Source organism: Pinus tabuliformis, chromosome Q (genome assembly GCF_031772625.1).
Source record: "Pinus tabuliformis cultivar Carrire ecotype Pingquan chromosome Q, CPIR1, whole genome shotgun sequence".
Lineage (NCBI taxonomy): Eukaryota > Viridiplantae > Streptophyta > Pinopsida > Pinales > Pinaceae > Pinus > Pinus tabuliformis.
The window spans coordinates 199,156,540-199,228,628 of NC_142296.1; the positions used below are offsets into that span (position 1 = coordinate 199,156,540).

The window sequence follows — 72,089 nt, forward strand, 5'->3', positions numbered from 1 at the left end:
CAATTTCTGGCAATATTGTTTGAATTAGGATCTTTTGCAACTTTTGAATAAGTGGCCATACTTCTTCATCCTTCTTCCATTCATCCCTTGCTTCATTTATCCAATCTAGTTGGATAATAGAAATAGCACAAAGCAATGCTTCCACATCCTCATCCTTGAAGAGTCTTCCCATTCGGTAAGGTCGCCATTTTTTAAGTGCATGTAGTATTGCCTACATTTCCTTCTCATAAATAGCTTGGTTGAGATGTAGTAGTAAAAATACCCAATCACTTACATCAAAACATTTTTCACTACAATATTGATCTACATGTTGTTTCGTTTCATTTTGCACCGAAGTGGCGTTATCCTTTAAAATTTGGAGAAATTGTTGTTGATGCTCGATGTGATCTTTCACTGCTTGAACCTTTTTCTTCTTGATATGTCATTCTATCTCTAGAGTTTGAGGAGTGGTAATTTCTTCCAGTCCTTTACAAGATATGGTCGGATTCATTCCTTGATGCTCGATGTGATCTTTCACTTTTCTTGAACATTTTTCTTCTTGATATGTCCTTCTATCTTGATAGTTTGAGGAGTGGTAATTTCGACCAATGAATTACAAGATATGGTTGGATTCATTTCTTCTTTCTCGATGTGATCTTTCACTTCCTTCACCTTTTTCTTCTTGATATGTCCTTCTATCTTGAGAGTTTGAGGAGTGGTAATTCTTGCCAATGCTTTACAGGATATGGTATGATTCATTTCTTCTTTCTCTGGGGTGGGGTCTTGGCGTATATATTCTTCTTTTGATGTTTCTTGATCCTTTTCTTCCTCCTCTTCATATTCTATGTAAAATAATTTCTTATCAGCACACTTATGACCTTTAGTGCATTTTCTATCACAATTGTAACAAAGCCCTTTTTCTTTTTTTTCTTCCAATTGTTGTGGTGTAACCCTTGTAGGTTGTGGAAGGCTCGGAGAAACAACACTTCCATCTTTATAGTTGTGAGGAGTATGCTTCCTGATTTCCATAATTTTGTTTTCCACTATGTCACAAAGCCCTTTTACTCTTTCCAATTGTTGGGGTGTTGCTCTAAAGAAGGTGTTGCTCTTTGTATCCTCATAATGTGCTATCATTTCCTCCGTGAAAATTGACCACGTAACAAGTTGTTTACGAGAACAAAGCCCTTCATACCATAAAAATTGATCTGGTTCTAAATATGAAGATGCAATACATACGTTTTGTAATAGTGGTACACCATGTAGATCAAAATATTGCTCCATCTGAAGTATCCAATTTACCGGATCCTTGCCATCAAACTTCCTCATCTTGCTTTTTCTCGATTTTAGGAGCTTGATCTTGAAATGACTGTAACTTTGTACTTTCAGATCTTTAAGCTCTGAAAATGTGACCTGTAGTAGCCCTCTGTGTCCTCTTTCCAGCGCCACCAGTCTAATCCAAATTGGATTCTCCAAGAAATAGTTATGCACAATCTCCCAAGGTGACATAATTATATACCTTTCGAGAAGAGCCGAAATTGTATGAAGTTCCACATGTCATTGTTTGGACCTTTGGCTTTGAAAAATATCTACAAGAAACTACAGTCTGTCCTCTTTCTATACCTACTTATGAAATTTCAATCTGATGCTCAGAGAGAAATTTATGACGATTTTCCCCAGGTCACCTGTTTGGAATGTAATTCAGGAGTCTGCAAAAATACCAACTTCCTCAAATCATATCTCCATAAATATAGCACAAAAAGCTCTGTAATTTGGATCCAACGTTTACTGTGATTTCTTCTCAAATGGGTTTTTTTTTTTAGCTTCTGAAACATCACAGAAAAAAATTTATAGTGAAAATTCCACGATAACCTATTTGGAGCAGTGAAACCCTAGAATCCAAAGCTCTAATACCAAATGTTATGAAACCAGCTCACAAAAGGATAGAAAAGAGAGATCCACGCCTTATAATTCAGCCTCTTTGAGGGGGCAACCTCTTTTACATTACATAAATGAGCAATTCTTCGATGATACAAATTAAAATACCTACTTTCCATATATGAGTCTAAGGGGTCATAACATAATCAGAGCCGACATAACAATAATAATGTAAGGGCAAAATAATAACAATAGTGGGCTTCTATGGGGCACAATAGTAATAATATGGGAACTAAATGGGTACATCAATATAATAAGTGGGTTGTACTAATAACAATAAAGGGTTACACTAGTAGTATAGGGGCCTAACACGAAGGCATCGTGCAATTAAGTTGCATCAAACGTTATCGTGAAAGAATTGTTGTCATTCTAGAGACCACTCAAATGCGAGGGCCAAGAAAGACATTATGCACGTGGGGTTTAGGAGTCTCCAATTTCTCATCTTCTAGGATTACGTCATCTAAAAAACATCATTTACTGGATCATATATCACAATAGTGTGTGACTTTACCTTCAATCTAATTCTCACGTATGTAAACCTCGATTTATCGACATGAAGTTTCGTATATTCCAAGTTTAGTCCTAGCTTCTCATTTGATGGAAGAACATTGGAATCACTAACTATTTGTGAGTTGTAGCATATTTTTATCTTGTTTTATTTCTTTCATTTTCTTGATATATGGTCTTTTTCAATACATGTTTTTCTTACCTCTTTGTTTCACTCACTCACAAGGGAGAACTAGGTCAAAATGCATGGAAATGAACAAATAAGAGTGTGTGCCAAGGAGGAAGTGTGCTAGGAGAAGTTCATAACATAATTTTCAAGATACAAGCCTACGTTTGCGATAAGGGGCTCGACAGAGCAATTTTAGACAAAGGGAGACTTTTTTCTAGGCACAACATTTTTTTTCCTTTAGCAATTATTTGTATATGACATGTGGCACATTTTGGCCAAATGCTCATGTTTTAAACTATTTTATACAATTGCATATTATACATTGTTGTGTATAAGTTTTGGGGCACTCAACTTTTATCGGCTTATATCATGTGTCTTGTGCATCTTATGGTTCTTGCAAACTCTTAGTTAATGATCTATTTTTTATATGAACTAGACATACATGTGAAATATTGTTTGTGTAAGCTATGTTTCTTAGTTTTTTTATGTCCATGGCTAGATGTGATCCTTGTCTTGGTAAGTTCTTAAGTGGGACAAGTTGAGCTTGGACATGAGTGCCCTAAGATGAGTTATAGGCAATTCTTAGGTGAACAAGGCACAATCTACTTGTATTAGGTGCAATTGGTCTAGTTATTGCAACCGAAGCAGACCAATGTCACATGAACTGCAGTAGCTAAGGACTTGATTGGGTTCCCAAGTCGTGAAAAAATGTAAGGCTAGTTGTGAGGGTGTGAGTGCCAAGGCATGCTAGGGAATGCTAACATGTGCTAGATAGTGTAAAGGCATGTCAAATATGCTAAATGTTCCAAGTGCTAAGGCATGTCAAGATGTGCAAGGGTCTCACAATATATGGATGACTTGAAAACGAGTAGAATCCATTTCTCCTCAATGAAAACTCAGAATTAGATCATTCTCATTGCATTAGAATCATCTTGATGAGCACTATAATCCTTATCCATAACATGTTGAAAATCATCATGGTTTTGGCCCAAAAATTGATGGGTGGAAAACCCATACTTAGGTTCCAAGCCCGCAAGACTGCTTGTGGCGCTTTGACCTCCAACACTCGAACACTAGCGCTTGGAGTACCTCCCAAGCTACACAAGAATCAACATCGCATACATCCAAAATGAAATTTCTACAGATCATGGTTTTGGATGTTGTCTCCCCACCAATGTTTGCAGTTTATGTGAGATGCACTGATCAAAGCTCAGATGCAGACATTAGGTAGCTTGGACGAGTCTTAAAGCCCACTGGCACCAATGCTAACCACAAGTTCATTGTCAAAGATAAAGTAATTTTCCTTGGTTTTGTTGGGTTTTCAAGCTAAATCATTTAGAGTTGAAGTTGGGTTGTCAAGCTAAAGCAAAGGAGAGGTTGTGCACCCTACTAAGAAGTCTAGAGCTACAACTAAATCTGAAGGTAGCCGTTGATTTTTCTCAGGAGAAGAATAAGAAGACTAACAAGTGTCTCATTCCTTATACACCACACCAACATGCACACATCCATCTAGCCCTCTTCAGTGTTTCCATGGTTATAGGTAGCATTTAATGTTTATAAACTAATGTTAGCATTAGTTTCAAATCTTGGAAATACAAATCAAATAAATGCATGGAATAGAGATATTGTATGAATAATATCAATGATATGGTTTGTATTCCTTGGGAAGAGGCCAAATAATACCATCAAATATCTTATTGGTCCTCAAAGTTAAATTGATAAATTTATAGGTTGAGAACAATGGTCATTTTATGAACATGGTAAAGTTCATAAAAACTTTGGATTAATATGCACAAGTACTAATGCTAACTAATACAATCGATTACTATAGTCCCATGTCATAGATGACAAGGACTAATAAGAAAAATACTCCCATCTTCATGTCTCATAGATTAAAGTCCAAACTCTAAAGAGAGACTATGAACTACAATGAATTAACAAACTCTCAATGAATTTCTTTCTCTATTGAAAGATTTTGAATTTTGTAATTACTTATATATATGATTGATGTTATTTTCTATGTAGAGGTAGTGTGTGTTGAGTTCACTCTAAAGATGTTATTTAAAAAAAATCTCTAGTGCTCCTAAGGGTTTTCGAGGAATCCCTAGTGAGGGATGTTACATGCGGTAACTCTTTAATGCTTTCTCTGTCCCACTTGCATAATTTGTTGGTATGTTTCAACATGCTTTGTTTTTTTTTATGTTGTGGAAAATGTAATGGATCCTTTTCAATAACCTCTTCAACATAAGTGTGGATGTAGCCTCAACCATGAGTGAGAATGATGAGTGAGGAATTATTTTACATAGAATATGAAGAGGAGGAAGAAAAGGATGAAGAAACATCGAAAGAAGAAGATATATGCCAAGACTCCACCCCAAAGAAAGAAGAAATGAATCAGACCATATCCTGTAAAGCATTGGCAAGAATTACCACTCCTCAAACTCTCAAGATAGAAGGACATATCAAGAAGAAAAAGGTGAAGGAAGTGAAAGATCACGTTGAGAAAGAAGAAATGAATCCAACCATATCTTGTAATTCATTGGTCGAAATTACCACTCCTCAAACTATCAAGATAGAAGGACATATCAAGAAGAAAAATGTTCAAGAAGTGAAAGATCACATCGAGCATCAAGAAATGAATCCGACCATATCTTGTAAAGGATTGGAAGAAATTACCACTCCTCAAACTCTAGAGATAGAAGGACATATCAAGAATAAAAAGGTTCAAGCAGTGAAATATCACATCGAGCATCAACAACAATTTCTCCAAATTTTAAAGGATAATGCGACTTCAGTGCAAAATCAAATGAAACAACAGGTAGATCAATATCGTAGTGAAAAATGTTTTGATGTAAGTGATTGGGTATTTTTACTGCTACATCTCAACCAAGCTATTTATGAGAAGGAAATGTTGGCAATACTACATGCACTTAAAAAATGGCGACCTTACTGAATGGGAAGACTCTTCAAGGATGAGGATGTGGAAGCATTGTTTTGTGCTATTTCTATTATCCAACGAGATTTGATAAACGAAGCAAGGGATGAATCGAAGAAGGATGAAGAAGTATGGCCACTTATTCAAAAGTTGCAAAAGATCCTAATTCAAACAATATTGCCAGAAATTGAAGAGGAAGGAAAAATCATATTGGAACTTGGAGCAATCACAGCAACAAGAACCCAAAAGCTACGAAATCGATCAATTTCAGAGTATCTCATCAAGTAGAAGAACTTACCCGCTGAAGATTCCACATGGGAGGACAAGAATTTTATACAGAAGCATCAAGAACTACTCAAGCGTTGAGGACAACGCTTTTTGAAGGAGAGGGGCATGTTAGGCCCCTATACTACTAGTGTAACCCCTTATTGTTTTTAGCACAACGCAGTTATTATATTAATGTACCCATGTAGTGCCCATATTGTTACTATTGTGCCCCATAGAAGCCACTATTGTTATTATTGTGCCCTTACATTATTATTGTTATGTCGGCTCTGATTACGTTATGACCCCTTAGACTCCTATATATTGAAAGGATGTCTTTTCATTTGTATCATCCAAGAATTTTTCATTTGTGTAATGTACAGGTTGGTCTAAGATAAGCGAGTAATAACTACATTTATTTCACCAGAGTGAGTACATGGAAGATTCGAACAAACGACATTGTTTATCTATTTTTTGATGCTTTCTTTTTTAGTTTCCTAGGGATAATTCCATAGATAAATAAGATAAATTTAACGTCCAGTGAATGACCACAAAGTAGGTCAATGTGACTCAAAAGTATGATGCAGTAGTGACACACTGAGTGTGTGGAATGAACTCCCAGAATCTGAAATATAGAACACTAAACTTCCCAAATAACCAAAGGCATAAGCATATACGACATGAAAAGGGCTACTCATCGTCATCAAAAGAGGAAGCCCCTAATCTCACAACAGAAACAACAGTGGTCGTAGAGGAGGAAGATAGAAAGAATGAAAATTGTGTTTCCAGTGAATAGTTTTCTTGTGATGCGTTATCATGATATGACTTACTCACCTAGATAATATCATTGAAATTCCCCTGTAGGTGTACATCAAATATCAAATTACTACCTTAATTATTCATCAAGAGAAACGAAGGCATCAATTCTCATTCAGAAACTTCTACCCAAACTCCACTTGATTGTAATCTGCTGAAATCTTTGATTTCATATTGAGTCATGATCAAAGCAACTGCAAGCTTCAAATACATGTCAATGGCTCACTATATATCACCTTCATATTTCTTACGTGTAGCCCTTTAAATTTTAATGAGAATGATTGGGCTACACTCGTGTTGTGATCCTCCTTGATCATATTCCCCATTTTGAGAGAAAAGAAAGGAGGCTCCTTGCTGAAATATTCTCATGTTTGAAATCAAAGAAACACCCTAAAGTTATGCTATCCATAAAAATATTTTTCCACCCTTTAGTATGGAATTGGTAGTAGCTATTCTACACATGGAATTTTCACATTCTCATGCTTATTATTTTGGAAGATCTCACACTTACTATCTATCTTCGAATTTTTTTTTTATATACCTGTTCAACAGAAACATTACTTTCTTTACAAGCCTAATCATGAGTACATTATGAATAAGTGTAACACCATATCTCATGATTCCAGAGCCTGTTTGAGGCGAAATTTTACATCACCAAAATCATCTCGTTGAAATGAACCTGATGAGAGGTTGCCTTATGTATATTTTGTCTTATTGTATATAGTCATGGAACACTGAAGACAATGTTCCCCTCACAGAGGGGAGGTTGTAACAACCCTAATTCCCTTGCAAGTACATTTTCTTATTGGTTAGTGTGGTCATGTCATCATTTTATAATATAAAAGTTAGTAAACATGTTATTAAAAGCTAGTAAACATGTTATTAGTCCCTCCCTCTTTGGGGCTATAGGGACTATTGTAATCGTTCGACTTTGCATTATTCCTGCACAAAAACCAAAGTTAATCCATTCAATTTAACCTAATGTTTTAGATTTATATTTTATAGAAGACTTTTTCATCTACCTATGAGCTTTATCCAATGGTTATTTCAACCAATACATAACTTGGAGATCTTATTTGGCCTCATATGGAGGCAAGACATATTGAAATTTAGAGTAAATGTCAATTAATACAAAGAGTCTCATAGAGTTTTCAGTTTATGAATACTAACATTAGTTAGAAAACATCTTATGTTTACCAATTAAGAGTATATCTTTAAAAACATATCTTGTTTACCAGAAAGGTTTTCAAGGGTTTAAACATGGATCACAGATGTTTAGACACCATACTCCACTTGTCTTCACTTCACATTCTATTTGCCACCAAACCCTATATCACAGCTTCATTCGATTTTGCACACAAATGTGTGCTCAAATTATCGATGTTGCAAAGCAATGACAATCATGTCAATGCAGATCATTTTTATTCCAATTGATTGACAAAAGAAAATTTTTTGTGTAGAGGCGCTAGGACTAGAATTATGCAGAGGCACTAGGACTAGAGAAGCATTGGCAAAGACAACTTTCATTTAGAGGAGACGGGTGGGTAGCACAAGAGATCATACAACTGCACTTCCTACTCTTTCTTCCCCACCTGTTCAAAATTGTTCAAATAGAAATCAATTTCGAAGACCTAACCGAGAGGAGGGAAGTAGATAGATCTGGAGCCCCTTGGATCTCGCTACGCCACATGCTTCCTTAATGAAATTATCAAGATGGATTTGGTAAAGCTTATAATTATTTATATAGTTAATGTAATATGACTTTCATTAAGAAGAGGAAACAAACTTTGGGGGATAGTGGAAATGTCATTATCTACGGGGTCGATCTCATTTATCTCGTCTTCACTCTCCCTTCCCTGCAATTAGCATCCTTCTCCTTTTTTTCTTTATCTACCAACACCAATAATACACTTGTTGTTAAGAAGTAACATTGGATGACTCAGGACGAGGGTTAGAGCTCATATGTTTATCTTGGGTTTCTCCTTGGGGTTTTTGAGCTTATGTATCTTGCTTTAAATTCTTCTTAAAAGTCCCAATAATATCCTTTCCCATCTATTCTTCATGAAACTTTAGCTTGCGAACACAATATTCTTCCTAAATTTTCTTTGAAGTGTCAAGTAGACATTCTGCACTGAGGCCTATTCCCGGAGGGAGATTGACAGGAACTACATTTGTCAAGGGACCTTTTTATTTTTGTCCCAAGCCACCCGAACCATTATGGCCCATGTTTGTAGCCAAGACATACCCTCTTCCATATGTAAACTATTTATCAGATTGATAAAAAGAGAATATTGAGCTCTCCCATGAGATTTTATTTGAAGATGAGAATGACAGTGAAATGTTCATTTTTAATTGTACACCTAAACAAGCTTAGAGACCCTTCCACCTCACTGGCTTAAAATCTGGACTCAAACCATGGAAGAATGTGACATTTTGAAGTGTGTCACTCTAGTCCCTTTGACAAGGAGTGACATAACACCTTTTGTGAAAGAGCAACAAGAGACTATCGCCTCTTCCCCCTTTGAAAGTGGTGAAACTTTTTAGAAAAAGGGTAAATGTCTAAAAACATCATGGAAAAAGGTTTCCAAAACATTTAAAGATGATTCCATTTTATTGAATCACTACTACAAGAGACTATCACCTCTTCCCCCTTTAAAAAAGGTGAAACTGTCTAGAAAAAAGAAATGTTTGAAAACATCCTGGAAAAAAGTTTCCAAAGCATTTAAAAATGATTCCATTCCATTGAATCACTACTACATGAATAGATTTTTAAGACATTTATTTAATTTCATCTTAAAATTTCATTTTGTCTCAACCATTTTTATTTATTAAATTTATCATAATCAAATCAGATAAAATTTAATTTTCAATATTACACCAAAAAACCTTATTTATTTAAGAATAAAAAAATATACACCAAAAGCATTATTTATTTAAGAATAAAAAATATATACAAGTTTGATGAAAAATAGCTAAAAGAAATCCATAATGTATCAAAAATATATGTGACAGGACCAATAACATTGATGAAGCTATTGGCCATATCTATTATAAACCATTCATGCAAATATATTGACCTTAATATCAATGAAACCTACATGAATCAAGGGCATATGTGTCCCCATGGAAGACATAGAGAGGAATTAGAAGATTTTTTTTTTTTTTTTTTCATATCAGCTTGTTAATACATACAGTGGCAATTTAAGAGCTATGCATCGCTATGGAAGACAATGAGAGGAATTAGAAGTTTTTTTTTTTTTTTTTCATATCAGCTTGTTAAAACATACCATGGCAATTTAATACCTCTTATTAAGACATTTTGTCTCCTACGTACTAGTCACCAAATAAATTTTCGAGTTGGACGATGCCATTTTTGTTCAAACCCTTGAGGATCTTTCAAGAATGGAAGAAGAACAATGGGTGGCGCAATTTTGTTCATACCCTGGATTTTTGAATTTTGGAGAAGGTTTCAGCAATTTTGTTCAAACCATGGATTTTTGAATTCTGGAGGAGGTTTCAACAATGGAGACCAGCATTTTTCTATGAGTTCCTATAACTCTGTTATCCTTCCACTGACACTGGCTCTCGACAATTATTGCCTTTGGTAGCGTGTTAAAAACACATGGAAACTTCTTCTATGTTTGAGGTTCCTGTAATAGCTAGTCCTCGTAACTCAATAGTTTTATGTTTAAGTTTTTCTGGGTATCAGAGCTCATGCTTTAAGCAAATGAACAGTGTTCTCAAGGATTCAGTCAATGTGGCTAAGACTCTCAATGAAGCCCAAATGGGCTCTTCCAATGTGTTTGAGGCTCCAAATGGATTTTCCACAAATCCTATTTTTCCCTTCTAGTTTAACAAAGGCAGGGAATTGTTGGGGTTTTGTGCAGGGAATGGGACACCTAACTGGATCTTGTGCGGCTCCTTGATTTCGCTATGGAACCCCAGACCCACATAAGGTTCAAGCAAGGCCTTTTCTTTCCACCGTCACTGAAAAAATGCCCCTCTCTCTCTAGGTTGTCGGCTTCTCCTCCAAGGCGGTGAAAGAGGTTGATAGACCTATTCCAGAAATTTTGGACTCAAGTAGCTGATGAGAAAGCTTCGATTGTTGGACATCCCCTTAGGAATCAAACATTTTCCTGAGCACAGGCAGCAAAAACCCCTTTGAGGCTACTGCAGCAAAGGTCGTTGATAAATCTATGGAAGAGGGAAAAAATTCCTGGAGCCTGTCGACCCGCCAAGCCTTGGGAAAGAACTTTTGACTATATCCATTTCTCGTAGCGGTAAGTCTCTATCTGACTCCAGTTCTCTTATCAAATTTTTGTCTTTGGAAGATTTGATGGTTATTGACCAATTTGAAATAAACTCAATCTCTCGATGCACTTATCTGAATTTGAACTTTATAATTCATCCACTCTTGACATAAATGTTTACAAACCCTTAGGTACCTATGAAAATCCAGTTATGATTTGTGTTTAGAAATGGTGGAGGACAATGGTGAGGTGAGCGTTGGTGAGCTATGTTCAGATGGATGTTGCGGAGTTCTACGATCAGCTCTCGTGTGGGTGGGAGGTTGATCGGGGAGATCATTTGCACCTCGGCTTCTATGACATCCCTCCTCCTCCCCACAATCTTCTCGATCACACAGCCGCCACTGTCAAATTTGCGGCCATTTCTGGTTAGAAATACCAAACCAATTTTCATATTATTGTTGTTTGGTTCGTTATATAACCGCCACTATGAGAATGGTCCGAGAGTGGTCCAAGAGGCTCTCAAATTTGTGGCCATTTCTGGTTAGAAATAGCAAACCAATTTTCATATTATTGTTGTTTGGTTCGTTACACAATTATTGATTTCATGTAGGTAGTTTGTTTTGATTTTGGTATATTTTTGGAATTTGCAATCAATGGGTTTAGGTTATTACATGAATGATGATTTGTTAATTTCATGAATATCTTGGAAGAGGAGAGGGGTCAATTGTTTCATGTAGGCAGTTTGTTTTGATTTTGGTATATTTTTGGAATTTGCAATCAATGGGTTTAGGTTATTACATGAATGATGAATGACTCTGTGTTAAATGGTTTGTTAATTTCATGAATATATTGGAAGAGGAGAGGGGTCAATTGTTTTGAATCCTTTTTTTTAATGATTAAGAGGGTCAATTGTTTCAATTTTTTGTTTTGTTTTGTTTTGTTTTGTTTTTTTGTTTTTTGTTTTTATGATTTCTAGACTCTGAAATATTTTTAAAATCTACAATCTACATAATTTTAGCTATGGTTCCACTAATTAAACCACCATTTTCCATTTTTTATTTACCCTTTTATAATTATCATATTCTGAAATATTCCCGAAATATACCATCTAATAAGTTTAAATATTGTTCCATTAATTAAACCACCACTTACCAGTTGTCCCAACTTTATATTTAATTCCATCAGTTTTGTAATAATTCAGTAATATTATGTTTGTTATTAGATGAGAATATTTACGTCGAATGTTTATTGTGTTGAAGATGAAAAGTTGAACCAGCCGAGGTGTGTGGTGGACGTGGGTTGTGAAATTTTCAATTTAGATTGGAATTAGTCTATCATGATTTCAATATTTTTTTAGATTCTTGCACTGAAACTAGAGTTTATTTTGTCCATGTTTGCACAAGCTGATTTTCAAGTAGCGGACGCATTAGACCAAGCTTTTCCATATGGGCACTTTGATCTAGTTTGGGCAATGGATGTGGGGAGAACATGCCAGATAAAGAAAAGGCGGGTTTAAGATTTATTTGTTGCTTTTATTCTTTCTATAAATTGACATGAGTCTAGTTTTAAACATAGTATTTCAAGAACATTTTATAGTACATATTATCTTATTTCAGACATAGGAAGTGATGTCTATGTTTAGATTTGTTTAACAGTTTATGAAAGAGCTAGTTTGAGTAGCCGCTCACGGTGGTTTTATAAGAATGACGACCTATTGCCACAGAGACCTATTGATGGGGGAGATCTCTCTGCAACCTAGTGAGCAGGTACATCAATAAGCAACTGTGATTTGCACTAGGACTAAAAGGCATTATGTCAATTCTTTTTGCATAGCTAAATCACTCAAAATATTAGAAGGCCACTTGGGTTGAGGGGTACTTTAGTTTAGTGACAATATACATGGTTACAACTAAGCCATGTTGATTGCAACTACCCTATGGGTCTACTTTGCCTGATGCATCAATTAAAACCCAATAAATATGAAGATCCAGTGGACATTATGGGGCTAGTACTAGATACAAATCTATTAGAAAACATTTTCCCACAATTTAGGAAGTCTAAACACCTTAAATTTGCATCCATGGCAAGCTACATAATATTTTCCAATTCAGAGAGAGACATGTTTAATTGTTTCGCTTTGACATCACAAATTTTGAATTGACATCAGGAGCCCTTGGACAACATTAGTCATGCATGTTGCCTTCTTGCTTGGTGTTCCACAGCTGACTATGTGAAGATGGCACAAGATTTGTCACTACATGTGAAGTCATAGTTTTGTTGTAAAATAAATCAAATATCACAGCTAATAATGAAATAGAGTACATTTAGTAATGCTCTGATTGATTTTGGATGTTTCCAACATAATATCAAAACTACAGTCTAGTAAAAAAATGTAGCTCCATTTTAGTCATCTATGAAAAATAAAATGAGTCCGACTCTCCGTAAATATGGTAAGGTTTCATTTACTCAAATCTACTATGATTCATGCTTTCTACTTTCCTTTCATTTCTTAGTGTGCCCACTTTTTATTTCTAAATAAGATAAGATAACAAAATAATTTCATTCATGTTTGGAAATTATAAAAAAAATAGAATTAAGTTACCTAAAGAACTCAATTTGTTGTTAGTTGATCTACGTACTCAATTAGAGCCATCTTTATGTATTATCTATATTGTCTAGAATATTTTGGAATTGAGCTAGCCAGACCAAAAGGGTCGTCCATACTGTGTGCTTCAAAACCAGTCTGGAGTACCAGATTTTCCACGAATCCATCCCTGGTGTCGAGATATACAAGGACCATGGCATAAGACATTTCCTTCGTCTCCAAGTATGATCTTTTGAAGTCAAGATAAGTCCTAAGGTCATCCCCTATACATGGAAAGACATCTTCCATCCAATGTTGAAGGGGAGGCTCAGGAGCCTGAACCATATTGGCCTTGCATCTATTTGTTCTCGCTTAATGTCAGAGAGGGTATTCCACCTTTTCAAATACATGGGGAAACGTCTTATGCCAAGGTCCTTACCTCTTTGGGAAATGTCTTATGCCAGGGTCCTTGTCAGAGCTAAGGTGAGGGCAAGGTATCCGAGAAAAATGAATATTCAAAAACATCTCACCAATAGTAATAAGAACACCTCAGCTCTATCCTTGCACTAGAGGAACCTTGATGCATCTTTCACATGTAAATAGGGATTTAGAGCACATCTTTCACTCATGGATATTTGCAGATGAATTGCCATTGGTAGATAGTCTTTAACACAAACCTTGGTTAAGGGCTTTGATAAAAGAGTTTTTACTATTCGAGTAAAAATACTTCTTTATACCTACCATGAGCATGTATCAATTATTTAAACTGAAGTCATAATATCACTTGAAGTCAATCAAGTGAATCGTCAAGAAAAAAATAAAAAAATAAAAAAATAAAATAAAATAAATGTGACTAATATTCTTTTAGCCATTCTTCTTATAGATTCCAACAGTTCATGCTCCTTGGCTTCATTTCTATTAGCATCACTCCAAAGTAAAGATTCTTTGTATTAGCGCTTAAAAATGTCCTTTATTCTGTTCCTATATTTTGTCTTCACTGTATTATCCTCCTAAGATCTTTGGTTGTGATGACGATGATCCAAGATCCCCTTGCCGATGATTACTAGTGATAAGAACACACACAAGGAAAGATAGAAACACATAATGTAAAGGAAGCACTCTATTCATTACTTCAAACTCTCAGAGAGGGATAATATAATATAAAAAACAACAGTGATTTCCATATTGGTTTCAGCTGGGTTTTCTTTGGTCAATAAAATATATTAAAATAATAGCTAAATTAACTGTTCAATTAAGGGCAGGATCTTGCTACCATGAATTCGAGAAGACATAGGTAACTAGGTATGAATAGGCTTCAAGGGTCATCATACATGGTTCTCTCAAAAATGTGTTTTTATCTTAAATGTTGAAAACATTTTTTTTAGTTTCATTGTCCTTGGTAGAAACTTTTCCTGATTTTAGTCTCTTTGACATTATAACTCTTAAACCTGAAAGTGAAACTTGCGCTGTCGATACACTTGGGATTTCAAATAACCATTGTGGTAAAAATAACTGGCTGGACACTAATGAAATCCTGCACTAAGATAGATTGTCTAGATCTACTGGTGAAGATGACATAAGGCCTACCCATTTGCCCGTACAGTCTATTTGTTGTTATTCGTTAACTGGACCATCCATGGCAACCCACTGTTTCCAATATTTTTTTCTTGAGATTGATTTCTAAAATGTCCAATGTCTGAAATCTCCAACATAGAATTGAAATGTTTCGTATTTTTCCTTTTTGTGGCCTTGAGAGTTCTAGCTCTATCCCAGTTCAGTGATCAGTCGAGTGAACAAATATTTAAATCATCGCCAACGATTCACTGAGCTATTGGTAAGGACTGGTACATTCAATCCCACAAATTTTTTATGCCAACAATTCATTTGAAGTCTACATAGCAAAAACCACATACTGTTCTAGCAATCAAAGTTGTCATTTGAAAACATCTAGCAAGCGGGCCTTACCCACTATCTAGAATGAAAGTTGTCAACGAAGGGGATAATGCACATGCTATCCACCCTTGTCATTCTACATTGAGAATCCCATCACTTAGATTTCCTACAAAAGAAGAATATTTGACCCAATGTTTATTGAGAGCTTGAATTCAATTTTTTGGGGTGCCTTCAACATTACAACACATAAGATGAATTACGATATAAGATGGGAAGTCATCACCTCATGGAGTTTAAAATTGTCACTTCTCTTGATCTCATCTCCCATGGAAACACCTAGTAAGGGAAATGGGGAAGACATGCCTACCATACAAACATGAGCAATGTCTTGGCAATTGGTAATTTGAGGATATTGGTTTTTCTTGTATACGTGGGTAGAATTCATGGATTCTGGGAAGATTTGCATGAGATTCTCATTTTTCCTTTATTTGTTTCCATAGAAGTAGTTTACTTGGATAAATGATTTGGTGAAAGGAAAGTGGAGCAAGCATCAATAAGTTAAGATAGATTCCTTTAGAATATGGATTTGTCCCAAGAGTTGCTAGCAAATTTCAAAGAGATTCCATGTCAGATTAACTTCAACACAAAGGTGAGAATTTGGCCTTGCAATATTTCTTTTGTTTTGTCCCCACTAACACTCGACCAATGGTTTAATGATTTTGTTAATACACGCTTGATGTTCCAAAATTCTTGGATACTCGATTCAAAGTAGATATCAGTGCTAAGACATGTAATCTGGTGAGAAGTCATTATGCCATGATAGAACATGAGTTGTAGCTCTTGCAATCATTAAATTTCCAAATAACAGTAGAACCCAAGTTGTTGTCTCTTCACAGTAAAAAAAACCAGACAAATATAGCCTTTCCAAGGCTCAAGAGGACTCAACCAGATGAGGCCCATTACGTGTATTGACAAATCTTGAAGTATCACAGCATGCTGCTCTTTGTGGAAACATGAAGCTCTCGAAGAGTATTTTTTTCCTTGACAAATATACTCTTCTTGTGGTTGTATTTAAAATGTGTGGAGTATGCAATAAGGGGGGAAACTAGTGCAATGTGGCATTAGTGATCATTGGGTTAACCATTGCCACTGCTAATTGATTTCTCAGTTCTGATGTTCATGTAGTTGTTGGGTTGAATAACCTTATAGTTGCAAATCATTCTCTTCCAAATGCTACTGAAATACACTCTCCTTTTATTTTCCAAGGAAATCGTTGCAGTGAAACCTCTCAGAACTTCCTTGTCTTTTGCAAATGTCACCCAGTATAAACCTGTTGGTGCTGATTACAGTGCCCAACCCAGTAGGGACATTGTGTGAGGCACACAATAGAGACAGCTAGTGCACGAGATCAACCCAGAGACACCTACATGAAGCTCAAGGCACTCCACTCAAACTAGCCTACCATGCTAACTAAAATATTCATGGTAAAATGGAATTTTTTAGGAGAGATGCCTGAGTGGGCATTTGTAATGTTGATCTTGAAATATATTATTTTGGGCACCTCCTTCATAAAGATAAACTATTTTAATTCACCATTACATTGCAGTGGATTCTAGAGTGTGTATATTTATGAGATAATTAACACCACTCATAGGAATTTGATGGTGTCAGGTTTCATGCCCTTGTAGATATCTGACAGTAAGCAGTGTTATCACAATTAAAATTCTAGCTCATTTAAAGCCCAAGTTGTTACAAATATATCACCTCAACCACTTGTTTGGTTTTGGTACAAGAGAAATCTTTATCTTGAAACATTATATAATAAAATGAAAGATTTTGCTGAAATGTTTTGTTGCAGTCAATAACAATTCCATCTCTCTGGCTTGTGGTATGTGGTATATCTTGAATTTTTTGATTCTAAATTGGATGCTTTTGCCAAAAATAACCTTGAAGGAGACATCAATGTAGTCTGACCTCTAAAACAAGGAAGCATTGTCGATTAACATGAAGTAACCAATTTTAGGCCAGCATAAGGCCTTGACTAGGGCATTGAATTTTGGGAGACTAAATGCATACACTTTTATTCAAGTTCAAGTGTTTACTTACCAGTGTACCTCAAGGCACTCCACTCAAACCTTGTGGGAAACCTCTGAGAACTTCCTTGTATTTTGTAGATGGCACCTAGTGTAAACCTATTGGTGCTAATACCAATAATAGTCATACGTATTTAAATGAGATTTTAGAACATTGTGTTTTAGATTTCAAGATCATTGAAATGATATTTATTTGTCATGAACCCCCTTTACTTTGATACCAGAATCTGAGAGACACACAAAGGTTGATCCTTTACCTTCAATAAGCATCTGGCAAATGGAAAACCCTGAACACTACTCTTTTTCAAACCCTCTTGATTGATGCCACAACGGCCGAGGAGACTTCACCTTTTGTAGCCTTTCCTACTTCTCTGTGAGACAGACAAAGCCCTAATACAAGGCCAAAGGCATGTCAACGAGCTCAAAAATAATATTATATATATGAGCTTAGATGCTAGTGTTGTGGGGAAAAATGCCTATGCAGGACGATCCTATCCACCTAAGGTGTGACAGTGCCTTAGCAACAAACAGAGGCAGCTATTCTGGTTTCTTCCTTTATGAAATGTGAAAGAGGAGAGATCAATGGACTTACCGGTGTCTTCCGTTTGTCCCTCAATCCAGATCCTCTTCTCTTTGGGTGTTCACAGCTACTTGCCTCCTCACTCGCCCAAGAGAACAACTACTTGATTCCTGCGAGATCACAAGAGAACAACTACTTGCGACAAGAGAACAGCTACTTGTGACAAGAGAAGAACACAACACAAAGGCAAATATTCATATTCATAAATGATTCAGGATTAGAAGTAAATCAAATACACTAATGCAATCATACATCAAAGATACATCAGTATATAGGAGAAAACCAAGATAGCTTTATTGATAAATAACAAGGTTCAGGAAGAGATACAACCGAGAGGGCTCCAATCCAGCATCTCCTTCCCAGCAGAATGGAATTCCTATCTTCACCTCCCTTCAAAGCATTAAGCACCCAATGATTCTAGTCTCAAACCAACAGCAATTCTTTGCAATAACAAAATTCCAGCCTCTGGATCTCATGGAGGAGAGATCCATATATAGATGTTTGGAGAGAGGATGAGTCAGCTTGAGATCTGACTAGTGTCCTCTCCCTCTGTTAGTTCTTGAGTCCACTTGGAGGTTCTTGCTTCCACTTGGAGATTTGGAACCTCTTACTCATCACCAGTCGAATTCCCTTAGGCAAGTGTCATTTTGGAAGCTTCCTGGGTTTTGACACCTTGAGGAATGAGCCTGCCACATGTCCAATCTCGCTCAGCGCAGGTAGCCAGTGTTGGAGTTGACATTCAGCGCAGGTAGCGAGTGGAGCCACTGACATTCAGCGCAGATGGTCAGTGGAGCAGTTGACATGATCCTGAATTGACTTGTTTTTGAGCAGTTTCAGGTGGAGAACTTCTGTGAATTGCTGTGGTTTGTTAGCCTTGTTCCTCTAGGGGTAGGAACAACATGTTTAGGGACTTTGGATCCCTTAGATTATGGACATTTCATGCTCAATGCTGTAAGGCACAAAAATGTCTATAACAGTTGCCCCCTAAAGTATGAGGCCGTTTATCGGGTGAAATGCTTTATCCAGGAGGGTCTGAAGTTCATCCATTTGCTGGGAGGAGACCTGTAATAAGATACAATACAATACATTATTTTTCATACTGCTTTCATGATCTAGCTGAGGCGGGCATTCCCATGCTCAGCTTTATAAATTCATTTCTGTACATAGAACAGACAATCGTCTGATGGTAGACTGATAATTTTGGTGAAATTATCATCCTTTGAGTAGGATGATCATCTGCTGCAATGATGTACATGTCAAATGTCTTTATATTTCCTGAATATATATCGCAGCCCGGATGGATGAAACTAGATCCGGGGTATTCAAACTCGTTCGATCTTCACTCTAAGTACAAGTCGATCCATGTGAGAATTGTTCTGAAGTCGAACATGGAAAGACATCGCTTGATTACCGGTCAATGATGTAAACCATTAACAAGCGCGAGAGGAATCACCGATAATGATAATGACCCTCAAGGTACTGCAGTACAATTCACGTGGTGTGAATAAAGGACTTGGCGTCGAACACCACGCAAAATCTTCTGGTCGAAGGTCATTGATGTATACCTCTCGCCGGAAGTGAGAAACTTGCCATTGAGGCATGCAAGCTTCAAAGTACTGAAGGGGTTGTTCCCAGATCAACTTCTTGGATAATGAGCTGATGTCGACAAGAAGCGATCTGTCAAAGGAGGGCCTTAATGAATCCCACATCAGTGACACGGAACGGAGCTAATGATTTTGATGGAGGTGAAAACGATCTGTGACATATGATTCAGGGTGGCGGTCATGAATGGATGAAGGATAATGTATGGCAGTGGATGGGACCCGGTTGACTCTTTCTAAACGACTTCTCTTGAACATATGGCGACACTGATGCGATGGATCGGTAACATTACCCCAATTATGGATGGTATGGCGAGACCATGGTGATGTGACCGGTGAATGAAACAACCCAACCCGATTGTGGTACGGATGAAAAGTGTCATGTTCAAGAGCGACCTGCTACCATCAAAGTTTTCTTTAGTTTCTCCCAATTTTTCCCCAGTCATTGCTGACCAGTACCTCTTTATTTTTGTCAAGCTTGAGGAGGATAACATATGCTTGTTCTATAACCTGCCCTTCGGGCAAGCCCATCGCTATGCTTTAACGAGCCTAGCGATAGTGAAACTCGTTCTCGTCTAAAGACAAGTTTGTCGCTATTTAGTGATTTTAACGAGTCTAACGACAAGGATAACTTGGTCCTTTTCATTTTTAGAGAGTCTGAAAAGGTACATAAAGTAACTCCAAAATTCCTTTTTCGTCATCTAATCCCTTAAGTCTGAAAAAGTATAAAACAATAGAGAAGGGATGAGTTTTCGATTGTTTTAACGAGCCGAACAAAACAAGCGCTCAATCTTTTTGTGCAATAATCCCTCAGGTCCAAAAAGATTAAAATCTAGAGGAGGGATAGCACTTCCGGTCGCTTTAACGAGCTGGAAGGCAAAAACTCGGCAACCTTTTCATATTTTACGAGTCAGTTGAAAAGAGCTTAAAGAAGACTCGTCTTTTGAGGAACGAGTGATGAACAGGGTTAGCAGTTGATTCTAGGTACAGGTTGGAATTTTCCAATCACGACAGTGTCACAAGGATGGCTAGGTGAAATCACTCTTCACAGCTGTTCCTCAAAATGGGTAAACAATCAAATGGAGGTGAATGATCGGCCAATGGAAAAGTGGAGGTGATGGTGCAAACACTACCAAGGCTTTAATGGCTGATAATTTACATTCACAATGGTTATTTACTGGGATAGGTTCATTTTTTAACGAGCTTGAACGCGGAAAAACACTGCTCAAACTTATGTTTATTTTTTAACGAGCATGAACTTTGTGCTAAAACTGCTCGAATCTTGCGTTTATCTTTTAACGAGCATGAACTTTGTGCTAAAACTGCTCGAATCTTGCGTTTATTTTTTAACGAGCATGAACTGTGTGCTAAAACTGCTCGATAAGTTTGCATGCCCCCAGCATAATAACGCAAATCGAGGTGCATGCCCCCCAAGCTTCATTGCATTCAACTCGGTGGTTGGAATGAAGGTTTACCTTTGAGACTCGGAAAGGGGATTTGTTTCATTTTTTAATGAGGTTGACACAGTAAAAGAACTATCCTCATGACTCCTTGTTTCATTTTTTAACGAGGTTGACACGAGATAAGAACCGTCCTCGGAGCCCACTGTATTTACCGTATTTCTATTAGGGCGATGATCCACGCTGACAAAATGTTTAGGAATCTTCCGAATCCATTAGATATAGAAGATTTCAATTTGTAGGTTTCCACTCTGGCCACTTCCGCCAGATTACTTGCAGGCGGTAGGGCAAAAGTACCCATTAAGGCAGGGTCTTTTAGGAGACCTACTCCAATATTTTGAAGCGAATGATTGCTTCCATGGATCATTGGAATGCTTCCCGTAACTTGTGAACTGTCGGGGAGGAAAGTTTGTTGGTCGACGACTGTAATTCCTCCTTGAAAGGGAAATGCAATATTCCTGAAGTAGGTCGACTCAACTGCGGCCATGGCATATATCCAGGGCCTTCCCAGTAGGATGTTGTAATCGAGGTTTCCATCAATTACTTCAACATCAATTCCTACTATTTTGCCTTCTAGTTCAACTTGCAAGTTACTTAAAATCCCGTATGGAGTGTATGATCGTCCATCAAATGCTTTTAATGTCGTTGACGATCTCGACAAGGGTGGTGAGCCTAAATTCTTCCAGCAACTCATCGACATAATACACGTAGATGCCCCCTCATCAATAATTGTTCGACGAACAGTTTTGTTGAGGGCTTTCACTTGAATACGGAAAGCTAGTTGAGCTGGTAACTGAGGGTCATATCCTTTATGATCAAAGGCCACAAGATTGGAGTCCATTGGGTCAATTTCTCCCATTGCTGATAATAAAGCTTGCTCTTGGGAGAGGCAATTTTGCGGTACCTCAAGCGTCGACATAGCGGACGGCGATTGGGCTAGGTCCTCTATTATATTATAATTCTGTGCTATTTTTGCACGAGGATTAAATGTCGACTTGTACACTACTCCCTTTGGCGACTTTATCATTTGTTCAGGAATGGTGGGTGGCACAACTTTGGTCAAAGTTGTTGTCGAACTACTAGGTTGTTCATTAGCCTTGTTATTCGACACCTGTGGATTCCCGTAATCTTTATTCCTTGCCAAAGCATCATTTTGCTACTTTGAGATAGACAACATAAGCACTTGGGATTGGGAAGCATTTTGATTAGCAACCAGTTTGGTACCCGGGCTTGGAAACGGATCAGTCAATATTGCTGAGGTTTTTGAACTCTTAAAGAGTTTCTTAACTTCAGCTATATGTGGACAATCTCTCATCCAATGATCCTCATCGCATATATGACACCCCGCAGGGGTTTTCCTTTTTCTCCCTTTCTTTTTCTTCTTGCCCCCTGGTTGCTTCTGTTGTTTGCCCTTGTCGGTCGACGCGGCATTTACTTCCGAGGCAAGAAGTTCCTCATTTACATTTTGACTGGAAACCTTACGGGCCCTTTTAGATGTAGCCTTTGTCGATTTCGTGTCTGTCGTGCCAATCACGCCATCGATGGCATGAGAGTCATTGTTTGATTTAGGAGGAGGAGGAATTGAGAATTCCGGTCTAGGGGCGTCAGGTATTTTGTCGTAGAGCGTGCCAGACTGAGTATAGACCAAATCCAGATATTGCGCACGAGCGATGACTTGCTCTTCCGTTACGACTCCCCCCTTTGCCACATCTTCCGTGATTGTAGGAAGTAAGGATTTGATAAACCATTCAGCTAATAGCTGATCGGGAACGTATGTTTTTACCATCCTACGATGACGTCGCCACTCATGTATATGATCAGATATGTGAGTGGCCGTTGTCTGTTTGAAGTTGGTTAGGAGTTCCGTTCCCGTTTCATACCTTATCGGTAATTGAAAATGGGTTAAGAAAGTCGTGGCTAAGGTACTGAAGTTGTTGAACGAAGCTCTAGGCAATTCAATATACCATTTTGCCGCTGGACCAATTAACGTCCTCTGAAAAAGGCGAAGCCTAATCGAATCATCGTTTAGGGTGTTTGATGAACACCACAGGTGAAATGTCATCACATGATTCGACGGATCTTCACCCGGATTTCCATTAAATTTAGGAATATCTGACGGAAGTTTATGCGGAATCGCTGGCCACCAAGGGGCATAAGGAATTGGATCATTCGTCAGCCGGTTTAGATATGGTAATTCTAGAGTTGCTACAAAGGGCAACTGTTGATTCAGGTTAGGCGAAGCATACCCAAGATAAGATGGAATCGCCTGGGCAGTGGGTCTTTGCATACCAGCATAATGTATTTGATGCTGGCAACTTTGACAAGGTTGATGGGCATAACCATTATAATATGGTTGTTGATTACCGCTTTGGAAATGTGATTGCCCATTACTTACAAAGACTTGTTGCTCAGGTCCTTGATATGATTGCTGGAATGGGGGTTGTTGAGTTTGAACCAGCTCTGGTTGTTGAACCATTTGCGGTTGACCAATACTGGATGATTGACCAAGATGAGGGGTCACAGTACTTGTTTGATCCTGAGTTGCTCCAGATAAGGAGGCACTAACCTGAGGTTGTGATTGCGTCGTTGAGACAAGAGGCTGTTGTATTTCAACCTGAGGCTGTTGGGGTTGACATACCACAGGTAGCGCTTGTACTTGTGACACAGTAACCATAGCAGGTATAGTGGGAATATTCGACACAGGGTGGACTAGTTGCATTGAATATACAACCCTTGGTTGCTGAGGCAGTATTGGTACCCAACCGCTGGATGTAATTCCAGTTTGACCTGAACTTTGTTGTAAACTCCCATATGGTTGTTCTCCGGGAGGGAACAATGAAAAGGCATACTGCCCTCCATATGGTGGCAATCCAGTACTTAAAGGGCAGATTGGCCTTTGAAGACACATTGGATCAATTTGTTGAGTTTCAACATAAGAAATACCAGATGATAATCCGGATGAAGAAATAGGAACTAACCATGTCGTCGAAGCAATCCCTGATGGGACTCCGGCTTGCTGTTGATAACTTGCCGGGACAGATGGTATACCATCGAACATTGTTGGGGTAGCAGCAGGAGGCTCTGCTGCTGCTGTGTCGGATGACACAGTCCTGGATGTCGACGGTTGTTCAGACATATCTAGTCTATCCAAAAGATTTTCTTGCGATTCTACAAGAACTTACGATGAAAAGAGACTAACTTCGAAGATCAACGAGGGAATGGTGATGATTATTCCGTTTAAAATAAATTTTAACCACACTTAGACACAACCTGCTTTTTCAATTTTAAAGAGTCGAGAAAAAGCAAAAGATGACTCTAGTCTCCTTCGATGTTTTAACGAGCCCGAAGTGACAAATGCTCGAATGGACTTTTTCTGTTATAGAGTCTGAAAAAGGCCAAAAGAAACTGCTCTAGAGTTCTAGGCAGTGGGTGTGCCAAACTTTTCGCAAAACCGCAGAATACTTTTTAGGGTACGGGTGGTCGATCTTCCTGAATGCTGTGTTCAGTGCATTGCGATCAGTAGGGCGGTCGACACGGCTTCCTAAGGATAAAGGATATATGCCTATAGGGGTCTCCCAATATATACGCGACGGTACGTGGGAGCACAATCCGTACTAGCGCTATCGTCCCTCAGGAGGAATCACCCACCTTCCACGAGATCGACAGTCACTAGGCTTAACGACGTCGGAACACGTCTCTAGCCTAGACCTCTATGTTGTGCGTTATGTTGCAAAGCGTTGTTAAGTTCATTCAATTTATTTTAGTTGATCTTTTTAGAAGTTTGCCTTTCTGGATCACCACGAGATGTATGGTACAATTCCTAAATGCAGTCTAAGATGATAAGCAAGCTTTATATCTTTTCAACTTTGAAAATCCTAGCTACTAAGGGAAAAGAAAGACACCATCTTTTCTCAAAGAGCAATCAGCACACTGTAATGCACTTTTCCTAAATCAAGCATGCAAACTATCAAAATGCAAATGCACAATGCAGGTGTTTGTTTTCCTCTTTCTTAGTATTGATGCCTACAAAGAAAGCTTTTTGTACAACTTTGAATTTGCTTTTAAATGACAAGTACAAACAAGTTTACTTTTTCGAAATCAGAAAGGGTAGAAGAGATTACAACACTTTACGACTTTCGAAATGAAAACTTGTTTCGACACTTAAAAGAGACAAACTCAAACCAATAAGCAAAAGCAAATGTATAATCAACTGTAAACAGCCAATGAACTCTCTCCTAAGATCACAATCAACAAATCTGAATCAAAGGCTACAGGATGATTATTTCACTCATGCAAAGGAAAACTGTAAATGACGCCACAAACACATAAAAACACTCACAGTATTTTTGTACAAAAGGAGGCGGAATTTAAGTAGAGAAAAGGAGTTATCAGACTGGTACCTATGTTGGTTACAGGCTGCAAAAAACAGAGATCAAAACAGGGCAACAGAGAGCAGAGAACCCCAGCTGCACAAGGCAAAACTAGATCAGCGCAACCTCAACACTGGGGTTTTGACATTCAGCGCAGGTAGCCTTCATGGGACCTACATTGAAATGCAGAACCTCTTCACAGGGTTCGCGCTGAACGAGAAACGAGAGTTTCTCACTGGGTTCTGGGTCACATATTGCTAATTAATCAACGGTTTCAGGCCAAATTAGAAACACAAGCAAGGTATAATCAAAGGGATGCTTTGAGAGGGTACTAAGATCTATCACAAAGGATCATCAAATCATTTGTGAGTCCATTGTTCAGATCATAGACAAAATCCATTGAAGGATCAAGGCAGCAACTGTCTACTTTGCAACTGAGAATAGCAGAAGTAGTTCGATTGTTGTTGTTGAGTCTATGAGGTAAAAAATGATAGAAACACAAATAAAATGACTAAAACAAATTTCCCCAGTGGATTCGCCAATTTTTTGTGGGGAAAAATGCCTATGCAGGACGATCCTATCCACCTAAGGTGTGACAGTGCCTTAGCAACAAACAGAGACAGCTATTCTGGTTTCTTCCTTTATGAAATGTGAAAGAGGAGAGATCAATGGACTTACCGGTGTCTTCCGTTTGTCCCTCAATCCAGATCCTCTTCTCTTTGGGTGTTCACAGCTACTTGCCTCCTCGCTTGCCCAAGAGAACAGCTACTTGATTCCTGCGAGATCACAAGAGAACAACTACTTGCGACAAGAGAACAACTACTTGTGACAAGAGAAGAACACAACACAAAGGCAAATATTCATATTCATAAATGATTCAGGATTAGAAGTAAATCAAATACACTAATGCAATCATACATCAAAGATACATCAGTATATAGGAGAAAACCAAGATAGCTTTATTGATAAATAACAAGGTTCAGGAAGAGATACAACCCAGAGGGCTCCAATCTAGCCTCTCCTTCCCAGCAGAATGGAATTCCTATCTTCACCTCCCTTCAAAGCATTAAGCACCCAATGATTCCAGTCTCAAACCAACAGCAATTCTTTGCAATAACAAAATTCCAGCCTCTGGATCTCATGGAGGAGAGATCCATATATAGATGTTTGGAGAGAGGATGAGTCAGCTTGAGATCTGACTAGTGTCCTCTCCCTCTGTTAGTTCTTGAGTCCACTTGGAGGTTCTTGCTTCCACTTGGAGATTTGGAACCTCTTACTCATCACCAGTCGAATTCCCTGAGGCAAGTGTCATTTTGGAAGCTTCCTGGGTTTTGACACCTTGAGGAATGAGCCTGCCACATGTCCAATCTCGCTCAGTGCAGGTAGCCAGTGTTGGAGTTGACATTTAGCGCAGGTAGCTAGTGGAGCCACTGACATTCAGCGCAGATGGTCAGTGGAGCAGTTGACATGATCCTGAATTGACTTGTTTTTGAGCAGTTTCAGGTGGAGAACTTCTGTGAATTGCTGTGGTTTGTTAGCCTTGTTCCTCTAGGGGTAGGAACAACATGTTTAGGGACTTTGGATCCCTTAGATTATGGACATTTCATGCTCAATGCTGTAAGGCACAAAAATGTCTATAACAGCCAGGAACTTTTAAGCTTCAAATATGATTTTATATAAACCAGAAACAGAGAAGGAATTCTGAGTGAGACACTATCTCCAAACCAAATTCAATTCAAGGGTAATTTCATAATAGAAGATTTGACCTTAAAGCAACCAAAGATTCCTGCCTGTAGCCATGAAAAGAGGCCTTAGATATAGATCATTTGACCAACAATTTGATAGAGAGCTTTGTCCTAGAGATGCTTGATTGAGGAGGCCTTGATCTCATTTCCTTTTTGGGATCTGCAACCTAGAATTTTGTAGTAGGAGTTTTAGTGCTTCACGATGACTGATATTTGAAGAGGAAGGAGTTCAAAATTGTAGAAAATCTCTTGTGATTGATTTCTTCCTTGCTTGGGCTTTCCCTCACCTTAGCTCTAATACCTTGCCTTCAACATAGCTTTGATACCATTATGGCAGGGTAAGCCAGAATGGTGCCTCCTGTTGGGCCTGCGCTAGGTTACTACCGCCCAAACCTTATGACATTCTACAAAGAGTTTAATGCCCACAGTCAACACCACAAGCTCGAGACACCCTGTACTCCTGACTGCTTACAAAGACAATACCTTTCAATTCATAGTCAAGATCCCCTTGGTCACATGGTATTTGAAAAAAGATGGAGGAATTGAGTCAGGAAGTGTAAGCCCAGTCACCAGGTTGTAGCCACACTAAGCCTCAAAACATCTATGAAATTTCAAAGGTCAACAAATTCGATGCTTATTGTGCATATATGTCGCTGGAATCAATATGCAAGTCGATAATTAGTACAACCACGACTATGGGGATTCAGGTTAAGAAAGAGTTAGGTTAATTTATTCCTCAATTTGTTACTTCAAGCTTAGTGGTGGGGTTACAATACCATTTTTGGGTTTTTGATGTGGGATAATGTGATTATTATGTCCTTGCCAAAGCTCAAAAACTGATACTCAGAGGGCTTAATAGATGAAGCCAGATGTTTTGATTGTCTGTCTCATTGAATACACATGTTTTTAGTGATTATTGAAGTGGCATATGTTATCAAGGACATTTTTATTTTAGTAAATAACAGTGTGATTGTTATTAAGTAAGTTTCAGTTCCCCATTGTGATGCAATTTTAGGTAGAGAATCAATATGTTGGAAGGGTAGAGAATCAATATGTTTTGGGCATTTCTTTGTTATTAATGTAGATTTTAATAAGATTATTTGAACATATCAATTGAAATACATCTCAACCTCTAGTTATTTGTCTACATTAATAACTAGACAACCTATAATTACATCTACCAAACCCCAGAATGCGATAGAGCTCACTGGAGAGAGATGAGTGAAATTCGCTGCACACAGAGGGAAGCTTAATGAAATTCGGTTTGATAGAAGAACCTACATGTTTCACTTGCCCATAATTGATGTGGATGAAAGCACATATAGTGTCATGGAAAATTTGTTGAAACATGATGAAAACCTTTGTGACTCGTTGTATCTCCCTGAGGAAGTGAAATCACTGAGGTGCTATGTATTCTAATTGATCAATAAAAATGAGGGAGTTGAAGTGCTGAGAGATAGTGGTATAATCATCAATCACTTTGGCACCGATGAAAAACTGACCAAGGTATGGGGTAAAATCAAGAAAGAGATGACAAACATGAACCCCCAGTATATGAACCAATTGACATCGCCATTGATCGCCATCACCCTCTCTTTTCCTGATTTCACCCCAGACCTTGGTTAGTTCTTCATCGCCCTTGCCTTTATTGATCAACTGGAATATCAATTCCACATAGCACCTCAGTGGTTTCACTTCCTCAGGGAGATACAAGGAGTCACAAAGATTTTCCTCGTGTCTCAACAATTTTTTCATGACACTAGATGTGCTTTCATCCACATTAATTCTGTTGACAACAAAATTAATGTGGATGAGAGCACATCTAATGTCATGATTTTTTTTAAATTTGTTTAAATAAGTATTGATATATTTTAATTTAATATTTTTCATTTTTACTACAAATGGTTATCAATAATATGTTCTTTTAAAATTTCTAACTGATTATGTTGGGTCCCCATAATACTAGTGATTACCCCATTAATATTGTAGTGCATCCCTTATTAATATTGTTGTGCCCCTGTTATTCCCATATTTTTATTACTGTGCCCCATAGAATCCCTCTATTGTTATTTTTGTGGCTTTATATTATTATTGTTAGGTCAGCTGGGTTATATTGTGACTCCTTAGACTCCTATATATAGAAAGGAGCTTTTTTCATTTGTATCATCCAAGAATTGTTCATTTATGTAATGGAAATGAGGTTGCCCCCTCGAAGAGGCTGAATTCTAAGGCGTTTATCTATCTTTTCTATCTTTTCTTGAGTTGGTTTCATAACATTTGGTATCAGAGCTTTGGATTCTAGGGTTTTGCTGCTCCAAATAGGTTATCATGGAATTTTCGCTACAAATTTTTTTCTATGATGTTTTAGAAGCTAAAAAAAAAACTCATTTGAGAAGAAATCGCACTGAATCTCGGGTCTGAATTTCAGATATTTTCACACTATATTTCCAGAGATATGATCTAACGAAGTTGGTATTTTTGCAGACTCCTGAATTACAGTCCAAACAGGTGACCTGGGAAAAATCGTCATAACTTTCTCTCTGAGCATCAGAATGAAATTTCATAAGAAGGTACAGAAAGATGATGGACTTTAGTTTCTTGTATATATTTTTCAGAGCCAAAGGTCGAAACAAGGACACGTGGCACGTTGTACAAGTTCGCTCTACTGAACTAGTCTATAATCAGGTCACTGTGGGAGATTTGACATAACTCTTCCTTGGAGAATCCAATTGGGATCAGACTGGTGGCACTGGAAAGAGGACACAAAGGGCTACTACAGGTAACAATTTCAAAACTAGATGATCCAAAATTATAGAGATACATCAGAGGCAATATCGAGCTCCTACAAAGTGAAAAAAGGTGTGTACATTCTCTTAAATTTTTGCTTAAGATTGGTTTGAAAATTTATTTTGAAGGAATTCAAAGGGCATAGTAGAGAATTATTATTAGTAACGGATGCCTCGAGGAAAGAAAATGCAAACACATAGTAAGCAACCTGAAATCCCTATCATGACTCATGAAGAAGAGGAAGAAATGCTACATGATATATCAAAATTACAAGAACAAGTGCAACAAATGTCACGCTCACAAAAGCTAACAGAAGCTAAGATAAATGGCGTGGAATCTAAGATAAAGGGCATGGAAGTGAAGATGGATGATTTGAAGATATATTTGAAGACAGATTTGAAGAGAGACATGGTAGATTTGAAGACAGATTTGAAGATAGACATGGCAGATTTGAAGACAGATTTGACAAATTTTCTACAAGAAATACTTACTAATGGTGAAAAGGTTGTAAAGGAAACTCATGATGCGAACAAAAAAAATGTTAATCATGATTTCATAGACTCTAATGTGGGATCAAAGACCCACCATATTCCAAAAATCGATATGAGGAAGTTTGATGGCAAGGATCCCGCAAGATGGATATTACAGATGGAGCAATTTTTCGATCTCAATAATGTGCAAAACACGCAAAAGGTACGTATTGCAACTTTATATTCGGAACCAAATCAGTTTGTGTGGTATCAATGGCTTTGCTCTCGTAAACAAATTATCACTTGGGAAATTTTTACGGAAGAATTGACAACACATTATGAGGATACAAAAAGCAACACTTTTTTTAGCCAATTGATAAGTTTCAAACAAAAGGGTTCAATAATGGAGCACATTGAGGAGTTCCAAAAATTGAACATAAGGGTAAAAAATATTCTAGAGGAGCATAGGATTGATGTGTTCATAGGGTCTTTAAAGGATAATATCCAACATGATGTTCGCCTTTGGGAACCTGATTCATTAGAGAAGGCATTCAGGTTAGCAAGAAAAATGGAAAGCAAAATTATGGCAACTAGGAAGCATACCACTCACAACTATAAATATGGAAGTGTTGTTGCCCCTAGTCTTCCACAACCTATAAGGTTGACACCACAACAATTGGAAGAAAAAAGAGCAAAAGGGCTTTGTTACAGTTGTGATAGAAAATACACTAAAGGTCATAAGTGTGCTAAGAAGAAATTATTCTACATAGATTGCGAAGAGGAAGAAGGAAAGGAGCAAGAAAGGTCAAAAGAATAGGATATACTCCAGGAACAAAGCCTAGATAAAGAAGAAATGAATCTGACCATATCTTGTAATGCATTGGCTGGAATTACCACTCCTCAAACCATCAAGATAGAAGGACAAATCAAGAAGAAAATGGCAATAGTGTTGATTGATTCAGGAAGTACCCACAATTCTATTGATTGTAAGGTAGCAAAGGAATTGAATTGCTTCTTATATCCAGCACCAGAGTGTCAAGTGATGGTAGCAAATGGAGGAACAATAAATTTCTCTGGAAAGCACCATAATATCAAGCTATTGATGGGAGAATATGTATTGACTAGCCCAATGCTTTCCATTCCAATGGGAGGTGTTGATGTTGTACTAGGAGCCCAATGGGTACAATAGCTTTTAATTTTCAAGAAATTTTCATGAAATTTTCTGTGGAAGGAAAGGATGTTGAATTAAGGGGTATTGCAGGGAAACAAGGAAAGATAATCAACTCTAACGGTATGACAAAGCTTCTAAAAAAGGAACAAAGGGGTGTAATTGCACAATTATGTTTGCTAGATGTTTCCACATTGGAATCATCTATTTCTCCATATCTCCAAAAATTCTTGAACAATCCTTCCAAGGTATTTGGGACTCCCAAAGGTCTCCCACCTATTCGTGATCATGATCATGCTATTCATCTAATTCTAGCAATCTTTCCTCCAAACATCAGGCCATATAGATATCCCTATGCCCAAAAGAGTGAAATTGAATGTATGGTTACAGAAATGCTAGAGGCTGGTATAATTCAACCAAGTCAATGTTCTTTCTCTGCTCCAGTAGTATTAGTGCACAAGAAGGATGGATCATGGTGCATGTGTCCAGATTATAGGGAGCTCAACAAGCTAACTATTAAAGATAAGTTTCCCATTCCTTTCATTGATGAATTACTAGATGAATTGCATGGATCAATTTACTTCACCAAGTTGGATCTTCGTTCAGGATATCATCAAATCAGAATGAATACTGAAGACATTCTGAAAATAGCATTTAGAACCCATGAGGGTCATTATGAATTTTTGGTCATGCCTTTTGGCCTTACCAATGCACCTTCAACATTTCAAGGTTTGATGAATTCCATTTTCAAACCGTTCCTTAGAAAATTTGTGTTAGTATTTTTTGATGATATACTAATCTACAGCAAGTCTTGGAAGGATCATGTTGAACATGTTGACAGGGTGCTACAACTATTAGAGGAGAAACAATTATATGCAAAAAGATCCAAATGTTTATTTGGAGTACAAGAGGTGGAATATCTGGGTGATATTGTATCTCATGAAGGAGTTAAGGTAGACCCTAGCAAAATTAAAGCCATTAAGGAATGGAAAATCCCTACATCCATAAAGCATCTGTGAGGATTTCTTGGGTTGATAGGGTATTATCGCAAGTTTGTTAAGAATTATGGGAGAATAGCAGCACCTCTAACGACATTGTTGAAGAAAGATGCATTTTCATGGACTCCAGAAGCAACAAAAACCTTCGAACATCTTAAAGAGGCAATGTGCCAAGCACCGGTCTTAGCTACACCAGACTTCAAAAAATCCTTTATTGTGGAATGTGATGCTTCAAGAAATGGAATTGGTGCTGTTTTAATGCAAGATGAAAGACCCATTACTTTTGAAAATCGTCCAATCAAGGGAAAGTTTTTACACAAAGCTATTTATGAGAAGGAAATGTTGGCAATGCTCCATGCACTTAAGAAATGGCGACCCTACCTAATGGGAAGACACTTCAAGGTAAAAACAGATCATGATAGCCTTAAATACTTTTTAGAACAAAGATTATCCTCTGAAGAGCAACAAAAGTGGGTCACAAAGATGTTGGGTTATGACTTTGAAATCATCTACAAAAAAGGGAAGAAAAATGTGGTGGCAAATTCACTCTCAAGAAAGGATGAGGACGTGGAAGCATTGTTGTGCACCATTTCTATTATCCAACTAGATTGGATAAACGAAGCAAGGGAGGAATGGAAGAATGACGAAGAATTGTGCGCACTTATTCGAAAGTTACAACAAGATTCCAGTATGTCTGATACATTTAGCTGGAAAAATGATTCTTTATGGTACAAAGATCGCTTTTACCTCTGTAAGAATTCCCAACTAAAACAAAAGATTCTTATGGAATTGCACACTTCTCCCTTAGGAGGGCACTCAGGATTCTTAAAAACTTACCACAGGGTTAAGAAGGAATTTTTTTGGGATGGCCTTAAATCGGATATTCAAAAGTTTGTGGCAGAATGTTTGGTTTGCCAACAAAATAAAGTGGAAAAAAATTAAGACCCTAGGTCTATTACAACCTTTATCCATTCCAAGCCAATGTTGGGAGGAGGTTTCAATGGATTTTATCACAGGTTTACCCAACTCTGAGGGAAAGAGTGTCATCATGGTGTAGTTGACAGACTTACCCAGTATGCACACTTTTGTGCATTATCACATCCATTTAAATCTAGTATAGTATCTACTGCATTTATGGAAACAATTCAAAAGCTACATGGAAACCCAAAGATTATTGTAAGTGACAGAGATCCCAATTTCACTGGAAATTTTTGGATAGAATTATTTTCTTGTCTTGGTACTCAGTTAGCTCATAGCTCATCTTATCATCCTCAATCTGATGGGAAAAATGAGATAGTAAACAAATGTTTGGAAGGATATCTCTGTTGCTTTGTATCTGATAAACAGACACAATGGGCCAAATGGTTGCCTCTATCTGAATGGTGGTATAACACTTCCTTCCATACAGCAACAAAAATGACCCCATTTATGGCACTTTATGGATATCAACCACCATCCATCACATCATATTTAAGAGAAAATTCTAAGGTTCAACCAGTGGAACATCACATCGAACATCAAAAACAAGTCCTCCAACTCTTAAAGGATAACCTCATGTTGGCACAAAATAGAATGAAACAACAGGCATATCAACATCACAACGAAAGAAGTTCTAATGTACGTGATTGGGTATTCCTACGGCTACAAACATATAAGAAAATGTCCCTCAAGCAAGCTAAGAAGGATAATAAATTATCACCAAAGTATTATGGTCTGTACAAGGTGTTGCAAAAGATTGCTACTATGGCATACAAATTGGAGCTTCCTGCAGCTTCTCGATTGCACCCAGTTTTCCATGTTTCATGTTTAAAGAAGGTTATAGGCGACAAGCTCCCAGTTTAAAAAATATTGCCAGAACTTGACGAGGAAGGAAAAATTATATTGGAACCGGAAGCAGTCACAGAAACAAGAACTCGATAGCTATGAAATCGATCAATTTTGGAGTATCTTATCAAGTGGAAGAACTTATCCGCTGAAGATTCCACATGGGAGGATGAGAATTTTATACAGAAGCATCCAGAACTACTCAAGCGTTGAGGACAACACTTTTTTGAAGGAGAGGGGCATGTTGGGTCCCTATAATACTAGTGATTACCCCATTAATATTGTAGTGCATCCCTTATTAATATTGTTGCGCCCCTGTTATCCCCATATTGTTATTACTATGCCCCATAGAATCCCTCTATTGTTATTTTTGTGGCTTTATATTATTATTATTAGGTCGGCTGGGTTATATTGTGACTCATTAGACTCCTATATATAGAAAGGAGGTTTTGTCATTTGTATCATCCAAGAATTGTTCATTTATGTAATGTAAAGGAGGTTGCCCCCTCGAAGAGGTTGAATTCTAAGGCGTTGATCTATCTTTTCTATCTTTTCTTGAGCTAGTTTCATAGCATAATATAGTCTTGTTTTGTAGGATTCCTTTTTCTTCTACTCTTTGATAGTTACTGTGTTATCTAATAAGTTGATTACAATCTTTCAGAGCTACCAAAAGTACGAAAGCTTGTTCTTACAAGGAAGGTAGTGGAAGGAAAAATATTAACTGCTGTGGAGATCATTCCAAGGAGTGACTCACACCAAAACATGGAAGTACAAAAAAGATGTTAAACATCATTAGTTAAACTTATTTGGTTCCTCTCTCATTCTCATTATTTTTTCATTCTATTTTTATATATTGTAACAAGCAAAGGTAAGGGTTTGATTTTCTTGTGTAAAATATTCATCCTCATTCTTTTGTCATTCTAGTTCTATATATTGTAACAAGCAAAGAGAATGGTTTGATTTTCTTGTGTGAGATCTTCGTGTTTTAATCTTTCCCTTCTTTTGTGCTTATTCCTCATAGAGAGATTGAGATAAGGTACTAGCATGGAGTATCTGTGATGGTGGATTGGTTGTGTTGTATTATTACTAGTAATGTTCCATTGAGCAAAGTTGATTTGTACCATGGCGTGTGTTGTCCAAACTTGTTAGGACTTTGTTCTACCAACTACTTTTGATAATAAAGACACATTTTCATTTGCAACCAATATTTTCTTAGGCTTTCATCTGTGCTTATTCTTTGTTCTTACTAAGATTTTAGTGATGTGCTTTTGATTGTCTTCCACCCTATTCACTTTTTATCTTTTCATTTTCTTTTGACTCCATAAAAGGCACTAGTTTACTGAATCTTATGTTCTTGATCTCTCATTTAAAATGAATTTTTGCATCAAACATTGAACACCGTACATCTTCGGCATATCTAAGTAGGCATCTAGGTCATTTTAGTATTGTTTTAGATAAAATTCAGCAAGATTAGCTTGCTGTAATTTCACCTTTATTATGTTTTTTCTCGGTTTCTGTGCATTTAAGCATAAGAAAACATTCAAAAATACCAAAAACAACAACATTATATTTATTATGACATCCATAAATGATCACTGTAATTTATGTTTTTGCATTTAAATCAGTAGGTTTTCCATCATATAGTTGCATTGGGTTACATGATTGGCCTTAAATTAATATTTGCATATGTTTCCATTCCATTTTCAACCTCAGGAGAAATTACTGCTTGCTGTAAATTCTGTTTTGCTGCTTTGTTAGTGCATTTTTCATAATCATAATTGCATTTGGTTTTGTCAGTTTAGTCAGAAACAAATATTGCATCACTTTTTGTGCATTCTTCTGATCCTCACATCATTTATCAAATGATGTTTTTTTATCAATTCTTTGTTATTAATGTATATTTAAATAAGATCATTTGAACATATCAATTGAAATACATCTCAACCTCTAGTAGTTCAACAACATAGTTCTAGAATCTGTTATTCCACTTTGAATGCAATCAAATTTTTAAATGTGTTGTGGCTCAAGTAGTTTATTTACTTTCATATATAGGTAGCTGAAGGGGATTTTCCTGTGGGTGATTGTTTTAGCCTCAAATATTTTTGTGCCTCTATGGATTTTATTTCTCTGTGATCTGAGGTTTCCCTTCTTGTCTAGAGAGGAGAACATAGCATACAAGGAACTTGATCCTAGTTCATGGGTGTTGATTTTGAAAGTGCTATGTCAAATTCGGATTGAGGTATAAAACATATTTTCATTTCTATTTTGTAGTTATCATCAAAATGTAATGATTCCATTCTTCATACGTTGTGACCAGGTTTAAAGAAAGGCATGAATTTATTGGTATTTTACCTTTAGTGTACTTTTGGTGATAATATATATGTTTAAGTATAATTGCATTTTTCCTAAGTAAAATTGCTCTTGGTTGCCTCATGATCAACATCTCAGTTCTATTGTAGTGCTTCCAAAATAGTTCGTAAATAAAAAGATCTCTAATTTTGCAGTCAAAAAAATCATTGGGTGTCTGTTTGGTGGTGCCAATACTTGCAAACCATTACATCTATATCCGTGTTTTTTTAGATTCTCTTTAGTTCCATATTTTTCTTACATTTAATCTTTCTAAGAACAATTAAGTAATGTGACCATTATATTTTTTCCTTTCATACATGACAGCAAGAGGACATTCAACCCCATATCTATAGTTCTCTTAAGCATGGAGTTTAGATCTCAACATTTCGTAATGAGCAGATCAGGAGGGATTCACATGGAACTTCCTACTAGTAAAGCTGCATATATTATGGAGTCTTTGATGTTTCATTCTTGTTCATAGATTGTTGTAATTCTCATGATTTGAAGGCCATCTTAGCCTTGTTATGAGTTAATTTGTTACAAATTTAGAACTTATACCCAAAGCCTTAATTGTTATAAGGTGGAGATTTTGGAAATAGATTGTATAAAAGAAACAAAATTTTAAGTATGTGGGTGCCTCCTTTATTGAGTGGGACCATAGGTAGGATCATGAAAAGTGGTATTAAAGAGCCACAACTCCAAGGCTTGTTGTACCAAACCTGTCATTTTTCTTATTTTTTGTTCATTCCAGGTCCTTCTATTTGAGTATTTACTATTGTTATAATTGATGTGTTCATCATGTTGTATTGTTATCTAATTTGTTTAGGAAGATGTGATACATTGATTCTAATACTTATATGTTGGATTGGTTTTAAGATATGAGGATGATTCCATTATTGGTCACCATTTATACATGTAGATTCAGAAGATTGAGGTAAAAAATAAGACTGAGGGTAAAGGTTGTCTGTCATTGCCAATGGTTACCTACCAGTGGGAAACCATAACAACCCATTTTTATGAATTTCAAGCTTTAGTGGTAAGTAATTTAGTATACATGCATCTTATCATATTCACAATTTTTGTGGCATCCATTAAATTCAAACGTTTAAAGGTTCAGATTGTGAACAATTGTTGTGTTATATAATATATTTCATTGCATGAAGAATAAAAAAATTAAAATGATAAATAAATAAGTCATTTCATAATGTTGGCGTTACAAATATTGCATGCAAGTTTTGCAGCAGAGGTGCATCTCCAACTCAGCATGTCTAGTGGAGATTCATGTCCACCAAGACCTTTTCAACATGATTTCAGCTTGAATCTATTTGTTTTCTCAGTCTTTCTTCCTTGGAAAGACCCTCTCCTTAGGGACACTCGGATAATTACAAACAACTGCAATGTTTTATGGCACACAATTTAGTTGGTGGCTAATGGCTTTGTAGAAATCCAAGTGTATGACTTCTTTCACTGATGAACTTTCCTCCCATAGATGTTAGGGGAATTGAGGCTTTTTGAGTAGGAATTGGCCTTGCTTGTAAATGCCAAATTCTAAGTTTTTCATAAATATGTTGAACACCTTCCTGCTTATTGTGGCAGAGACTCATATGTTAGCATTTTCTGCTTTTGTAGTTAGGGAATTTCCTTGTAATCCTGTTGTTAGATGTAACTCTTGCTTCATGATGTAACTCTTTGTTTCATGAAGTAAAATGACATTTTAAAAAAGTAAATAAATAAATGATGATGTCTTGACTCTTCTCTCCATTTCAATGCACAAAATAATACTCCAAGGGTAGCTAAAACTTCTGCATCTTATTGGGTCCTCATAGCTAGTTATTTGTTGGTTGGCTCACATTTGCGTAGGAGAATGGAATGCAACAGTTTCTTGAAGACATTGACTTTTTTTTAATTTAAATTATGGGTTGTTTGCACTTGCCAGATTTGTGTGGTTGCCCACAGCATGCTCTATTTTTTTGTAGTTTTCAAGGGAAGAAATTATTCTCTTGAAAACTACAAAAAGATAGAGCAAGTTTTGTGGTCATTTTTCGGGCATTAATATAATTATTTTATCTTGCAGGAAGTTATAGGACTAAAAAGACCCCCCCAAAAAAATTGCCTTTTTTGGTCTAGCATAGGATGAAAAACACATTCTTAATGTATGCAGGGTGTGACATTTGAGTAACTCCCTTGAGTTAGTTTAGTAAGTTAAAAATAGGGTCTACATGATTATAGTTTTTATAAAGATTATAGATCATGTATCAAGCATTTTTTTTAAATAAATGCATATAAATGTAATTTTAGGGATTGCCACAACTGTTCACATAATTCTTTAAAGTGTGCTAGCTTAGTAGAAGAATGTCTGCCTTACAAGCAGCAGGTTAGTGGTTCGATTCCACTATGCCCTAACATGAATTAATCAATTATTTTGTAGTTTATTTTTAATTAAATATTTTTTATATCGATTTATTTAAATGGTGAGATATTTCTAGATTCATTGTTTTATATTGTCTCTAGATAGACAAGTGATCTTTAAATAATTTTTTTATTGTCTCTAGAGAGACAATAGCTAGTATTAAAGACATATTGTCTCTAATCCCGAGTGTTGTCTCAAGAGAGACGAAAAAATTTGTCTCAAGAGAGACAAAAATGAAATTGTCTCCTAAGAGACAATAAGGCTTGTGTTATATATTGTCTTTATAGAGACAATTTTTTAAGACAATAATCTTTAAGACAATTATTTTTTAGACACTCGCTTAAAGAAAATATTTAAGAAAATACACAACTTTTATTTTGTCCCAAGTTAAGACAATTCACCCAAAAACTGTCTTATATATTGTCTTAAAACCCCTCTTTATGTAGTAGTTGTTATCACTACAAAATTTGTCTAGAATTGTTAAGAAAGAAATGATTAGAGGTAACCACAAACCAACTTTGGAGTTTAGGATCTAACCTTCCTAATTCTCAGAGAGGGCTCTCTCTTTATGATTTAACTCTATTTAGTTAATTGGTTTTAGGTTTGTTATGATTGTACTTGGGTTTTGATTTGGATTTGGTGGTGGGATCACTTACTTAGATGGATAGAGGAATGTCTTTTACCATTGGGCTATGGGGGCAAATGTCAAGCAAGAAAGACTGGATCAAGTTCTAAAAACAATGTCTATAGAGCAAGGTAGCTAAGTTATTTCAGATCTTAACACTGGATGGTGAACTGGGTTTCAATCAGATCCAAAGAGAAATTAAGGGTTCCTTAGGCCGAATTGTGAAAGAAATGAAAGAGGTCAACTAGGATGGGAGAGAAATTAAGGATTCTCAGATCTGGATATCGGAAGAAACCATAGAAATGATCAACTGTTCAAAACAGAGTGTACTTAAATAAATTCTGAGATAAATTTCCAACTAATTTATTCTATTTAGATAACATGTAAGTTTTTGAAATACATAACAAGATAAAAGTTTTGACAAAGAAAATACTTCACTATAATAGCTCAACGCATGAATCCTATAATGCAATATTTTTATTACTCAGTTCAGTCTACTGACTTGAAAAATTGGTACAATAAACCTCAGGCTTATGATCAATACAACTTTACAAATATATAGCAACCCCCTTCAAAACTTTGAAATATGAACTATTTATACAAAAATAGTTTACAAAATATCCCAAACTGTCTTGGGAATTAATCTAAGAGAAAGAAATATCTTCGTGCAAGAAGATAAAGACAGATGTTCAACTGATGTATGTTGTCCCTATTTATTTGGTTGTGTTGTCCTTATGCTTTGATATTTTGATGTTTATTCTCTGCCTTGCTCTTGGTCTTCACGCTAGTTGTTCTTTTTACTTTGACCTTTCAATTGATACACTTTCGCCTAATACACTTTCATCAGGTTGACCTATCACTTTTCTTCTACTATGTTGTTTCACTTTTACTATGCACTTTTATAGTAAGTCATTTAACTTTTTCCATGTGTCTGCATCTGGTAATTGAATATTTACCATTTTCCTATAAATTTCATCTGCTTCTATATACTTGGCAAAAGTGGGTTTATTTACAAAAAGGTGTTTTCACTCATGCTAGAGGTAAAATAGGTTCTCAAATGCTTTGTATAGAACCTTTCTAGTAGGCATCCCTTTCATGGAAGAAGTATTTACCTGATCTCTGGCCACCTCTCTGATTCTCCTAATGTAGGCATCTTGTGGCATCAATTTGTCATTTATTACCAAGGGATTTGGCAAACCTTTTCACCTCAAAACATCAAACATAACGATGAAACTGTCTATAGCCAGTTGCACGGTTTGGAATTTATCTTCAAGGTTCATTATCAAAATCCTCTTGGTGAGGGCCTTTTTTACCTTGAGTATTGTGCCAGTCCATTAGGTATATCTAGGTCCTACAATTCATATTTGTTTTTGGAGTTGAGGAAATGAATTTTTCTAGTGGCTTCCTTTGGCATGTCTCCCAGTTCTGCTTTAACTCTTTGTATGGCTTCTATAACCTCTTTCACTAAGTCTTTTTGCTCAAAGATTAATTGAATGGATGGCCAAATATCATTGATAGAGTCAATGATATTGGCCCATAATTGTTCCTTAGCTTGGCCAAGTGGCTCCTTTAATGTCATCTCTTTCTCTAAGCTCTTTATACTGTCATTCATTTTGGTTTCCTTCTGTACTTCTTCTTTGTGCACAATCTGGGCAAGCTTATTGTCATTCTCCAGACTGGTTAACTTTTCCTTAATCTTTTTTATTTGCGTGATCTGAATGGACATGTCTTCCATTTCCATGACTAACTTACTTGCCTCGTCACCTGGCTGAGTTGCTGTTGTTGTCAACCCTATTGCTAATGTAGATACTATGGCAACTGTTATTGTTGTAGCTAGTGGAGCTATAGGAGCCAATGATGCTACCAATGTGGATGGTACTGTTGTGGTAACTGTTGGAATGATAGTGGCAAGGGCAATCTCAAGGCTAGCCTATTTCAGTTGTATCAAGCTGTCCAACTCCTTCTCCATCTCTTTCAACTGATCATTCAATTGTAAAACGAGGTCCATCATTTCCTCCTGATGTGTTTGGCTCTCAAGGACCTCTTTTGTCTGTGGATGCTCTGAATGAGGAAGTTTCAGTTGTTTTTTGAGAGCAGCAATGTCCTCATTCTTTTTCTTTATTAACTTCTCAACAACCTTGATATCATTGGGATCATGCCCCAGCTCAATCGCCAAGTCTTCCAGTGACTTGATCCTATTATCCTTGGCCTCCAGTTTGTACTATGCTATAATGTTGTCCAATGAACATTGCAGCTTATGTGTAGCCATAGCTTTACATGTCAAGGTGGAATAGATCATCTCACCTGCCTTCTTGTGAAAATAAATTTGGTTACTGGGATGGACATCCTTGGCCAAAACCTCAAAATTTGTTTTCCTATAGTCTACTGATGCTTTTGGTTGCTAGACTCTAGGTTGCATGAATGACATTTGCATTTTTCTTGTTTTGATGTCAAAGTCTGACATCAACCTATTTTGATTTGCAGGTGTCTACTTGAAGTACTGGGCATAAATCTCAGCATTCAACTTCTCATTCCTCAACTTTATTTCCTTATATCTATCTTTGATATCCTTCTCTTTATCCACAGGCCTGGTGAATGAAGAGACCTCAATGCCAAGCTGTCTCTCAATAAGTTGAGTATTTAAGGTTGACGGTTGGTGTGTTTCTCCTGAAGCTACTGTGTCTTTTCTCCTTTCCACCATTGTATCAGTGTTCGTGATTTCCACTGAGTAAATGGTGTTTTCCTGTTCAGTTACAAGCTTAAGATTGGGCCTCTTCCTGTAACTGATCTCAAACTATTCACCTGTGGTTTCCATAGCTGAACTGGAACCCTCCTCGCTAGTTCTCTTTGCATTTCTATCCTCATTTCCTAGAGTGTTTAAAATAGGAGGGATATTCATTGGTTCTCCTAATTCTAGAACCTGTAGGAAGGAACTTGTATCAATTTGTTTCTCTACATCAATCAATGTATTCTCTACATCAACTATAGTATTGTCCATGTCTATTAGAGTGTTTTCCAACCATTCTAATTGGTTGGAAAACCTCTCAATGTCTTGTTTCGGATGATGGATGAAAGGACCAAATTTGACCTTTATCCTTAGCTTGTTTATGACTCCATGAGGGTCATACTGCCACATAAAGCTGTTCTCGAAATTAATTTGTTGCGACATCCTATCTACCTCTGGTCCAACTTCTCTTTTATTACAAATGAAGGGGCCTAATTGATTTTTCATTTTGAATTGGGTCTTCTTCCTAGCTGATAGGAAGTTAACTTCATCAAAATTTATAATCTACCTAAAGTATTCTAGTGCAAATATCCTCATGGGGAGGTATTTCGGCAGTTTGTAAGGAACAAGTTGTCATCCATATATTTTTATCTCTGTGTGGTTCTGGTATAAATACCAGTCTCCCACCTTACTTTCCTTTGCCAACTGTAACACCATTTTGATCTCTTGACTAATTCTGGGCTCAGGGCTACTAGTTAGCATATTCATAACTGGATGGACAAGTGAAACAATGAAGTCCTTGTAAGTGAATATAGTGGAGTACTTTTGGATCAAGGGTGTCCAATACATAACTGATCTTGGGTTTCCTTTGGTATCCAACATCTAAATGTTGACAACGAATTTATTTCAATGGTAGTACAAGAACATATGAAATAAAACTGAAGAATACTTGAAAACTATCTCAGTTGGTAGGTTGGTGAATTGTTCATTCATCCTATCTGCTATGAACTAAGCATAGTTGTAAATTATAGCAGGAGGCTTGCCTGCGCTAAAGATGGAAAGTAAAGAAAGGACAACCTCATCCACATGTTCATCTGTAGTGTATCCTAGAATGCACGAGAGTGTCACACGGAATCTGTCAAGGGTGCGGACACGACTGACCTTCCTAGAAGTCTAAGACATTCTAATGACAAACAAGACAAAATGGAGTGATCTTTCTCTAAATACACCTTTTACAACATGAAAACTACAAGTGTTTAGGCTTACCTTATTCCAAAACGCTGTTGTTGAAGTCCGTTCTTGACGATCCGGATGAGCTCCTCCTTCAAGTCAATTCCTGCAACCACAAACAATCAAACAATTACCAAGCACTTGCATTTCATATAATAAAACATATATTCAACATGCAGACCAAGGAACACATGAAATAACTCATTAACACAAGCTATTGAGAAAAATAAACCAGTTTGTATTAATAACGAAACAAAGAAACTCTTACAACCTGGCCTTGGTGTTGTGCAAATTCCTCCCAGGGTCCATCAAGGGTTTTCCTCTACTTTGACAAAGCTCACCCTCTCCCAAGTAGAATCAAGTGAAGACAATCTCTCCTCACAAAGGCTCTAATGGAAGACCTAAATCCTGCAGCATTTACCCAAAGAAAATGTATAGCTCCAACCTCCTCTCCTTCTGGCTCAATGCCTTCATTTATAGTGCTGTAAAGAGGTTATTCAGGTCCACTATCAATGGGATCATCCCCCTCTATGGGTGGGATAGCTCCCTTATTGATGGGATAAGTTCCCCCTTAATAGAGATACATGAACCAACTGGAGGCGCATCCATTTCATCAAACCGACCTCTAGAATGTTCTAGAAGTAACCACAAGTAACTTTTTCAAGATAAAACTCGCGCATTTTGCCTTTTACAGAGGGACGCACCTGTCCCTTAACATACAGAGCGTCCATGGACGCAGATTTTGTGAACATGGTCAGCGTCCCCGCAGGTAAGGCTAGAGAGAACCTGCGACCCCAGAGATAAACATAGTTTTTACAAGACTTTCTCTCTTCTTTGAGTTTGAGATGGATAACAGAGGCATGAGACTTGCCTAAGAGGGTAGCATGACTGTTGATTTGAGCCATACTAACTGTAAGTAGTCAAGGTGACATTTTTAGTGTAACAGAGAGCATGGTTATTATTTGTCTGCCTCTCTCTGAAAAAATGGTGGCCGCATATTAAGGAGTTTCTGTAGGAGTATGACACTCCTCTATGATGAAAGTTTGGAAATTTTGGGCTATTCTAGGAGGGTCTAACTTGGTGTAGAGTTCAAGCAAGCCTTCAGTAGAAAGAGGGGTCTCATTTGGGCTTGGTTGGACTTGCAGCATTTGATTAATGGATTCTACAGTGATTGTGAATAAAACTTGCTAGTGAGGGGTGACAATGGCTCTTTTGCTAGGAATGTAGCAAGCATGACATAAGTGGATGATTTCTAGGAATGGGTGCACTTCTGGAAACAGATACATGGGAAAATTAGACTCCTAAACGTGAATGTCATCATTCTGGTTCAAGAATTTGTCCTTACTCCAGTAGTGGAGCTTTAGAAGGTAGACAGGGGAAGCTGTGTCCTTTATTTGGAAATCTCTGTCTGCTAATGCAAGGTGGTCGATGTGCAGGTGAGGGGTTTGCAGAGGTCTCACATCCAAAGAGATTTGGGAAGCCACAATTGGGTTTTCTGAATTGAATTATGCTTTCAGGGGTTTGAGGAGTGAGTTTTAGGAGTTCTGGTAGAGTGGGAGGGTAGTTACAGTCTGTAAAAGAAGGGTTTGGGGTATACAAATAAGTTTTTCTTCAATTTAGGCAAGTTCCTTAGTTAATTTTAATTAATTAACCATTCAATTTTAATTGTGCATTTTCAAATTCACAGTGTTGTTCTAGTTTTTCCAAGAATACCTCAAAATTGATGGTTTTGACATGTAGATTGGGTTCAGTGGTGAATGCAGAAGGTACTGTGGCTTCGACTGTCAACTGGTTGCTCCAATTGGGTACCCGGAGCATCTTCAGGTGGCAGAAGGTGGTCAAACTGGTTACCGAGGTTTCAGGGTGTCACAAATGGCTAAGGAGTAGTTTGCAGTGAAAAATGAGAAAAAAGAGCAATCTGGGGCTTTTTTGGCCTTTTAACGGGTAACGGTCACATTTTGGTGCGGAAATTATAAATGAACAGTGGGAAGTTTTCGGTTTAGGCGGAGAGGTGGGTTTCTAGGCCATCGCACTGCATTTGGAGGGCGGGCGGTATTTTCCGTGAGCACGTGATCTAGCCTCGTGTCACCACGTAGCAGAATAGTGCCTAGGCAAAACCGCAAATCTCACGTGCTCTCAAGCTATTACTAGTCGGACAATGAATCTGTGCAATATGGTTGTACACCATTGAATCTAGGGGTAGGAGATCAGAGGGTTGTCACACAGTTAAGTTGCATGGATAAAATCAGGAAAGTGATTTGGCAGGGCCCGAGATTTAATTAAAGATAATTGTAATTAATTAGTGTATAATATGTAGGAATTTACAGGGTAAGTTCCTCAGAAAGAACACCAAAAGGACACCGCTCACAACCAGATCTCAAATCAATACACCAGTATTTTTGACGTGGTTAAAACCCTCAAAGTGCAAGGAGGGAAACAGTCCACGGCCTGCGCCAACGTGGCTACTACAGGCAATTTATTAATCAAAGAATGAAAATTTACATAAGCTTCTCTCATGCACGGATTACCCGAACAATGACCCTCCATGCGCTTTAAATAGAACTCATGGACCAATCGGGTGTCAAGCCACGGATCAAGTGTCGGTAATACCGAGGAGAGAATGAACCGTCGGATCACTACATATCATGACCGTCGGATTGTAAGTTACAAAATGTACAATGGTAAAACACACTTTACCTAACTCTATACCTAACTCTACTCTAGACCAAGTTGAACTTAACTATATCCTATGTGTCGGAATATCCTAACATCCCCCCTTAAGAACAACTTGGGATAGGATTGAAGGATTTACAAATATGACACAATAGGAGAAGGAAGGAGGCACTAGAGCCTATCCCCCCCTAGTGACAACTTCCTGAACTCCAAGCATATATCGAAGTTTAGTGAACTTCGCCTCTGTGAGAGCCTTTGTGAAGATGTCTGCAACCTGATCATCTGTTGGACAATATTGCACTTCAAGAACATGGTCATGAATGAGCTTTTTGATGAAGTGCATGTGTAGTTCAATGTGTTTGCTGCGCTGATGTTGGACTGGATCTTTGCATAGCTGAATGGCACTTTGATTATCACACCAAAGTGTGGTTGGATGCTGCTGCTCAAAGCCAAACTCTGATAGTATCTGACGAAGCCACAAGGCTTCCTTACTAGCTTCCACAGCACCACGATACTCTGCTTCTGCTGACGAAAGAGAAATGGCAGCCTGTTTCTTACAAGCCCATGTAATAGGTCCTGAACCAAGAGTGAAGACATAACCGGCAGTAGACTTCCGATCATCAGGGTCACCAGCCCAATCAGAATCAGTGAAACCAACTAACAGAGGAGCTGCTTTGGCACTGTAATGAATCCCAAACTGTACTGTACCTCGAACATAACGAAGTATTCTTTTAGCTGCTTTCCAATGACTTTCACGGGGGTTTTGCATAAAACGAGCAACAAGGCCAACAGCAAAGGAATGATCAGGACGAGTATGGGTTAAATACAAGAGTTTTCCTACAAGTTGACGGTATAAGGTAGCATCAACTTCAGGAGAAGTACAAGAGACTGAAAGTTTGACTCCAGATTGAAAGGGAGAAGGGGATGGCTTACAGTCTTCCATGTGAAAATGACGAACAATATCACAAGCATACTTGGACTAGGAAAGGAAAATACCCTCCTTGGATTGCAAGACTTGAAGACCGAGAAAATAGTGTAAGTGTCCTAAGTCTGTCATTTCAAATTTCTTTTTGAGGCTGGACTTCACATGGTTTAGGACCATTCTTTTGAGGATATGACTTCTTAGGATTCTTTGAATTTGGTTGCTGCTGGGCGGCTAACACTTTCGTGGAAGAGTTTCCAAGATTAAGAAGACCAACGTGTAAGAGTTTTTCTTGTTCTCTTATTAAGGAATCACAAAAGGAGTCAAAGGAAGGGGCCTTATAGTCTTTTCCTTGACAAATGAAAGCTTCCCTTGTAGAATGGAAAGTGGAAACAAATACAGAGTAGGCTGGTCCCAACTTAGTAAGGATGGAATAAATAAGGTTACCATCTTCTTTCTTAACTTTAACACCTTCCAAGAGATATCTAAGGGTCTTGAATTTGGACAAGAAATCTTCAATGCAAGAAAAATTATTAGGATCCAAAGTAAGCAACTCATTTTCAAGTTGATGGGTTCTAATTTCATTTTTAATCCCAAAAACTTTAGCGAGTTTTTCTAATGCTTCATGAGGAGTCTCAAGTTCTGCAATGTGGAATCTAAGATCAGGAGAAATAGACATCCATATCAAACCACGTGCTTGATCTTGTCTATTTTCCCATTTTGCAGCCTTGTCTTTATCTTTTGGTTTCTTCTCTTGGTCTGTGGCTATTCTGAAGAGACCTTTACTTCTAAGTAAATCTTCCATGTAGGCTATCCATTGGAAGTAGTTAGTGTTGTCAAGAATGACTTGGCATGAACTTTCCATTTTTAAAAAAAACTGAAGCTGAAGATGCTGAAATGAAGTGTTACAATGGATAGATCTCGAAAAAATAGGCGGTTTTAAAAAAAACGGCTCTGAAAAAGGCTTCCGGATGAAGAAGTTATGGCTTTTTGAAAAAAAAATTGTTGACGTTGCCGGCAAAGTGCGCGAATGTGCGGGAATGAAAAAATCCGCCCCCACAAAATGGAGACTTGAACCCAAGACCTCTACTCTCTTAAAATAGCTTTGAACCAATTGATCTATACAAAAAATTTGAGAGAGAGAGAGAGAGAGAGAGAGAGAGAGAGGGCTGGGGGGGGCCTTGGTTTGCATGCTTGCCTTGAGAAAGCTCTTTTTCCCTACAAAACACAAAACACAAAACCCAACATGAATATGCAAAGAAAAACGAACCTTGTGGCTCGAAGTTAGCTTTAGCTAAAAAACTAGAAATTTTAAAAAAAATCTCAAAGTTAGCTTTAGCCGAAAAACTAAATATTTTCTCAATGTTTCTGATTTTCCGAGATCACACTAAGGTGTCCCTCAAGCCCGAAAAAGTATAAAATAATACCTGGGGGAACCGCTTGATCTTGCGACCAAGGAGTACTTTCATAATAGTATCGTTGACCTGAAAAGTAAAAAGCGATCAAAGACACGTCGTTTTATTTCCTTATCGAGTTTGAAACGACAAAAACCCGGCAATCTTTTCCTGATTTTACGGTCAGAAAAGAGCTAAAAGGGGACCGTCTTTTAATTCCGTTTTAACGAGTGAAAAAGAAACACTCGGCGATCTTTTCATGTTTTAGGAGTCAGAAAAGGGCTTAAAGATGACTCTGAAATTTTGTTTGTGAAAAATTACAATTTCCCTTGAAATCCCTTCGTCCTGCACAAAAGCGACACATTACTCATACCTGTTTAAAATAGGCAAAAATACATTTGAAAACATCTTTTCATGGTAAAAAATGAACTAATTCATCCAAAAAACCTATAAAAAGACCTTTTACCATGTCATTTTTACCGTTTCACTGTTGAGGTTGAAAAAGGAGCTTTTGACAAGAAACTTCCCGTGGTTGCTGCGGAAAATCTGACCGTCGGAATCGAACGCCGCTTCACCGAGGTATTTTACACATCCCACTCTTCATTTTTATCCATTTAGTTTTTTGTTTTTGGTCTCTGTTTCATTTTTTGGGGGGGTTTTGGGTTCAAAATGCGCCTCTCGGCGGACGCAGGTGCCCTTCGGGTGGGCCGCGTCCCCCGACTTTTTCTCACACGGGAAAAAGGTCTGGGGACGCAGTCCGCCTTCAGGCGAGCTGCGTCCGGACGCCCTGTGCTAAAAAGCCGGGGTGCGTCTTCCGCAAAGGGCGCATTTCAAAACCCTAACTCTCTCAAAAAACCACCAAATTTTCTCAAATTAATTTCTAATTGACTCTTTTGATGTGCAGGGGCCAAAACATGTTAGACTGGAGAGAGAGAGAGCACGTAGAAGACGATGAAGCTGCGATTAACCACCAACCCTCTCTGGATGCCTTAAGAACATGTGGATTGTACAAATATTGGACCATACCGGGCATGAGGGGCCAGGTAAGATTTTTGGAATGGCTAGTTGAGCGATGGAACGTTCAAGATCAATGCTTTTACATTGGAGGGCACCAGCTCGAGATAGAGCCCTCGGATGTATACTTTCTCACTGGCTTGCCAAACAGAGGTGAGCAACTCAACCTTGCGGGGACCAGGCCGGGTGGCCAATCCCTTGATGATCTCCGCGAGGAGTGGTGCAGACCAGGGACTCGCCATAAAAAGGGCGTGGAGATAAAGCACATCGCTCTGGCGGAACTTAGAGTTATTGCATTTACGGTCACTAGGATTTGTGGCGCGGCCGCCTTGCACATTGCTTCCGGATCCCAAATGCGGATGGCAGTTGACTGTTACCAAGGCACCATCTTCAACTGGTGCGAAGCTGTGTCGGCTCATATGAAGAGCCAACTAACCAAGGCAAAGAACGGACGACTAAAGACTTTTGGATATGGGCCTCTAGTCGTGAGCTTTGCCTTGGAGAGAGTTCCTATGCTGATCCCTCAGCAACTCACAGTTGATGACTTGGGTCCTCGGGAGCCAAAGCTTGTTCGATGGGTTGCGGTGATGGCCCGGCATCCTGACGAGGGTGCTGCAGTGGTTCGATTCTCTGACAGTTACTTCGACTGGCTAGAGGGCCAGCTTTTTGTGATACAAGACTTTCCATATGCCGGAATGGATTTCAGAGGTGATCCGGACATGGTTCTTCCACAGGGAGAACAATGGGATGACAGAGGTACTTTCATTTTCACAAGTTTTCTAATTATGTATTTTTTATTTTTCATATATATCGTCTCAAAGTAACAGTAAAATTTTAAAAATGCAGATGTTGGACCACAGCGTCCAGCCAATCTCCGGCCTTACGACAGACGACATCCAGCTGCACCGGCACCGGCCTTACAGGATGCGACAGCAGAAGTACTAGCCGATTTGGAGCATGATCTAGAGCGTCTCACGGCAGATATACCTGAGACTACTATGGATGACATTCCAATGAGGCTTCAGCGCTTCGTGGTTGCAGTCCCTGGACCGTTTAGGAGATTTCTGCGCAAGATAGCCCGCGCAGTGGTGTCGTACAGAGAGCACCACCAGTGATTGACTAGTCACTTTTGTAGTCACATGTGACATTTTTGACTTTTTGCACTATCATTTTGCCGATCATAAGGTGTGTTAAACCTATGATCGAAGACGATGTATATATTTTTGGACACACTTCTATCTATATCTATATATCACTATTATCGGCTTATCTTGTTTAACATGTATGATGAAATGTCTTTAAATTTACTTGCATGATTATTATAAATGTCTGTCCAACACTTGAGAAGCAATTGCATCTGCTAATGTATTCAAAGACCTTGGAATATGTTGATATTCAATGTAATCAAATTCACGTTCCAAGAGACGCACTCTCAAAAACAACCTTAATAACACAGGATTTCTAATGGCATAAACTCTATTAAGCTGTAATACAACAAGTTCAGAATCTAACCTCACTATCAAACGTCGAATTCCAAATGAAATAGATTCGGATAATAATTCAACCACTGCACTGTATTCTGCAATGTTATTCGTTGTTTGACCGAGGCTTACCCCATGCATAGAAACTAACTCGTCAGAGGGCGAATAGATAACCCAAGCTGCGGAAGAGATATTCCGTGTACTACGACAAGCACCATCAGCAAATCCAATGTATGTTTGGAGAGGCGTCGACATCTACAATATCAAGAGTAAAACCAAGATGAGCCAAAATAATGACGAAAAACCACACTTGCTAAGCTAAGCACACTGACTAAACTAACACACTTGCTAGCTAGAAAGTAAATCTAACCTATCTAAAAATTTCTCCATCCACCATTTTAAGCATAATACCTCTTTAGGTAAAGTCCATTTCTGGGTTTGCCCAAAGAGTCCCCATCAAAATCAACTAACTCATAAGCCCCTTTTGCTAGCTTTCGCTTTACAATGTAGGGCCCATGCCACATGGGAACGAATTTTCCAGCACCTAGCTTATCGTTTGCTTGATCATATAATAGTACTAGGTCTCCTTCCGAAAAACTTCGAGGGGTTACATTTTTATCGTACTGAGCTTTCATTCGTTTCGCGTGAGTCTCGATAGCTAAAGTAGCGTCACGTCGAGTCTCATCTAATTTAGCTAAGTATAACAACCGTTTCTCCTCTTCGGAAGTAGCTGGAAGTAATTCGACAGCCATTTGAAGTGATGGGATTTCGCACTCAATAGGTAACACAGCTTCTAAGCCATAAACTAGCTGAAAAGGGGTGAAACCTGTTGAATTTTTCACTGAAGTTCGATATGCCCATAGTGCCGAAAATAACATGTTATGCCAATTCGTTCGATGGATACCAATGATCCGTCGAATCATGACGACTAGAACTTTGTTGATTGACTCAACCAAACCGTTGGCTTGCGGATAATAAGGTGTAGAGCTATCGTGGCGCAAACCAAGCTGGCTTGTAAGTTCAGTCATCATGACATTTCGAAAATGGCTTCCATGGTCCGTAATGATTGCTTGTGGGACACCAAACCTAGTTATGATATGATTGAATACGAAAAGTGCAGCTGTCTTGCCGCTTGCGTCGAATGTAGGCATCGCCTCGGCCCACTTAGTAAAATAATCAACCGCAAGGATGATATACGCATGCCCCCCGGCCGAGTGAGGGTTACAAGTAATAAAGTCAATGCCCCATTTGGCGAATGGACCAGCGGCAATTATAGGGTGGAGAGGAGCAGGTGGAGCGCGCATCTTGCGATCAAACACTTGACAGTTGTGGCATTTTCTGACGGCAAGGATACAATCTTTAAACATAGACGGCCAGAAATAGCCAGCGCGCAACACCTTCTGAGCTGTGGCATACCCAGACATATGACCGCCACATGCTCCAGAGTGACAATCATTCAAAACTCTCTCAGCCTCATCGTGAGTTAAACAACGTCGAAAAACTAAGTCTGCCCCCAGGCGATAAAGTGTATCTCCAATAATTCTGTATTGCTGGGATTGAAACCGAATTTTTCGACGGTTTTCCTTGGAAGCTTCAGGCCGAAAGGTTTGGGTTTGGAGATAGATGATTATATCCCCATACCACGGATCTACAGTGCTAATAAGAAACAAAGATTCGTCCGCAATGGACTCCTCTGCCACAGTCTCTGTGTCAGCACTCGGGAAATCACACATCAATTCCGCGAAGACTAAAGATTTCTTAGACTTGGACTTCTCAAACTCCAAGTCGAACTCTTGCAGGATGACAATCCATTTAGAGTACTTGCCCCCTAGCAGTTGTTTTGTCAAGATATAAATCATAGGGTTGCAATCCGAAATAACAGTAGTTTTGCGGAGAAGAATGTAGTGACGAAAACGCTGGACAGCTTGAACGGCTGCCAGGGCCAATTTCTCCACATGCGAATATTTTAACTCAGTTGGATTTAAGGTTCTGCTAAGGTAATATATCACATGCTCTGCCTTGAATTCATCTTCTTGAACTAACACCATTCCAATGGTGGAATGCGAAGCTGCGAGGTATAAGAAGTAGTCCTGGTTGTAGTTGGGAGGATGCAATAACGGTGCATGGGTCAACGCGTGTTTCAGTGCATCAAAAGATTGTTGAGCAATCTCGTCCCAAAAGAATTGTACATTCTGTTTCAACAACCGTGTAAAACCTTTAGTGACCTCGGCGTAGTTAGGGATGAATCGGCGTAAAAAGTTTGCTTTCCCTTGCAAGCTTTGGAGTTGGCGCAAACTCGAAGGAGGAGGCAATTGGATGATAGCCTCGACTTTCGAGGGATCGACGCGAATGCCGGTTTTGGAAACAACAAATCCCAGCAATCGACCTGTTTCTATACAGAAAACACACTTGTGGGGATTCAACCGAATTCGATAATGCCTACACCTCATAAAGATTGCTCGTAGGTGGACAAGGTGATCAGCTCGGTGTAAAGAATGAGCAGGCAAATCATCGAGATAGGGTTGCACAATGTGCTTGATGTCATGAAATGCATAAGACATGGCCCGTTGAAAAGTAGCACCGGCATTCTTAAGGCCAAAAGGTAATTTGCAATAAGCAAATGTCCCCCATGGACAAATGAATGCCGTTTTTGGTTGATCGGCAGGTAGAATATTGATTTGATTATAACCTGAGAAACCATCCATGAAGGAAAACATCTCACTTCCGGCACAATCATCAATAATTTGATCGATATAAGGCGTAGGATAGTTGTCTTTTGGACAAGCTCGATTGATATCCCTATAATCGATACAGATTCTTATTGTTCCTTGTTTTTTATTGACGGGAACAATATTCGATACCCAATCCGTTAACGGGATCGGATAAATGAAACCTGCTTTCAACAGCTTTTCGACTTCGGCTTTGATTGCAGCTGCTTTTCGAGGGTGAATCTGACGCAACCGTTGCCGAATGGGTTTAGCATCCGGGTAGGTTTTGATTTCATGAACAACAATGGCAGGATCGATTCCTGGCATTTCTTCGTAGGACCAGGCAAACACGTCGCGGAATTCTTGGAATAGGGCCTTGTAAGTTTCAATTTCTTCGTCAGTACATGCGGCACCTATATGAATGTTCTCCTTGATTCCGGGCTTCACTGAAATATCAATGGGAATAGTACGAGAAATATTCCCTAAATTCAGCTCTGAATCAGAATGTTTCGTTGGATCCTGAGCGTCTTTGACATATTCAGCGGTAAAGATAGATGAAAAATCATTTTCAAAGACATCATCCTTAGGTAAAAACGAAGATCTGTGATGGAGATCGTCCCATGGTAGATCATCTACACTTAGGATTTCGCGAAGTTGTTCGTCAGATGACACTTCTTCGGGAAACGTTATCCGTTCTAAGGGTGAGGTGAAAAGTGACTCTTCACTGACCACATTCATTTGGTCGGTTGAATGAAAGTCGGTAAAAGACATAAGAGCTTCATAAGCAATCTCATACGGACTCAACGGCATAACATCACCGAGTGAGTCTAGCTCAGAGTCAGAGGGAACATACCAAGGATCATCATAAATAATGTTTTCTGACGTGATCATATGAATTGTTGCGAACGAAGGGTCTGCATTGAGTGGAGGGAGAGGAAAAGTTCCCAGTAAACCGGAATCCTTAACTAAACCTACACCAATGTCCCTATAAGGGATTGTCGTTTTACCAACATGCTGGATAGTTTCTAAAGAGGTTGGGTCGGATGAAAAGTATGTCAGCTGATCAATAGTCACGATCTTACCGTTATGTGGAAACTTAATGACTCTGAAGACCGATGAAACGACCGCTGTCATAGCATATGACCAACTTCGACCCAAAAGAAGGTTGTAGTCTAGAGGGGCATCAACCACTTCCACATCCAGACTAACGGTTTTACCTTCGACCCCTATAGGCAATTCTTGTAGAATACCAAACGGACGGAACCCACGGCCATCAAAGGCCTTAAGGATGGTGGGGGATTGGTTCAACGAAGGAGAACCAAGCGATCTCCAACATTGAATCGACATAATACACGTAGAAGCTCCCTCATCAATCACAGTCCGATGAATAGGCCTGTTTTTGACTATCACTGGAATTTGGAAAGCCATTTGATGGGGGAGACGCGGTGTACTACTTTCTAGATCAAAGATCATTAGGTTCGGGTCCTGAACATCGACAGCTCCAATAGCCGACAAAAGCAATTTTCGTTGCGCTGGACATGATTGCAGCACTTCGAGTGCCGACATTGCTGAAGGTGAAACAGCTAAATCTTCAACAATGTTGTAATTCTGGGCTGCTCTCGCATGTGGATTGAAAGCAGACCTTCGAAGTACACCCTTGGCGGGCGGCTTAATCACTAAGTCTGGGTTAGGTTTTTCGATCTGTAGTGGATCGGAACCAGGAGCTGAGGTTGATGGGTTAGAGTTAGAAGATTCTGCTTCTTTACCATCAACAGGAGCCTTACTACCATAATCTTGCGATCGAGTCGCAATCCTGACATGAGACATCATCAAAATGGGTTCTTCACTGGCATTCGAAGAAGAACCTATCATCTTATTTTCCTGCTCGGGAATGGATTCTTTAACACAGCAGGAGTCGGAGAACCTTTAACTATTTTCACTACCTCGGCCCGATGAGGGCAGTCTCTCGTAAAATGATCTTCTTCACAAATGAGACAAGGATAACGAGGTTTGCGCTTTTCGTCATTGGTTTCCGACTTTTCCGTTTTCTCCTTTGGAGCCTTGTCTGCTTTAGCCTTCTTCTTTCCTTTCTTCTTTCCACCGTTTTTGGATTTGGCCGTAGATGACTCTACAGCGTGAATGTCGGCGGTAAGTTCAGGAGGAGAAGACTCTCCTGTCGGAGAATCAGGCAAAGTGATAATTGGAGTATTGGAGGTCTTGGAAGACTTCTTCTTACTCTTCGTAGTCACGATACCGATCATACCATCAGCGGCATGAGATCCCGAAGGAGCAGCAGCGATTTGGTTTGACTTTGGAAGATCCGGAATTTTCTCGTGTAACGTACCCGACTGAGTGTAAACTAAGTCAAGGTATTGTGCCTGAGCAATGACTTGCTCCTCAGTAACTACGCCGGCCTTAGCTACATCTTCAGTAATTCTTGGTAATAATGATTTTACAAACCATTCAGCTAAAATTTGGTCCGGGATAAAAACTTTCACTAATCTCCTTCGACGTCTCCACTCATGGATGTGATCAGAAATGTACGTGGATGTCGATTGTTTTAGCGAAGTTAATAATTCTGTACCATTATCGTATCTGACTGGTAACTGAAAATGAGTTAAGAATGAAGTAGCTAACTGGCTAAAGTTGTAAAAAGAAGCCCGTGGCAACTCAATGTACCACTTGGCTGCGAGACCAATGAGTGTACGCTGGAAAAGACGTAAGCGGATAGAATCATCTGAGATGGAATTTGATGCACACCAGAGGTGGTAAGTCATCACGTGATTAGACGGATCCTCTCCAGACTTACCTTCGAACTTGGGTATATCGCTGGGCAACTTATTTGGCATTGGCGGCCAGAACGGAAGATATTGAATTGGATCGTTCGTTAGGCGCGTCAAGTCGGGTAAATCTAAAGTCGCAATAAATGGTAACTGCCGGTTAGGATCTCGGAAACTCTGAGTCACAATACCAGCCCCAGGAGGAGGATATCCAGGATAACTAGGAACAGGATTCGCATTGGGGATATTATATCCTCCTGGAAAACCAGGATTAACCGGACCGTACTGGGGTTGTTGAGGTGGTTGATAATTGTACCCAGGATACGGTTGATACTGGTAAACCGGTTGTTGGGCAGCTTGACCAGGTTGATACTGTCCCTGGTACGGAGGTTGAACAAATTGAGGTTGAGTAGTAACAACCGTACTTGTACCAGGTTGACCTGCAGGCATCTGGACTGTGGTTTGAACCGTGGGTCCAGACAACGGTACAGATGTCTGAGGAACGGTTACAGGGACAGTAGAAACCGGAGCTGCCGATACTCCAGATGTAAGCATGGTAGATGAAGCGGTAGCTGCTGCAGCCGTGTGAGGTGGAGTACTCGGTGCAATTGGCGGCTGAGTAACTACAGAAGTTACAGGGGTCTGAACACTTGACTGGACAGGTTGCGGTTGCTGGGGTGGACCAGGAACTGCAGGTTGTCCTGCTTGAGGTACCGACTGTATACTTGGTTGCGACATCTGTTGACCCTGTGACGGATCCCATGTTAACATTCCAGGGTATTGACTCGTAACAGGTTGAGGATACTGAGATCCATAGCCGTATTGAGGATAGGGTTGATAACTGTAAGGTGTAGTCCCATATGATTGCCCTTGAGGTGGTTGATAACCTTGACCAGGGTATTGACCCGTAGGTTGATAACCTTGAGGTAAATACGAATACTGGGGTTGACCTTGACCTTGAGGTTGGTATCCTTGAGGTTGATACCCTTGGGGTTGATACCCTTGGGGTTGCCATCCTTGAGGTTGCCATCCTTGAGGTTGATACTGATACTGAGGTTGACTTTGGGGTACGTATTGAGGCTGGGGTTGATACCCTTGGGGTTGATACCCTTGAGGTTGCCCCCCAGTCACAAATGAAGTACCTTGAGGTTGCCCCCCAGGCATTAACGAAGGTTGCCCCCCAGGCGGTAATTGGCCACCTTGAGGTTGGTTAATGGGAGTTGAACCTGACATCATATAAACTTCACCTATACTCAATGGTACATTACCACTGTTTCCAACTAATAACCCATGATCAACAGGTTGAGGAGATGCTCCCGCAAAGGTACCAGAAAGTGACTGATACCCAGTAGGAACAGAAGGACCGCCATGTAAAAATGATTCAGGACTTTGCGAAAACACAGACGACTGACCAGACATATTTACAGGAGAATGAATTCCTCTAGGTGGAACCGGAGTACGAGGTGTAGAAAAACCTACTGAGTTGTCTAAAAAATTGGTTAATGCAAGGTACCAAGACTCACTTCTAGGAGGACTGTAAAAGATGGATTCACGCTCCCTTAGATCAAGGGTAATTAGATCTTCAGAATCAGAAACGCCTATTTCTTCCTCTGGAACAAGTTCTTCTATAGCAATTAATCCAACAGGAAGATTTTCGGTGATAATTCTTTCTATTCTTGGTGAATCAGGAACACTAGGAGTTGGAGTAACAGGTTCTGAAATTTCAGGTTCTTCGCCTGTTTCACTGGCAGATGAAAAACTACCAGCAAGCTCGGAAACTGTAACAGCTTCGGGATTGTAACCTGTTTCTAATCTTTGGTAATCTGGATGGACTACCAAAGAAGATTCTCCTTCTTCAGGTGAACCTACTTTACTGCCACTAGGAGTTACAAGGACCTTTAAACCCTCTAAATAACTGGGGTCGTCTCGAGGAGGTGAACCCCTAAGTTCACGGGATCTTCTCAACAATTCGGCCACAGATACAACTTCAGGAGACTGGCCCGCAATACGACGGGACCTTCTCGGTAATTCCGCCACAATTAAAGATTTTAACTACAACACACGAAAACAAAGTAAAAAATTTCAAATCAAACCACCTAAAGTCTTCTAAAGAACCAATCAAATTTGAAGCACACGCCTAAATAATCTAGAGCGTCAAACCACACACAAACAGTAGTCTTCCGGACCAAAAGCGCTAGTTGGTGATTAGGCCCAACCTCGCAGGATTCAGTACAGAAATAGTGGGTGGAACAGTTACCCCGGCAACCTGCTTAATGAATAGACTGGACCAAGTTCCTCCACTTTAACCGTCTCGAAGTGAAGCGAACCCCCCAGAAAATCCAAGTGAGTATAACCGACGTCTGCTCCAGGTACAGTGGGACCTTCCCTCCACCGTCACCTTGGGTAGAATCCTAGATATTATGGCCACTAAGGTTACCAATCACAACAATTACACCTGGGGGAACAGTCTAAACTCCGACAGCACGCAAGGGCAGAGTAGCAAGCTCCAATCCCCTTACCGGCTCCTTGACAACAATCCAAGGTTTACCGATAAGTGACCCCTGGCTCCTCGACAATGGTTAATCCGAGGTTTACCGTTTGTAATACGTACTGCCTGGCGTCGTTCCCAACGAGGGAGGAATGATCCCCTCACTGGTTCGGACACGAGCTCGTGTTTCTCCTTTAAGAGGAGCTTTCCCAGAATGTAACTGAAACAATTGGATTTGTTCTACTCAAGATAGACTATCTGTTTGGTTTTGTAGTCTTGGAGAGTTAAGTACTCACCTACTCCAAGACCCTAGCCTAAGCTATGTTGGTGCTTCAGAGCCCTAGAAAAATAAAGATTACTAGATTGATTTTAATTTAAGCGTTACTTTTAAGGTTGTTTCTTAAGTCAAAAGGTGATGGAAGTGAAACTAGTGGTATGTTGACTCGACTCGAAACCACTACAAAATGCACCTAAAATGATTTATCCACTACTTTACTTTTTCGATGAATTGCTTAACTAAAAAGTTGAGAGAATGCAATCCTTATAAAAGCAACTTCTTAATTGAAGACAATCAAAGAAACAATTCGTTTTTCTTTTCCAAGCATAAAAACATAACTTCTCTTTACATGCACGAAAAAACTCTTTTCTTCTTTTGAAAACAAAAAGCTACTTGAAACAAGACTTTTAAGAAGATGTTTTTGTATTTTTCTTTTAATAAAGCAAATAAATCTAATATAACCAAAAATCAATCTTAACAACTCTTAAAATCTATGAAAATGCACTCATAAGCAAACTAAAGGCAAATTTACTCTAAGCAATCTTAACGAGGCCAAAACTAACAATGATTATTTCTAAGGTGTTTTACTTGATCACAATCAAATCAAGGACTAGCTTATTGCAGAACCAAAAACTAGTCAAAACAAAATTCTAATCTTTTTGTCCTTTTTTAAAATGGAAATCAATACTTTAAAAACAAGCAATTCGAAATTTGACCCAAAACAACTCAAATGACAAGTTGCTCAAACAAGGAGACTTTACGGCAGGCTCAACTTCTAAGAAGGTTGACTAACCAGAGATATCTAAGGCTGGAACAACTTTCTAAGCTCAAAGTTACTACAAAGCCTTACCAAAAATCAAACCCTAGGTCTAAACTTCGTTGAAAACCACTAAAACACTCAAAGCTCACAAAACGAGTTCAGGTGAGAATTCTTGACAGGGTACTAAAGGATCTGGGCGGAAAACACTAAGAAAAAACAAAATCTAAAAGTAATTTAAGGCAAAAATGGAATTTTCTTAACTTTTACAGGAAGACGCAGGCCAGCAGTTGTCACAGGTGCGACCCCGCACTGTGCAGTCGACAACAGCGCGTCCAAGGACGCACTGTGAAGCACACAAAGACTGCGTCTTTCTGGAAAAAGGAAGAAAAACTAAAGCCAACTAAAGCTACAGCTAAGCCACCCAAATACTAATTCTCACAGTCAAAAACCAGAAAATAAAAATGATTTTCTCAAAGCAAAGTTCATATAAAGGAAAAGACTCTCTCATTAATGGATTCCCCAGTATGGTCGCCAATTTGTCACACGGAATCTGTCAAGGGTGCGGACACGACTGACCTTCCTAGAAGTCTAAGACATTCTAATGACAAACAAGACAAAATGGAGTGATCTTTCTCTAAATACACCTTTTACAACATGAAAACTACAAGTGTTTAGGCTTACCTTATTCCAAAACGCTGTTGTTGAAGTCCGTTCTTGACGATCCGGATGAGCTCCTCCTTCAAGTCAATTCCTGCAACCACAAACAATCAAACAATTACCAAGCACTTGCATTTCATATAATAAAACATATATTCAACATGCAGACCAAGGAACACATGAAATAACTCATTAACACAAGCTATTGAGAAAAATAAACCAGTTTGTATTAATAACGAAACAAAGAAACTCTTACAACCTGGCCTTGGTGTTGTGCAAATTCCTCCCAGGGTCCATCAAGGGTTTTCCTCTACTTTGACAAAGCTCACCCTCTCCCAAGTAGAATCAAGTGAAGACAATCTCTCCTCACAAAGGCTCTAATGGAAGACCTAAATCCTGCAGCATTTACCCAAAGAAAATGTATAGCTCCAACCTCCTCTCCTTCTGGCTCAATGCCTTCATTTATAGTGCTGTAAAGAGGTTATTCAGGTCCACTATCAATGGGATCATCCCCCTCTATGGGTGGGATAGCTCCCTTATTGATGGGATAAGTTCCCCCTTAATAGAGATACATGAACCAACTGGAGGCGCATCCATTTCATCAAACCGACCTCTAGAATGTTCTAGAAGTAACCACAAGTAACTTTTTCAAGATAAAACTCGCGCATTTTGCCTTTTACAGAGGGACGCACCTGTCCCTTAACATACAGAGCGTCCATGGACGCAGATTTTGTGAACATGGTCAGCGTCCCCGCAGGTAAGGCTAGAGAGAACCTGCGACCCCAGAGATAAACATAGTTTTTACAAGACTTTCTCTCTTCTTTGAGTTTGAGATGGATAACAGAGGCATGAGACTTGCCTAAGAGGGTAGCATGACTGTTGATTTGAGCCATACTAACTGTAAGTAGTCAAGGTGACATTTTTAGTGTAACAGAGAGCATGGTTATTATTTGTCTGCCTCTCTCTGAAAAAATGGTGGCCGCATATTAAGGAGTTTCTGTAGGAGTATGACACTCCTCTATGATGAAAGTTTGGAAATTTTGGGCTATTCTAGGAGGGTCTAACTTGGTGTAGAGTTCAAGCAAGCCTTCAGTAGAAAGAGGGGTCTCATTTGGGCTTGGTTGGACTTGCAGCATTTGATTAATGGATTCTACAGTGATTGTGAATAAAACTTGCTAGTGAGGGGTGACAATGGCTCTTTTGCTAGGAATGTAGCAAGCATGACATAAGTGGATGATTTCTAGGAATGGGTGCACTTCTGGAAACAGATACATGGGAAAATTAGACTCCTAAACGTGAATGTCATCATTCTGGTTCAAGAATTTGTCCTTACTCCAGTAGTGGAGCTTTAGAAGGTAGACAGGGGAAGCTGTGTCCTTTATTTGGAAATCTCTGTCTGCTAATGCAAGGTGGTCGATGTGCAGGTGAGGGGTTTGCAGAGGTCTCACATCCAAAGAGATTTGGGAAGCCACAATTGGGTTTTCTGAATTGAATTATGCTTTCAGGGGTTTGAGGAGTGAGTTTTAGGAGTTCTGGTAGAGTGGGAGGGTAGTTACAGTCTGTAAAAGAAGGGTTTGGGGTATACAAATAAGTTTTTCTTCAATTTAGGCAAGTTCCTTAGTTAATTTTAATTAATTAACCATTCAATTTTAATTGTGCATTTTCAAATTCACAGTGTTGTTCTAGTTTTTCCAAGAATACCTCAAAATTGATGGTTTTGACATGTAGATTGGGTTCAGTGGTGAATGCAGAAGGTACTGTGGCTTCGACTGTCAACTGGTTGCTCCAATTGGGTACCCGGAGCATCTTCAGGTGGCAGAAGGTGGTCAAACTGGTTACCGAGGTTTCAGGGTGTCACAAATGGCTAAGGAGTAGTTTGCAGTGAAAAATGAGAAAAAAGAGCAATCTGGGGCTTTTTTGGCCTTTTAACGGGTAACGGTCACATTTTGGTGCGGAAATTATAAATGAACAGTGGGAAGTTTTCGGTTTAGGCGGAGAGGTGGGTTTCTAGGCCATCGCACTGCATTTGGAGGGCGGGCGGTATTTTCCGTGAGCACGTGATCTAGCCTCGTGTCACCACGTAGCAGAATAGTGCCTAGGCAAAACCGCAAATCTCACGTGCTCTCAAGCTATTACTAGTCGGACAATGAATCTGTGCAATATGGTTGTACACCATTGAATCTAGGGGTAGGAGATCAGAGGGTTGTCACACAGTTAAGTTGCATGGATAAAATCAGGAAAGTGATTTGGCAGGGCCCGAGATTTAATTAAAGATAATTGTAATTAATTAGTGTATAATATGTAGGAATTTACAGGGTAAGTTCCTCAGAAAGAACACCAAAAGGACACCGCTCACAACCAGATCTCAAATCAATACACCAGTATTTTTGACGTGGTTAAAACCCTCAAAGTGCAAGGAGGGAAACAGTCCACGGCCTGCGCCAACGTGGCTACTACAGGCAATTTATTAATCAAAGAATGAAAATTTACATAAGCTTCTCTCATGCACGGATTACCCGAACAATGACCCTCCATGCGCTTTAAATAGAACTCATGGACCAATCGGGTGTCAAGCCACGGATCAAGTGTCGGTAATACCGAGGAGAGAATGAACCGTCGGATCACTACATATCATGACCGTCGGATTGTAAGTTACAAAATGTACAATGGTAAAACACACTTTACCTAACTCTATACCTAACTCTACTCTAGACCAAGTTGAACTTAACTATATCCTATGTGTCGGAATATCCTAACATCCCCCCTTAAGAACAACTTGGGATAGGATTGAAGGATTTACAAATATGACACAATAGGAGAAGGAAGGAGGCACTAGAGCCTATCCCCCCCTAGTGACAACTTCCTGAACTCCAAGCATATATCGAAGTTTAGTGAACTTCGCCTCTGTGAGAGCCTTTGTGAAGATGTCTGCAACCTGATCATCTGTTGGACAATATTGCACTTCAAGAACATGGTCATGAATGAGCTTTTTGATGAAGTGCATGTGTAGTTCAATGTGTTTGCTGCGCTGATGTTGGACTGGATCTTTGCATAGCTGAATGGCACTTTGATTATCACACCAAAGTGTGGTTGGATGCTGCTGCTCAAAGCCAAACTCTGATAGTATCTGACGAAGCCACAAGGCTTCCTTACTAGCTTCCACAGCACCACGATACTCTGCTTCTGCTGACGAAAGAGAAATGGCAGCCTGTTTCTTACAAGCCCATGTAATAGGTCCTGAACCAAGAGTGAAGACATAACCGGCAGTAGACTTCCGATCATCAGGGTCACCAGCCCAATCAGAATCAGTGAAACCAACTAACAGAGGAGCTGCTTTGGCACTGTAATGAATCCCAAACTGTACTGTACCTCGAACATAACGAAGTATTCTTTTAGCTGCTTTCCAATGACTTTCACGGGGGTTTTGCATAAAACGAGCAACAAGGCCAACAGCAAAGGAATGATCAGGACGAGTATGGGTTAAATACAAGAGTTTTCCTACAAGTTGACGGTATAAGGTAGCATCAACTTCAGGAGAAGTACAAGAGACTGAAAGTTTGACTCCAGACTGAAAGGGAGAAGGGGATGGCTTACAGTCTTCCATGTGAAAATGACGAACAATATCACAAGCATACTTGGACTAGGAAAGGAAAATACCCTCCTTGGATTGCAAGACTTGAAGACCGAGAAAATAGTGTAAGTGTCCTAAGTCTGTCATTTCAAATTTCTTTTTGAGGCTGGACTTCACATGGTTTAGGACCATTCTTTTGAGGATATGACTTCTTAGGATTCTTTGAATTTGGTTGCTGCTGGGCGGCTAACACTTTCGTGGAAGAGTTTCCAAGATTAAGAAGACCAACGTGTAAGAGTTTTTCTTGTTCTCTTATTAAGGAATCACAAAAGGAGTCAAAGGAAGGGGCCTTATAGTCTTTTCCTTGACAAATGAAAGCTTCCCTTGTAGAATGGAAAGTGGAAACAAATACAGAGTAGGCTGGTCCCAACTTAGTAAGGATGGAATAAATAAGGTTACCATCTTCTTTCTTAACTTTAACACCTTCCAAGAGATATCTAAGGGTCTTGAATTTGGACAAGAAATCTTCAATGCAAGAAAAATTATTAGGATCCAAAGTAAGCAACTCATTTTCAAGTTGATGGGTTCTAATTTCATTTTTAATCCCAAAAACTTTAGCGAGTTTTTCTAATGCTTCATGAGGAGTCTCAAGTTCTGCAATGTGGAATCTAAGATCAGGAGAAATAGACATCCATATCAAACCACGTGCTTGATCTTGTCTATTTTCCCATTTTGCAGCCTTGTCTTTATCTTTTGGTTTCTTCTCTTGGTTTGTGGCTATTCTGAAGAGACCTTTACTTCTAAGTAAATCTTCCATGTAGGCTATCCATTGGAAGTAGTTAGTGTTGTCAAGAATGACTTGGCATGAACTTTCCATTTTTAAAAAAAACTGAAGCTGAAGATGCTGAAATGAAGTGTTACAATGGATAGATCTCGAAAAAATAGGCGGTTTTAAAAAAAACGGCTCTGAAAAAGGCTTCCGGATGAAGAAGTTATGGCTTTTTGAAAAAAAAATTGTTGACGTTGCCGGCAAAGTGCGCGAATGTGCGGGAATGAAAAAATCCGCCCCCACAAAATGGAGACTTGAACCCAAGACCTCTACTCTCTTAAAATAGCTTTGAACCAATTGATCTATACAAAAAATTTGAGAGAGAGAGAGAGAGAGAGAGAGAGAGAGAGAGGGCTGGGGGGGGCCTTGGTTTGCATGCTTGCCTTGAGAAAGCTCTTTTTCCCTACAAAACACAAAACACAAAACCCAACATGAATATGCAAAGAAAAACGAACCTTGTGGCTCGAAGTTAGCTTTAGCTAAAAAACTAGAAATTTTAAAAAAAATCTCAAAGTTAGCTTTAGCCGAAAAACTAAATATTTTCTCAATGTTTCTGATTTTCCGAGATCACACTAAGGTGCAGGGAAAAGAGCATACGCATGAGAAAAATCCTTCCTTTCTGTTTCTGATTTGCCCAGATCACACAGAGTCGCAGGGCAAAGAGCATACGCAGAAATGAAAGGTATAGATCCGGTTAAAAAAAAAGGCTAAATAAACCGAAACCGAAATAAGCAGAGAGAAAATAACAGTAAACTGCAAAAAACATTGTATACCTCCCAATCTGAAAAATGACGCAGCTAGGGCTACCAGAAACCTTTTCGCGTGAAACGAAAGGGGTTCCTCACTGGAACAGATGCTCCGAACGCAACAGAGTAGTCCTCTTGGCCCGAAAGCAGTCAGAAATAGCAGATCTAGGAAACGACAGCCGCATGCAGTTCTACCGGCTTCAGATTTGGATCACCAACGGACGCGGCCCTCAAATAGCTCTGATACCATGTAGGAATTTACAGGGTAAGTTCCTCAGAAAGAACACCAAAAGGACACCGCTCACAACCAGATCTTAAATCAATACACTAGTATTTTTGACGTGGTTAAAACCCTCAAAGTGCAAGGAGGGAAACAGTCCACGGCCTGCGCCAACGTGGCTACTACAGGCAATTTATTAATCAAAGAATGAAAATTTACATAAGCTTCTCTCATGCACGGATTACCCGAACAATGACCCTCCATGCGCTTTAAATAGAACTCATGGACCAATCGGGTGTCAAGCCACGGATCAAGTGTCAGTAATACCGAGGAGAGAATGAACCGTCGGATCACTACATATCGTGACCGTCGGATTGTAAGTTACAAAATGTACAACGGTAAAACACACTTTACCTAACTCTATACCTAACTCTACTCTAGACCAAGTTGAACTTAACTATATCCTATGTGTCGGAATATCCTAACATAATATCAAGGTTTAATATAACCAGCGGGTAAATAAGGTGGGACCACGGGTTATGTGGTGGAGATTTTAACCATACCAAGGGTTGGTGGGTTAAAAAAAATGGTATCATGGAAATATGAAGCGGGGAAGTTAATTACATAATGCGGGGCATAAAAACTTAGGATAAGGGGTTTTTATGGGTTTTTGAGGGGAAATAAGGGAAATTAACAAGGGGGAAAGAGATATTTGTAATGGGGAATGGGTTTAACACTAGGGAAATTGGTTTTGGGAAGGAGGGATGATTTTTGAAGGGTAATTTCTAGAGGAATGTGTGAAACGAAGGGGTAAAGGTAAAAATGAGGGAGAAAGGTAAACTAATAAGTAATGAAGGGAGAATGGGGAAATTAGCAAATAAGTATGTGGGGGTATAGTGAAATGAGGGGAAATTAGTTAAACAAGCTTGGTGGATATCCTTTCTTTCTCATAAATCCTCCTGCACATGAAACATAGGATTAAGCATGATAAATGTCCTTTTGACTCAACAACCTTGTGCATTTGCAACCTTTCTTCTACTTACCCTTTATTTATCCTAACATTTTCTCTTCATTTATTGGCTGCATTTCAGCTTTTTGACCCTTTATTTCCTTTTATTTTGACAAGCAAACTATCTAATTCTAACCTTATAACTTCCAATCGCTCAGATTAAACTAATGAGCTCAATTTTATTCTCTACCTAGCTACTAGTCTGCCAAGGTTAAACAGTTTGGCTAGATTTTATTCTCTATCTATCAACATGAAATTTAAAGCATGAATGAGTCAAGATTAAGCTATTTGACCATCATGGATTGTGGCATTTCGTACAAGCTACACAAAACCTTGTTTTTCATAGTAAAGTAAAAACTAGTGGCATTTGAATTTGCACACTTTCATGATCTATTTCATTTCTTTTTGGGGTTCATATTTTTCACTTTTGTTTTTTTATTATCTTTTTTCCTTTCTTTTTGTCCTTTGATTATTCTTTTAGGGCATACCCTCTTTACATTTTTTAATTTTTAACATGGAGAACATTTTGCAGAAAGAAAAGGTATGTACACTATTACAAGACTAACCATAGCCAATTAAAAATTATCAATCCTACTATTATATGACCCTAACAGTGGATCCACATGGGGTTGGATTTCCTGGTGAAATGTTAAGAACTTGCAGATCAGTAGCCTTTGAAACTGTGACTGTAATTAACTTGTAAACTTCTCTTCTGTGATTCTGCTTTATTCATACTTATAATGGTAAACCTTTCAAAGCTTAGGGCCTTCTCTCCAGGCTTCAACTTCAAAAGATTACCATCCAATCCAATCTAAAATCTTCAATGTTATATACAATAAGTAAAGTAAAGTGAACTACTGCTAATATGTGGATAATTAATGCTTCAGCATCCTACCATTGACTGGTCCTCCTGGTAGATCCATTCCATCTAACTGTCTCAAGAAAAATGCATTATTACCTCTATAACCATAAATGATATAAGGGCCTTTCCATAGGAAATCAAATTTTCCATGTTTACCTTTGTCTTCTTTTCTATAATCCCATTTGATAACTTTATCACCTATGTAAAAATCATCATCTTTGGTCTTTTTGTCAAAAATCTTCTTGATTTTATCCTGTATCACTTGTTATTGGACATAGACTTCTTCTCTGGTTTGCTGAATGTGTATTGTCTGTTTTATCCTTCTTTGGATATCATTTAGTTCTACCTAAAACTCTTGAATGATCTTCATCACTAGTACTCCTAAAGAGGATGGAAAAACAACATCCATACCATATACTAGATAATAAGGAGATGTACCGATGGACCTTTTGGTAGTTAGTCTATCTGCCCATAAGGCATTGACCTACTTTTTGTTTCATGTCTTCTTGTTGTCTTCTAGCAGTTTCTTCATGATATTGACGAGGATTTTGTTTGAGGATTCTGCAAGTACATTACCTTGAGAGTAATAGGCAGTGGAATGGCCAATGGTAATGTGATATTTCTTACAAAAGTCTACCATTTTATTGGATTTAAAAGTAGCTACATTATCAGTAATGAGCTTTTGGGGGCATCCAAATGTTGAAAGGATATTGTTTTCAAGGAATGAAATAATGACAGAGTCTGTCGCTTGTCTAGAAGGGATGGCTTCTATCCATTTAGTAAAATAATCAGTGGCTGTCAACATCCATTTATGTTGGGCTGAGTAGGATGGGTGAATTTCTCTAATGAAGTCTAAACCCCATTCTTGAAAGGGTACTTCTGTGGATATGGGTTTGAGAGGTAAAGGTAAGAACTTCCTTTTGCCCTCAAATATCTCGCACTTGTGACAGGAGGTCACATGTTTCTTAACATCTGCAAAAAGGGTGGGCTAGTAAAAACCTACCATCATGATATTGTCAACCGTTGTTTTCCAATTAAGGTGTCCTCCACAATCTCCTACATGAAATTCTTGCATAATTTTGTCCACTTCATCTTTCATAAGAAATTTAATAGAATGCCACCATTATCTTTCCAAAATAAATCATTATCTATGATACAATATTTCATTGATTTCATTTTTAAAAGTCAAGCTTTAGTTCTAGATAAACCAAGAGGAGCTTGTAAGTTTAATAAGACAAATATGATATCGGCATACCAAGGTGAATCTGTAAAAGGTTCATTGATTTGTGGAGTCACCATCTCTTCCTGAACATCTAGGGCACCAATGAAATTTATATCTACGGCATAACAGTTCGATTCAGCCATGAGTTTAGCTAAACCTTGGCCTTTGATAAGTTTTGTAGGCTTTATTTCTATGTCATATTCCAAAATAGTGGCAATCCATTTGCATTTCTTTCCTTCAGGCCCATTTTGTGTCAAAATGTACTTTACTATTGAATTTGGAAGATAAGAAATGATGTGTGAATACAATATGTATACTCTGAAATATTTAATATCTTTCACTAAATAAAGTGCTTGTTTTTCCATTATGTTGTACTTTAGTGTAGAAACTCTCAAAGATTTGTTGAAAAATGCAATTGGTTGCTCATAACCTTGATCATTGTTTTGCAGCAAGACTGATGCAATAGTATGTTCTGAAGCAAAAGAAGAAACTGTAAAGTCTTTTTGGAAATAACGACTTATGAGGACTAGAGTTTTGGTAAGGGATTCTTTAATTTCTTCAAAAGATTGTTTAGCCTCTACTTTCCACTTAAGTGTTGAGTCTTTCTTTAACATGTTTTTTAGTTCTCTAATTAATTATGCTAAGTTTGAAATGAATCTCCTCAGAAAATTTGTTTTGCCTAAAAATGATTATAATTATTTGATGTTCTTAGGATGAGTGATGTTCAGGATTACCTCTATTATAGTTGGATCTATTCTAATTCCATCTTTGAATATTATGTGTCCCAAGAGTTTACCTTCTTCTAGACCAAAGAGTGTCTTTTTGGGATTTAACGAAATACCAAATTTTATGCATTTAATGAAAACACTTCTTAGGTGATTTAGGTGTTCATTATCTGATTTTGAGAACACTGTAATATCATCCTAGTATACTACTAGAAAGTCATGAATTTCTTTGGCAAAGGCTATATCCATAGCTCTTTGGAATGTAGCACCCACATTCATTAATCCAAAGGGAATTTTCAAATACATGAAAGTACCCCAAGGAGTAGTAAATGCAGTTTTTTCTTGATCCTTTGGTTGAACTAAGATTTGGTTATATTCGGAGAATCCACCAAGTAATGAAATTCTGGATGAGCCTACTACACTCTAATGAATAGGGTCAATTTTTGGGAGAGGATATGTCAAGCCAGGAGTAACTCCAGAGTTGGCAGAAAAACTCAGAAAAACTGATTCTATTATTTCATTAGGTAGCTATTGTTATATACATGAATGTGACTGATCAGTTCATCTTCTTGATGACTGTTCACATTCCAAATTCACCCAATCGCAGAGGATTAGGTGTCAACATTTCCCCCGTTAATCTGAAGGGATGTTGGTGAGTCCAAGCATCATTCTGAATCTTTCAAGCTTTTCTCTTCCAAGCGCTTTGGTGAAGATGTATGCAATTTGCTCATTTGTGGAACAATGACGGAGATGGATTGTTTTGGCCTCAACATGATGTCAGATCAGATGATATTTAGTATTGATGTGCTTTGTACGATCATGGAACTTTGGGTTCTTGGCCAACTTTATTGCAGAGGTGTTGTCAATAATGAGTGGGGTTGATTGTACTTGTTTTACCTGCAAATCTTCAAGAATTTTCCTGAGCCACACAATTTCTTTCGTTGCTTCAGCTGCTGCCACGTATTCTGCTTCTGTTGTGGAATCTGCTGGAACTGATTGTTTGCGTGATCTCCAAGAGACAGCTCCTGATCCAAGACTAATAGCATATCCTGAAGTAGATACTCCAGTTTCTTTGTCTCCATCGAAGTCTGAATCAGAGTATCCAATCAAGCTAAAGTCGTCCACCTGTGTATACTTGATTCCAAGGTCTTGAGTTCCCTTCAAGTACCTTAGAACTCTTTTTGCAGCAGACTAATGTCCTTCACAAGGTTTTTGCATAAACCTGGAGAGGATTCCAACATCAAATGAAATGTCTGGTTTGGTAGTAGTGAGGTAGATGAGACTTCCTACAAGCTGTCTATACTTTGTTGCATCCTAAAATTCCTTTCCTTCAATAGATGTGAGCTTTAAGTTTTGTTCCATTGGAGTAGAAAGAGGATTGCACTCTGTCATGCCAAATCTCCAATGTATTTCTTTTGAGAAAGAAATATCGATTTTGGATGTTGGGTTACTTCAATGCCAAGATAGTAATGAACATAGCCCAAATTAGTCATTTCAAAACTTTTTCCTAATTCTTTCTTTATGGATGCAATATAGATTTCATTGTTCCCTGTCATTAAAAGATCATCTACATATACCACAAGATATACAACTGTTTTGTGAACTTTCTTGACAAATAAAGTTGCATCATCAAGATCAAAATGATTGAAGTTGAGTTTCAGAAGATGCTCAGTTAGTTTTTCATACCAGGCTCGTGGTGCTTGTTTGAGGCCATACAAGGAATTCACAAGTTTGCATAATTTATGTTCATGTCCTTTCACAGCAAATCCTTCAGGCTGGGACATAAAAACATTTTCTTTTAGATCTCCATTCAAGAAGGAAGTTTTTACATCCATTTGATGGACTTTCCAACCGTTCTGAGCAGCTAGTGCAAAGAGTGTCCGGATGGTGGCCCATTTTGCTGTGGGGGCAAAAGTTTCCTCATAATCGACCCCTTCCTTCTGTGCAAAACCTTTTGCCACAAGCCTAGCTTTGTGCTTTTCAA

At 38.6% G+C, this 72,089-nt stretch overlaps 1 pseudogene; it reads left to right on the forward strand.

Annotated features, from left to right (window-relative positions):
• The first annotated feature begins 11,129 nt into the window (after positions 1–11,129).
• Positions 11,130–42,106, forward strand: LOC149218883 (gamma-tocopherol methyltransferase, chloroplastic-like; annotated as a pseudogene).
• The last annotated feature ends 29,983 nt before the right edge of the window (positions 42,107–72,089 follow it).